The sequence below is a fragment of the Hevea brasiliensis genome, chromosome 14 (genome assembly GCF_030052815.1).
Source record: "Hevea brasiliensis isolate MT/VB/25A 57/8 chromosome 14, ASM3005281v1, whole genome shotgun sequence".
Taxonomy (NCBI): Eukaryota; Viridiplantae; Streptophyta; class Magnoliopsida; order Malpighiales; family Euphorbiaceae; genus Hevea; species Hevea brasiliensis.
Window position 1 is genome coordinate 26,635,967 of NC_079506.1, and position 72,089 is coordinate 26,708,055.

The 72,089-nt window shown below is 32.1% G+C and overlaps 3 protein-coding genes across 11 annotated transcripts; all 3 read right to left on the reverse strand.

The window, feature by feature from the left end:
- Positions 1–13,775: 13,775 nt before the first annotated feature.
- Positions 13,776–21,897, reverse strand: LOC110650321 (putative disease resistance RPP13-like protein 1). Of its 9 annotated transcripts, XM_058135265.1 has the most exons (7): positions 21,774–21,897; positions 21,651–21,688; positions 15,846–20,153; positions 15,638–15,729; positions 14,677–15,516; positions 14,524–14,591; positions 13,776–14,430 (listed from the first exon to the last, which is right to left on the reverse strand). In XM_058135265.1, the coding sequence occupies exon 3, from the start codon at positions 20,135–20,137 to the stop codon at positions 15,902–15,904; it is 4,236 nt and encodes a 1,411-aa protein (XP_057991248.1). In that variant the 5' UTR covers positions 20,138–20,153; positions 21,651–21,688; positions 21,774–21,897; the 3' UTR covers positions 13,776–14,430; positions 14,524–14,591; positions 14,677–15,516; positions 15,638–15,729; positions 15,846–15,901. The 9 variants fall into 9 exon arrangements, 8 of the variants coding, with proteins under 8 accessions (XP_057991248.1, XP_057991247.1, XP_057991243.1 ...); XR_009143498.1 differs by lacking the exon at positions 15,846–20,153 and having other exon boundaries at positions 21,774–21,896; XM_058135264.1 differs by lacking the exons at positions 21,651–21,688; positions 21,774–21,897 and having other exon boundaries at positions 14,677–14,802; positions 15,472–15,516; positions 15,846–21,635.
- Positions 21,898–25,021: 3,124 nt separating this feature from the next.
- Positions 25,022–31,011, reverse strand: LOC110651951 (uncharacterized). Its single transcript, XM_021807432.2, has 5 exons — positions 30,674–31,011; positions 30,536–30,594; positions 30,263–30,312; positions 25,474–25,625; positions 25,022–25,371 (listed from the first exon to the last, which is right to left on the reverse strand). The coding sequence occupies exons 1-5, from the start codon at positions 30,685–30,687 to the stop codon at positions 25,170–25,172; spliced, it is 477 nt and encodes a 158-aa protein (XP_021663124.2). The 5' UTR covers positions 30,688–31,011; the 3' UTR covers positions 25,022–25,169.
- A 3,340-nt stretch (positions 31,012–34,351) lies between these two features.
- LOC131173312 (probable LRR receptor-like serine/threonine-protein kinase IRK) lies at positions 34,352–35,774 on the reverse strand. The gene has a single exon (XM_058135444.1). The coding sequence runs from the start codon at positions 35,645–35,647 to the stop codon at positions 34,490–34,492; it is 1,158 nt and encodes a 385-aa protein (XP_057991427.1). The 5' UTR covers positions 35,648–35,774; the 3' UTR covers positions 34,352–34,489.
- Between the last annotated feature and the right edge of the window lie 36,315 nt (positions 35,775–72,089).

Genomic DNA, 72,089 nt, shown 5'->3' on the forward strand with positions numbered 1-72,089 from the left:
ATTTACATAATGTACATAATTATTACATAACTTAAAATTTAGTTACAAACTTTATATTTGATTACAACACGTGTAATCATGCATAACTGTGGGCCAATAATTTATATACCAAAATGATGTGTGGAGGTGACACTGGCTCCTACTACAGATCAGCTCAAAACTCCCTATCCTAGAGTCTACTGGACCTTATCACTAGAACCTGCATGAGAAAAAAAACTCATCATGCTAAGCAATTTTGTTTAGTGGTGCAATAATAATAATAAAGTACAATATAAAATAAAAAATAATTTCTACAATTGTGTGAAAATAAGGCAATTGCACATTTGAATATTCATGAGTAATTCAAGAGCAATGTAGAATTTGTAATATCTAATTCTGTAGTTATTTCATACGTTTAACAACATACTAATTTTAAATACCTTTCACAATATTTTTCTGGTTCCCTCCTGTTTACACATTTTTGCAATCTTTGAAAGCATTTATGTCTTTGGGATCTTTTCCTTTCTTTATCTTGATATTCAACTTCTTTAATTTATTTCAGTGCCCAAGTAACCTTTAATCAAACTGTTTGGAATGGATATACGAGTTTTACTGGCACTGGACACTCAATGCCTCGAGCCGTCATACCGTCAGACACATCAGTGCCTACAGGGTATGTAAATGTAATTAGGCATAAAAGCCAAAGGAATAATCATATCGGACTCTCGGTGCCTGGCAATGATTATTCAAAGTGATCATGAACATGGGATAATAATATCGAACACTCAGTGCCTGCCAATGGTATCCAGGCATAAAAGCCAAATGCAATACTGCTAATCTCATCCCTTCTTAGCATGCCAATCTATCCAACCCTTACACTACTATCTAGGCATACTCGAGCTAATTTATCATTATTAGCAAGTCAACATTTTCATTATTTCATCATTCATTCACCATGGGAGCATAAGTCCCAAAATACAACTTCACATGTCATTCGTGCTTTTCACGCCATTGGCATTCATTACCATTCATATTTTGAATATTATGTTAATATTTCATAGTTTTCAGATTTATTGCCTCAACTTCTTTAACAATTTGGACTAAGGTATAGTAGGAATTAGAACATACCTTCTTCATAAGATTTATATATCTATGTTTTAGGTTTATTTTTGCTTTAGAATTATTCAATTTGCATTTGTGTAGCTCAAGTTATAGCTATTTTACCAAAATTGGTCTAGTGACCAATTTCTAGTTTTCAGGGCATTCTAGAATCCAGGTAGATTTTGAACCCATTTTTTCAAGCTATTTTGGATAGGTTGCAGTCATAATTTAACTTTGTGTTCTCCGTATGAATTGTTCTCCTGTGTCTTAGGATCACATAGGTTCAAGAATTACTCAATTTGAGGTTTTGTAGAGTGAGTTATGGCTAAATGATCAACCCTTGTTCACGGATACAGTATCTTATAGTTTTTAGGTTTCTAGGATTTCAGGTTAGTTTTGCACTCAACATTCAAGTGTCTAACACCCAGAATTTGGACAAAGTTTTTAAAACAAAGTTGTAGGCCTATGTCTTAGGTTTTCAGAGCATTTCGAACCATCTCAATTGAATTTATACAATGGGAGATTTACCCTATTTACTACATGGGGTCACAAGGCAATTTGCTAGAATTGCAGGAAATTCCAGATTCAGCCATTCTAATTTACTCTAGAAATTCAACTAAGTTACCTTAGGAATTTGGTCTGGGTCAAAACACAAAAGTTGTAGGTCTAGGTTTCAGCTTTAATTTGTTTGGTTTCACAATAATTGAAGTTGTGTAACTCAAGTTATGAGCATTTGAACTCACTAGACTCAGGCTGTCCAGAACTAGTCCCAATGCACAACACTACATCCATTCAAGTGTTTTGTCATCTCATTAACATATCCCAACAATTACACAACAATAGCCATAATATATACACAATGGTATTAAATAGGTCACAAGCAATGAAAACCCCAATTCAATTTGTCATAAACTTTAAAATCATGAAGTTCCTTAGCACTAACCTTGATTTCAAGCTTCAATTAACTTAAATCAACCTCCAATTTGCTTCAAATCCAACCAAACTTTAATCTTCCAACTTGTCCTCACCCAAACCGATTTCCCCTTCTTCAATTACAACCATGATTTCAATCAATTTCAAAGAAAAACTTCACAATCAAACTTGATTACCATGAATTCACTATTAGTTAAGTTTAGAATATGGCTTACCTTGTTTGATCAACACTTCCTCTTCACCAAAACTTTCAAATTCCTTGAAATTCTTGTTCGCTTTAATTCAAGGTTTAATATGAAATTTTCACTCAATTTCCTATAAGAATTATGGGAGAAAGCTAGGGTTTTAGAGCTTGGAATGAGTTTTAATGGTGGAAGAGATAAAGAAAATGAGAGAGAGAGAAAGCATATGGTGGACGACCAACTTGGAGAAGATGAAACTAATATCTTTTCCTTTTTTTTTTATAGATATGAATATTAATTTATTACATAATGGTAATTTTGTAAATAAGGGGAATGACAAAGTTGTAATTGTGTTGAAATCCTAAATCATTGAAATTTGATTTTTTGTTAATTATGTTTATTTTTACTAATGTTGATTAATTTAGCTAATCCATCTTCATTATCTTTATTTACCTCACTTTTAGTCAATTTTGAGCTTTTAAATTTGATTGACTAAATTTTTCTCTTACCGGGTTTCTGTTCATCTTTTCCATAATACCCGATAAGTGCTTATCTCCTTTTTTCACCTGAGCTTTTAATCTGCTTATTTGTGCTTATTTCCTTTCATTTTTTTGACTTATTAATTCATAATAATATCTCATTTAAATCTTAATTAGGGGCTTTACAAGGTCTTGCAACTGAATTCACAAGCGCTTCCTAGTAGAGTTATTCATCACTGGGATCTTGTGCTCATTTAACCGATTTATACTCCACTTTTTTTATTTTTCCTCAACCTTAATTGATTTTTATTTAATTTAATTATGACTCCTCACTCTAGTTTAAGTGTGATTCTAGATATTCTAGCTGTCCAAACAAACTTTAGTCACTGGAACAGTGGAATGTACAAAACTGCCTATAGTGAGGATGTTACAGTAGAATCACCTAATTTTAACTAATAAGTTTCATCTCAATTTCAAGCCCTAATTAGAAGAAGAACAAGACTAGTGTCTAAACCAAAATGGTCATAGAATTTTGTTGCTACGAGCTAGTTTTATGATTTCATTGATTTCCCTAATGTTAATGATCCCATTTTTATTGCTCATTCTGCAAATGCACATATTTTCCCACCTTTTTCTATTAACCTTCATTCATTTGATCACTCTCATTTAGAATTTATTGCAAATGTCTCTAAGATTCCAAAACCTACATCTTCTAATCATGCTGAAAATGATAAGAATTGGATAGCTGCTAAGCAAAATGAGCTTAATGCATTAAAGGCTAACAAATAACAATACTTGGCAATTAACTACACTACCAGCTAGTAAGTAACCCATAGGTTGTAAGTGGGTATTCACAGTTAAATATCTTCATAATGGTAGAGTAGATAGATACAAGGCAAGACATGTTGCTAAGGGATATAATCAATTACTTGGCCTTGATTATATTGATAACTTTTCTTATATTGCTAAATCACCTTATGACCATTATTTATTTGTTAAGGGCACTGATTCTACTTTTATAGCACTCTTAGTCCATGTTAATAATGTGCTACTTACAAGAGTTGTTGAAAAATTAATCATGGAAGTTATGGAGTTTCTTCATCAGCAATTCACTATCAAAGATATGAGTTATGTGAAATTTTTTCTTTGGCTCGAGATTGCTAGATTAGAACAACGAATATATTTGAATTAAAGGAAGTATATTATGGATATCATCAATGATGCGAGCTTGCAAGATGCTCATTTAATCACTACACCTATGCTTAAAGGGTTTAAAGCTTCTTCCTGAAATGAGATAATTATTGCAGAATCCATATTAATATACGAGGCTTATAGGAAGGCTACTCTATATGGGTTTAATTAGTCTTGATATTACATATTCAGTCTAGAAATTAAGTCAATTCATGCAATCTCCTTGCAGAGGTCATCTTGATGTTACACTTAATGTTCTTAAATACCTTAAAGGTTGCCAGGAAAAGGACTTTTCTTTCCTACATCTAATTCTTTGCAACTCTCATCATTTTGTGATGTTCAATGGGCTTCGTGTCCTACCACAAGGAAGTCCATCATAGGTTATTGCATCTTCTTGGGTTCATCACTCATTTCTTGGAAGTCTAAGAAGCAAAACACAGTTAGCCGTTCTTTAGTAGAAGTTGAATATTGAAGTATGGCCACATCAGTTTGTGAATTACAATGGATTACTTATTTTTTAAAGGAATTTCGGGTGCCTTTTTCTCTTCCCATTCCATTAAGATGTGACAATCAAGCTACCATATATATAGCATCCAATCAATATTCCATAAGTGAACAAAACATCTTGATATCGACTACCATTTTGTGAGAAAATCAACTAGTAGCTAGGTTTATTTCTATTGCTTATATCTCTTTCAAGTATCAGCTTGCAGACCTGTTCATAAAACCCATCAATTCACCTTCTTTTCTATTTCTATTATCTAAGATGGGGTTGGTTGATTTCTCCCCATCTCCATCTTGAGAGGTTAATGTAAATGTATTTATATATTTGGTTGTTCAATAATTAGTTAGAGATTTTTTTAGTTTCTTTTGTATATAAACTTTTTCCTTCCAAATCAATAAGGAACGATTCATTTCCAAATTTTTTTTACCTAAATACTTTCTTTTATCTGCTTTACACTCTCTGTTCATTAATCAATTGAGATTGACTGTTAAGGAGCTATTTGATAAAAGGATCAAGCGAAAGGTTCTTATTAGCATTCTTTACAGGTTTGAGTCCACTATTTCAACCTTGGAAGAAAAAGATCTCTCTTAAATTACTCTAGTAAAAATGATTAATGCATTTCAAGACGTGGAACAGAGGAGAACCATATGACTTGAAGATGCAAATAAGGAAGCCTTTCAAGCAAAAGGTAAAGATAAGAATACCAATGGTAATGGATGAAAGAAGCAAAGTGGGGAAAGGAATAAAAAGGATAAGAAAGATGGTGATGACTGTAGAAAAGGAAGATAAGGGACCCATTGTAAAAAAAATTCGCACACTAAAAACTATTGTTAGTACATGCCAAAGGAAGTGTATAACTTGTAATCAACTTGGACTTATTGAGAAAGTACTAAAAAACAATGGTAATCAACAGGGACAATAACAAAAAATGGTTAAGAACCAAGATCCAACAAAAAAGATGTTGTTTATGGTTACATCTTATACTGCCAACAACAATAAGAGTTCTTGGCTTGTTGATAGTGGTTGTACAAGCCATATGACATTTGATGCTGGAATTTTTAAGCATTTGGATAGAACCTACAACTCTATAGTCAAAGTTTGAAATGGAAAGTATGTAGATGTGAAGGGATAAGGTGTTACAATAATAAAATATCCTCAAGTATAAAATTTATCTCTATTATCCTTTTTGTAATAGCCATTAGCCAAATTATGTTGAGTGCAGGCCAAATGCTAGAGAAAAAAAAATTATACTTTGTTTTTCAAAAGTAAGTCATGCATGATATTTGGTCCCTTTGGTTGTGAATTGATGACCATTGCCATGAAAGATAAATATTTTTCTAATAGATTGAAAGCAAGCCTCTTTTCATGCTTATCCTAGTTTACTTGATGAATTAATTCGTTGGCATAGAAGGCTAGGCCATTTTATCTTCTCTACTTTGAAGCATATCCATGATAAGGACTTCTTATTGACTTGCATGCCATTGATAAAAATGCTGGACTATTTGACACTTATCGATTTGGAAAGAAAAAATGGTTACCATTTGTTGACAGTAAATAAAAAGTCTTTAAAAAATTATAGTTTATACACTCTAATTTTTGCGGACCTATAAGTGTACAATCTTTGAATGGCATCAAATATTTCTTATTGTTCATTAATGACTTCTTTAGAATTTGTTGGTAGCATTTCCTTGGGAAAAAGAATGAGGTCTTAGCTTATATTAAAGCCTTAAAAGCTTTTATATATATAAAAAAAATCTATTAGATTAAAGCATGAGATTAGATAATAAAGGAGAATATGTATCTACTAATTTTAGAAGTTTTTGTGAGCAAGATGCCATTCAACACCAACTAACAGTTCCTTACACTCCTGAACAAAATGGTGGGGGGGGGGGGGGGGCGAGAGCCGTGAAAGGAAAAATAAATCAGTAATGGAAACAATATGATGCTTATTGAATGAGAAGGATCGCCCGAAGAAATTTTGGGCTAAGGTTGTAAATACCTCAATGTATTTACTTAACTTGTTGTGTGCTAAAGTTTTAAAAGGTAGAAATCCATGGCATGGAGTTAAACTTGCTATTGAGCATTTGAAGATATTTGGTTGTGTTTGTCATACTCATGTTCCAAAAGTGCAAAGGGATAAGTTAGGTCAAAATGTTGATGTAAGGATCTTCTTAGGTCATAATAACATCACAAAAGGCTACAGGATCTTTAATTTGAAGATTGAAAGTAAAGATGTAAATTTTAATGAGTTTCCAAGTGGATTGGGACAAAATGGAGGTTAAGCCTATAAAACAGATTAAAACTAGAGATAAATTATCTTAGGAAGAACGTATAATAGCATATGATCTGCGAAAAGATGAAAATTCTAATGTTGAGGATGATGTTCCTATTAGAGGAACTAGAGTTATTGCAAGTGTTTATGAGAGATGTAACTTAATAGCACTAAAGCCAACCTATTATATAAAGGTGCATTGATTTGAGAGCAACTATGAAAAAGATACAAATGATTAAAAAACCTCAACTTGGAAGCTTATTGACATGCCACCAAATCAAAAGATAATAGGTATAAGATAGGTTTATAGAATCAAATTCAACTCTTATAGTAGTTGGTTTTTATTGACTTGCAACCAAATCAGAAGATAATATGTATAAGATGGGTTTATAGAATCAAATTCAACTCTTATATATTTGGTTTTTGAAAGATTTACCATGCAAAAGAGCTATATTAAGACTAAACGATCTATTGAATTTATTTATCAAAGTTGGTATTATACAATCCCAAACATAACTAAAAAATGTCAACCAAATGCATAAAAATCTTGACTAAATAAAAATAGCTACTATCTAGCAAATTTGTATCCTTATTTTTAGAAACTAAGAGATTGTTGAAGATCTACTCTCTAGTAGTATATCATCCATATTAATAGGTTTCGCAGCTATCGAAACGTAATTCTAACAGTCCTCTTTGAGTCAGTTATTGCAAATTTGGTTGTCATCAAAATAGCTCCTCCACCTCTTCCTCTTGATGTTGATCCATAACAACTTTGACCTTTCCTTATTATTGTTGAGTTTTTCATATCCTCTCCATGAAGCCAGTTTGGCCACATATATTGCACTGGACATCTTGTCTCCGCTAACACTTATACTATGGATGATTTATTTTCTCACAATAAGTGTTAGGTGGATGATTTCCACGATTGTTATCACTGTTATTGTTGTTTTTTCTTGTTTAGTGACTTTGCTTGAAAGGCACCTTCCACAGATGTAATACTTGCCATTTTTCAATGTCGGAATATCTATCCTTGACGAAATATTCTAGTGAAAAGTAAAACTTCATTAACAATGGAGTGGCAGTAAGATGTGAAAGTGTGTTTATTTTTGTGTGATATGTTCAGAATGTATTTAAAAGAAAAAGAAAATTTTTTTAAAGGTTTTATTTCTAAAAAGTTTTTAAGTAAAGGTTTTTGGCAGAAGGAGTTTCGACAGCCAAAGTATGGATTTTCTGTAGTCGAAGCCTTTTTTCCTACCTAAAAACTCTTTTGGATAGAATAGATTTCAATAGCCGAAAATTGAACTTTCGGTAGCCAAAAGTCTCTCGATAAAGAGGATATAAAAAGGGTTCAAAGCTTATTTTTGTTGTAAAAACACTTAGGGTTCTCTCTCTCTCTCTCTCTCTCTCTCTCTCTCTCTCTCACTCACTCACTCACACACACACACAACTTTGGGTAATATAAGGAGCTCTTTGAAGAAATTTCCTTGAGTTTTAAAGACGTGGAGGTGGATTCTTCCATTTAGAAGTGTAGAAGAGTAGATTCAAGCTTTGATATTTTTGTTCTCTTAACCTTCTTTTCTTCTTGATCTAATGGGTAGATCTAAGAAAGTTGATGAGGGATTAGATTTCTATAACTTTAATTTCATGAAAAGTTATTTTAAGTTAAGTTTTTGGAAATTTTATGCATGTTAGGTTAGGGTTTTGTGATCTTCTATTGAAGTTGCATGTTTTACGGTTAGAATAGTTACAGTTAAGTGTTATGGGCCTTAAATAGCTAACTTCCCATGATGGATTTGAAGAAATCCATGTACATGCTATGTTAGGTTTAGGGAAAACCTAGGATTTGAGTTTTTGATTAATGTATGTGGGTATTAAGCATATTTTCAAGTTGTTTTAAGCCCTAAAGAAGTGTATATGTGATGGGATTATGTTCTGGAACTTTAAAATGAGTTTAGCTATTGATGGGAGAAGAAATTTGTAGATTTTCAACTTGAGAATTTTGGAAATTCCTAGGTTTGGTTGCCAAAAGCTAGAGGTTCAGTAGTCGAAGACAACACTGGACAAAAGTGTTGTCAAAAGCCTAAGACTTCAGTAGCCGAAGTTTAGAACTTTGGCGACCAAAGTGGGTTTTACCTGACTTTTTCTCACTTTTTTTTGAGGTTCCAAAACATGGTTTCATGGTTCCTAAGGGCATAGAATAGGATGTTTATGATACTTATAGATCTTAGAACTTTGTATAACACTCTAAGGTCTAATTTTATAGGATTGACTTGAGGGACTCGGAAGGGTAAGGATCTAAGGATAGCTCCCGTTCAAGTAAGGTGGTTGATAGGCTCTAACAAGTGAGTAACTCTAACCTCAATAAAATGGCAACTATTTACAGGTAATTAACAAGTATCCTCATGCATCATGTTATATTTATTTAGGATGCATGCATCTAGAATACGAAGATGTTATATATTTGCATAATTTGTTATTGGTATATGAATGGATGTCGGATGATCCACTGACTGATATTATGACTATGTAATGTTACGAATGTTATGGATCCATATGTTCCCATGGGGAGATCTTTAAGTTGCCCTTCAAGGGAGATCTATAAGCTACCCTTCAAGGGAGATCTATAGGCTACCCTTTAAGAAATTTAGAGAGTTACTGGTGATAATATCCATCTTACGTGAAATGTTTGTGATGAGAAAACCCACATGAATTATGCATTGTACATGTGTGAATAAATTATATAATTAATGATTGTTAGTTTACTCACTGAGCTTGTATAAGCTTACCCAATTCCCCTAACCCCAAGATGCGGGATTGCAAGACTAGAAGAGTTCTATGAAGAGAGAGCATTAGAGATAGCCTTAGCCCTTCCTTTATGTATAGTTTATGGGTATATGGATATGTAATTTATAAATAGATAGTATTGTGCTGGTGATTAAAGAAAATAGGAAATATGAATTTTTTTTTTTAGTATGATGATATATATATATATTATGTTAACCCTTTTGAGGGTACGCATGTTGAACCATTACACTTCAAATCTTATGTATGTTAAGGTTCAAATTATAAACCATTATTATGTTATGAATGTTTATGTATGTATATTTCTTAGGTTTTAGGCTTACTATGGGTTCCAGCAGCCTTAAGCTGACTCAATCTCTAGCACTGATAATGGCTCTTAATTTGGGTTGTTACAACAGAGCTTTCTTCCTTCGTAAGCTTCCTTTGTTCAAATGGTTGCAATGCATTTACAAATTATGCTAAGGTAATACTTAACATATCATTAAAGTTCTCCAAAGAGAATATTGTGATTTCATATCATTTAGGCAATGTAACAAAAATTTTCTCAATTATTTTCTCATTAGAAAATTCCTTACCAAGTGATCTCATCTTTGTCCACAATGCTAAGCAGCTTGCCAACATACTTTTTAATTGTTTCTAACTCTTTCATTTTTTGCATTTCAAATTCATGCTTCAAATTTATCACTTGCATGTGCTTTACCCTCTCATCACCTTAGTACTCAATTTTTTAGATATCCCAAGTTTTTCTAGCAGAACGGTGAGAATTAATGGTTAGACAACAAAAAATAGGTATGCTTTGGCTCTAGCTTCCTTTTTTTTTTTTTTTTTCTCCTTATGGATTTTCATTTGAGCAACTGTTGGATTGACTTCTAGTGGAGGAATCTCATTGTCTTCTACTACCTCCCAGAGGTCCAATACTTCGCAATAAACTATCATCTAGAATACCCAAGCTTAATAATTTCCTCAATCAAACTTCGGTGGAACCATTAGTATGAAGTTTGATTGTCCCTCCATCTTTGCAAGTTTTATTTTGATTTTCATTGTTGTTCAATTATGTTTTATGGGTTTTTCTCTCTCACACAAATCCCTCAAGAAGTATGGTTTGGTTCTGATTTTGATTTGTGTTTTTATCATGGTAACCTCACAATGTCCATCAAGAATTTAGCTCTAATACCAATTGTTAGTTTTTGAAAGATTTACTATGTAAAAGAGATATATTGAGACAAAATGGTCTATTAAATTTATTGATCAAAGTTGGTATTTATACATCCTAATATGTAGTTAAAAAATCTCAACAAAATGCATAAAAATCTTAATTAAATTAAAATAGCTATTACAATATATATATATATCCAAAAAAGAGTACACAAATGAAGGGAAAAAATATAGCTTCTAGACATCTCATCAAATTCAAAGCAATTCCCTCTTTTCATTGAATGTTCTAAAGGTTAACCTATTCAAGAATCTCTGGATCTATGCTTATTTTCAACTCTATGAAAGGTCATTACTAAGAGACATTCTGGGATCTATTCTATTTTTAGGCATTTCAAGGTTTCTTTTATTTGTTTTAATAACAAAAAAAAAAAGAAATTATACATTCTTTACTTTTATATCTGTGTATTGTTTATTATTTATATCAATTCCTTATTTTTAAAAATAATAGATTCTTGAAGATCTATTCTCTAGCAGTATATCGTCTACATCAACAGGTCTTGCAGATACTAAAGTATAATTCTAACAATAGTTTTACAAACGATCCATCAATGTGAAGTTGGTATTTTTATTTCCCAAAAGAAACATGCTTGTGAAATTCAAAAGAAGTTTCATTTGGAGAGAGCGAAACTTGTTGCTATTCGCTAATTGGTAAAAAGAAGCTTTTAAAGATGATGGGAAAAATAAAGTCGATGCTTCTGCATACAGAAGCATGATTAGAAGCCTTCTTTATGTACTCTGCCAACCTCATCTCATGGTTCATGTAGTCATTTAACAAAACACATCTTAGTGCAGTTAAGAGAGTACTTAGGTGCATCAAATGCACTATAAATTAAGACTGACAATGAAAAAAATTAATTGCCGATGCAAATAGTAATTGAGCAAGAAACATTGATGACCCTAAGAGTAACTTAAGATATGATTTTTTCTCTCTTGTTAGTGATATATTCTCCTATAATTCTGAAAAACAAGATGGTATTGCTCAATACTTTGCTGAGGCAAAGTATATTCTATTGTTGGTGTAGCGAACCAAGCAATTTGGTTGAGAAAAATTCTATTAAATTTGAGATAACTACAAAGAGAAGCTACTGCTATTTAAAGTATACAATTGCCATTTTTCTCTTCATGTAAATCACGTAATTTGTTATTAAGTATGTCTTCCTTTAATCGTACGGTAATTATCATACGCGGTTACTCAACTTTATAAGTATTTTTATAAAAATCACTGAATTTTAATTTCTTTTATAAAATTACTGAATTTCAATTTGATTTCATAAAAGTCAATTAGAAATTAAAAGTTTTTAGGTTAACTTTCTAACTTGTCAACTATTTTATAAATAAAATTACCTAACTAATAGTTGCTAGTGGAGAAGAAACAGAAAAATGGGGGGAGTTTAATAGTGAGGAGGATAGCCGGATGCATTTTTTGCTTCTTATTTATTTATTTTTAATTAATAAAATAAAATAATTTTGTTTATAAAATAATTGACTAATCAGCAAATTAACTTTAAAAAATTAGTTTTTTGTTACAGTGATTTTTATAAAATCAATTGAAATTTAATAAATTTTATGAAAAATAAAATAAAATTTGATGACTTTTATAAAAATACTTATAAAGTTAAGCGAACGAACATGCGATATTTACCCTCAATCACACATGAAGCAAATTTAAATCATTAGCTTCACAGTTTTCCCAAGGCAAAATTGTTTTGGTTATCTTGGCAATGTCAAAATCATTAGAAACACAAGCCCAAGCTTTATAGTTAAACTGCAATGAACTCTCCTGATTGTAAACAAGTTGAGGAAGAGTTGTTTTTCCTACACTTGTCATTCCAATTATTGGAACTAGGTTTTTGTTAATGCACGTGAATAATTATTATTGATATAATATTTAATTAAATAAAGATATCTATATAGTATTTCCTATCTTTATATTTAATTATTTGAAATGTTTTAAGAAATATTTGTAAAAAAAAACTGTGAAAATATAAAGAAAATAAATATGAAGTATAAATATAAATTGAAAATAAATATAAAGAATAAATAATGAGATGTCAATAAAATGTATATAAATAAATTCTAATATAGATAAAAATTACCTTAATGATATTTATGCAAATTGTTTATCATCTTTTTCTAATGCCTTAATTACTAAAATATCATTGGATAGGTTTGAAAGAAAATCTTAGTTGGACATTTTATCATCCATTTGCATTAGAAGTTGGCTAATTTGATTTTGATGTGTGATATTGAGTTATATAGTTTATAAACAGGACTCTTATTTTTCCTAGTATTAATTAACTTGTAACTATTGTCATAATTTTTTTTATTATAACAAATAAGACCATGATTTTATAATTATAATGAACAATAAAAAGGTAACTTTGATTTACATAGTTTACAATCATGATTTTTAATTTTTGCTAATATTAATTAAATTCTAATTATTCTCATAAATTTTTTTATTATAAGAAATTAAATGTATGATTTTACAATTACAGTGGACAATAAAAAGGTGACTTATGTTATTTAATTTTAGTTTATGATAGGTGATAATATACATCGAGTGATTAAGGTGGATTATATTAGTATTAAAGTGGCACATTAGATAGGAATAAAGAGTACTAAAATAATGAAGGGATAAATGAAATGAGAATTGATGAGGGACAAAATGAGCAAATAGGGAAAAATATTATAAATGGTCAAGTGGTAAATGAATAGAATACCACTTGTTCACTATTTTAAAGGCCAACTTTATTATATTTATTATTATTTGTATAGATAGATAGATATACGGTAAGTGAAAATTGAGAATTGCTTAGCTTCATCACTCATTAACAATTGAACTATAGCCTCCTTAGTCCTTATCCTTTTCCCTCCCATAAAATATAGGTTCCTTCACCAAGGACGCTGTTGGCAATCTCTCAATTTTTTAACCAGAAGCTTGAGAATTGCAACAACTTCCTTCTTTTGAGATGTATTTTCTGTAGAATGCAATCGTGCTTATCAAATTTTGGTTGAGTTGGATTAGTTATGTGCAATTACATTTTATCTTGCAAAGTGATTATTCCTAAGTAATTAGAATTTCTACACACCACTCATCAAAAAAAAAAAAAAAATGAAAACAAAAAAGAATTCATTGGCATATCAAACAAGATACATTGAGCTTTATAAACATGCTACGTAGAATTTTATACCAAATAAGCTAATACCATTTGAAAGTTCTTAAAATTGCCGACAAGCCAATCATTTCACTTTTCTTGTTCTCGCCAATGGCCAACCCAAAAGGCAATGACGAAATTAAGCTTAAATTTTGTATAGAAGTTGGTATGTTGCCTGAAGAGCAAAGGCTTAATTGGAGAAGACAATGATTCTATACCAAAGATTTTGTAGAGAAAATAGAGAAAAAGCTGACAACAATGCAGCGTCTGAATGGGAAGACTTTGCTTACTAATATCTTCTGCGCTAATGAGGACCTCCGCTCAATGATCATTGTTCATCTTGTAGAGCTTGGTTGGTGCAACATCAAGATATTAGAATTCAAGCAAAACATTATCCATCCAAACATGACAAAATCATTTCCTTTCCTTAGAATCTCTCTGGGTCATCACAGTAGACTTGTTTAGACAAAACAATAATCTATGCTACCCATGTCACAACATAAAACATAATTCTCAAGCACAAGGATGGCGTCATGCATTCAGAGCAGGAGAGATTATGCTTCCATCTGCCTCATTAAAGCAAGTCTTCCTTGCTTAGAAATGACAAACTTGCCTGCAAACATAAAATCATGTCAGACTCAGAAAAATATGACATCCGAACAGCTAATGCCAAATTCCACATGCAATAACAGAAGCAAATTATTACCAGAAAGACACTCCATGTAAACAGTTTGAATCTTTGATCACAGAAGTTTACCAACTTCCCTTTTCTACCTTCATAACGGCACGCACAAAATGTATTAGGACACACACTGACTCAATGGATATTATTACTATAAAGTTTCATGAATGAGCATACCTTGATGAATACATCGGCCTTAACAAGACAAGAAGCTTAGGACATGTCCAAGTATGCAATTCCCAAAGAGAGATGGTGTTGTGGATTAGTAAGCCTTTCAAACCCTATGGAGTTTTGAGACTTTATCTGGAAGAAGCAAACAATCACTGTTGTGAAGCATGTAATTGAAAAAAGCCTGCAACACTTTCCATATTGTTTGGCTTGAGCTCGATAGGACCTAGAAAACCAGGTATTTTCGGTTTCATAGTTGGATTTGACCATATTTTAATTTGGACAAGGCATTGATTGGGTACTTCTTTGCTGATAGCAGGTTAATTAAGCCAAAAATGGATTCATAACCCCTAAAATAAAAAAGAAAAAGAAAAACTGTTTATCCATTACTAGAATTCACAGAAGCAACACAAGTAGGAACGCAGAGAATATTATCCATTCAAGAAATATAATCCAATTAAACCAATAACTAATTTTAGGGGAGTCGCATAATATAACACATTAGAACATTGAGTAAAAGCATGTGTCAATAAATATAAATTTTATAATTCAGCATATTATCGTCAGATCAATGAGAAATGAGACTTTGTGCCTGTGGAACTGAATTTTAGTATCAAATTATAGTAACAAGAGAAACAAATTCAGTAGGTAGTGAACTGAGTTTTCAAGTGCCACTCACTGCTGATAAGAGGTGAGGTTCTGTTTATTCCTTTCCATGAGTTTCTAAAGTGCTGGTCTGTCTGTATGCATATGCAAATTCAGTGACCACAATCATTCAAGATAGACTGTTCAAGGTCCCCATACCTCACACATTAAACAGTTTCTAAACTGGAGAGCAGAATTGCAATACTGCAACAACAATTAACAAAGCATGTATCATTACCAGTAACAGAATTAAGAAATTATGTTCAAATAAAAAAAAATGATGTCTTCTGATGGCTAGCTGAAACAGAGGAGAATATAAAATTACCAAACGAGCAAAACCTCGACAGAAAACTTCAATTTGCAACTTGTGTGTGAAATGCAGCCCATTTGTCAATAGCTAGTGAAGCACTAAGAAACCTTACAAGATTTAAATGAGAAGCTGAGAGAAGTCAGTCGCACCATAAGAAAATGTTAGTCAAGAAATTTGTAAAATGAAAGAAATAAAAAAATTATATAAAAAAAAAAAAACTTACAAGCAAGAAATTTTAAGTGCTTCACAATTTTTTGGTGCCAGTAATATGATAAACTACTACTCATCAATAGTTCTTCGAAGCCAATTGAAGTGAAATAGATGATTTTCTTCTTCCCTTTTCATTTCATGGATGCGAGCACCATCTACCTCAACCCGGGGAATATGGGCAATTAGGGGCCAATAGTCTCTTTTCTGATTTAACCTTTTACTCAGAAGGTGGCAGCTGCGGATTTCTATGTCTTCAAGTGTGGCAGGGAAACCTTCCTTTGGCAAGAACCGGAGTTTAGGGCAGTTAGAAATGTATAATGTTCTCAGAAAGGACAGATTTTGGAGGCCACTGGATATGGATTTCAAATTCTTGAATCTTCCAATGTAAAGACGGATTAGAGAAGCAGGAAGCAACAGTCCATCATCATCTGGAAAAGAAATCACTTCTGTACAACGACCATAGATTTCAAATTCTCTAAGAGAGGTGAGCGCATGGAGTCCCCACTCTGACATGGGTTGTGTCAGATTATTGCAATCACTGATATAAAGTTTGATTAGATTTGGGGGCAAACCTTCTTCTGGAAAGGAATCTATACCACAATTATTAATCTCTAAGTTCTGAAGAGAGGTGAGGATTTGCATCTGATTAGGCAGAAACTTCAAATTCTCACAATTCTGAATGGTAAAAGAAGTGAGAGTGGGTATGTACAATCCCCCGTCTGGGAACGACTCCAACGCAGGACAGTCTATTAATTCTAAATAAGTAAGATGTACAATCCCCTCGTGTAGGAACTCTAATAACTGCATTGAGCAATTGTAAATTTCAAGTCTCTTCTGTGAATCCCAGTTTTGAAAACGGGGTGCAAAGGGACTCAGAGATGCGAGGTACTCCAGAGAATTGGAGATTTCAAACTTCTCAAGATGAGATATCTCAGGAAGGTACTCCAGAGAATTACAAGCAAAAATGTTAAGACTTCTAAGACTGGAAGGCAAACCTGTTGCTGGAATTGACACAAGTTTTGGGCATTCATATATTTCTAAATTTCTGAGAGACGCAAGGTTGCCCAGGCTATTTGGCAGCTTCTCCAGGTTCCAACATCTTGTTATCAGCAAATTTTCGAGATTGCAAGGTAACAGCTCTTCCTCTCTCTTTAACAATGACACAAGTGACTTGCAATCATCAATCTCCAAATTCTTCAGAGATGTGAGGCTACCCAGACCATGTGGCAGCTGCTCCAGGTTATCACAAGTTCCTATCTGCAAAGTTTCAAGATTGGAAGGTAAAAGTCCATCCTCTCCCCCTACCAATGATACTAGCTGTGGGCATCCAGAAATTTCTAAACTCTTCAGAGAATCCAGTTTGTTTAAATTAGTTCCATTTCTCCACAAGTATCTCAGTTCCTCACAACATGCAATCTTCAGATGTTTAAGTGATACCAAGGCCTGTATAAGCACCTCATCTAAACTTATAAGGCCTGAAATTCCCTGAATGTTTAAGGTAGTGAGGGAGGGAAGATCAGACACACTTTTGAAAACCACTTCTCGACAGTCATCAACATCCAGTTCACGAAGAGCTGGAAGCATTTCAGGTAAATCTTCTAACTGTGGACAATAGTCTATACTAAGTGTTTCAAGAGAAGGAAGGCACCTGGGTAATTTTCCAATCAACTTGGGACAACTGCTTACTGTAAGCTCTCGCAGCTTTGGATATTTTCCTGCAGTCCCTTCATGGTCGCCAGTAGACCATGACCATTGCTCCCACTCTGGCATGTTCCCTACATATAGAGTCTCCAATGACGGAAAACCCTTCATAAGAGATCTATCCCCATAAAACTCAACACCCACTGTTTTCACTTCATCCATGCCTTGTATCCTTAAGTATCGAAGTAAGGGCAGGTGTCCGAGCTGTGGTATAGATGTGATTTTATGACAATTTCGAAGATTTAACTCTACCATATTTGTGAATGCAGAATCCTCTATCCACAATGGAAATTTGCTACCACCATACCCCTCAATGTAGAGCTTCTCTAGATTTTGATGAGGTCGCAGTGAATTGAGGACTTGCAGTTCATGTCCTTCATTTCTTGAGCCACTGAAATAATCCCATTCTAAGGTTAATTCACAAAGGCCCTGCTTTTCCTTCAAATTGGCATACTTTGCATCTTGAACATTTGCCACATTATGCAGCCCACAAATATGAAGATGCCCTTGTAGATCTGACAATTTCATCAACTCTTTTATCCCAACTCCACTGCCTTCTCCCACAATAAACTTAGGCAGCACACAAAGATTTTTCAAATTACCTATATGTGGTGGTAACTCTTGCAAGCTAGACGTACCACCAATATCAAGGTGGCATAAGTTGACCAGGTTGCTGATTCCTACAGGCAACTTTATAAGTCTCTCGCACCCATACAATCTTAATGTCTGCAAGTTGAAGAGTTCAGTTATTGACTCAGGTAACCTTTCAATACCAGTCTGAGACAAGTCAAGGTATCGTAGATGAATTAGTGCACCAATAGAGCTCGGCAACTCTAGCAGAAAATAGCTTGCCAGTGACAAAACCCTTAAGCATTTTAATTTTGGCACCAAATCATGCAACACCTTACTACTTAGATTTCCATATTGTTCATAAGGTAATGCTAAGAAGGTTCGCAAATTCTTCATTTCGTAGAAAACTTCAAATCTTTGCTCAATATCATTGTAATGACTACTGAATGATGAATGGCGAATCTCTGGATATGATTTTTCACCCTCTGACTTATCTTCCAACTGAAAACATATTTCTCTTCCAACAAATCGAGCCAGATCACTCACTAGGTCATGCATAACATATCGTGATTTGTCATTCGTGGATTGTTGAAAAAAGGATCTTGATAATAAGTCATCAAAATATTTGCAGCCCAAATCCTTCATATGCTTCTTTTTATTTGGCTGATGCAAAAAGCCCTCTGCCATCCACAATAAAACTAACTCACTCTTATCAAATTCATAATCATTCGGAAAAATTGCACAATACACAAAACATTGCTTCAAATGGGATGGAAGATGATGGTAACTCAATCTTAAAGCAGGAAGGATGCCACTTTTCTCTTCTGGTAAATCCCATATATCACTATTCGATATATATTCCCACTCTTCAAAACGTTGTTTCCCACGTAGAAGGCCTCCAAGAGTTTTCGCTGCCAAAGGCAATCCCTTGCACTTCTTAACTATTGCTTGTCCAATCTTTGCCAACTCTGGGTGTGCATCAAAATTTTTTGCTTCTAAGGCATGCCGGGTAAATAGAGACAAACAATCATCATATGACAGCTCCTTTAATGTATATGGATCAACAGTACCCATTAGTTTTGCAACTCCTTCAATACGAGTTGTGACAATGACTCTACTTCCCGGTGCTCCTGAAGCAAAAGGACTACAAAGGGTAGTCCAGTCCTCATACTTCTCACTCCAAACATCATCTAGAACAATCAAAAACCTCTTTGCAGATAACTTCTCCTTCAATCGCACTTGAAGCGAGTTGAAGTCATTAGCTTCATAATTTTCACAATGTAGAATTGTTTTGGTTATCTTGAGGATGTCGAAATCATTAGAAACACAAACCCATGCTTTATAACCAAATTGCACTCTATTGTCATTGTAAATGAGTTGAGCAAGTGTTGTTTTCCCAACACCTCCCATTCCAATTATGGGAATCACTGAGAATCGAGAATCACTTGCTTCATCACTCATCAACAATTGAAGTATAGCCTCCTTATCATTTTCCCTCCCATAAACATTCCGTTCCTTCAACAAGGATGTTGTTGGCACTCTTTCATTTTCTTTGATGGACCTTCCTTCTTCACTTGTTCTCAAGTTCAGGTCATTTTTCTCTGTTGCAAGGTTTTGCAATCTTGTAGTAATCTCCCTTAGCTTGTTCCCTTTCTTCACATTAGGTATAGCTCCACCTGACTTCAGACCATAGCAATTGACTGGGATTTGCTTCTGTGCTGTAATTGTGCTCGCTTTAGATTTTGCCTTTAGCTTGCTTCCCAAAGCTTTTGTTTCAAATTCATCCAGTATATCCTCCACATCATAAGCCAAGTCTCGTAGCTTGCTTAGCCATATTTTTGCGGCTGGGTTTGTTATTTGCTTCTCTTCTGCATCATTGACCACCGCATGAATTTCCAACAATTTTGACTCCCACTTCCTGAGCTCATCTTGTATTTGCTTTTCCCTTGCAAACTTGAGCAATTCTGAGGAGGTCAATTTTTTAACCAAAGGCTTAAGAAGAGCAGAGAGAATAGCTTCTCCAACAACTTCCATCTTACAAGATGTAATTCTGTAGAATGCAATCATATTTATCAAATTTTGATCGAGTTGCATTAGTTATGTGCAATTACATTTTATCTCTCAAACTGATTATTCCCAAGTAATTTTAATTTCTTTACAAAGAGATAACTTAGTGCTTCAGTATGGTGATCATGATACAGTCACAAATACAATGCTCAACCATGTAGCTATAAATGATTTTTCCTCCATTTCTTCCACAAGGCTACAATAGAACTATTTAAGTTTTTTTTTCCCTCTAAATTACAGTTCTCATCAATGAAAAAATAAAGGTAAAAGTCAAAATGAATTTTTCAGAATACTATTATATGTGTGGACATATTAATATAAAAATTTTATAAAATTCATTTATTCCAAACAAGCTTTCACTATTTGGAAGTTCTTTACATAGTTTGGTGCAAAAAAAATTAATTTTTGCAATTGTTTGTACATAAAATTTATATTCAAGCCTGTTGCTCAAGCTTCAATGGCACTAATTAGAATTTTCTAAGGTGCTCAATCTTCGGCAGTTCTATCATTGTAAAGGATGGCCACTCTCACCTTTTCCCAAATCCCAATGTGAATATTGGTCAAGATGAGAAGGCAGTGGCTAGTTAAGATTGGCTCTTTTATTATTATTATTATTATTATTATTATTATTATGGTGTGTATAGATAGATAGATAGACAGATTCCTAAATTAGCTAGGATTATGCTCCTATTACAGGGCATAACTATAGGAATTAGATTCCTAATTAGAATAAACGATTGCAGTATATATATTGTATCAATCTCATTAAGAAGAAAATAGAATTTCTCCTATTTTAGTAGCATGGTATCAAAGCAGGTAGGGCCCAGTTTCAGTTTCAGTTTCAGGTTTTAAGTGCTAATCGGATGTCTAGGTTGCCACTTGGGCGGGAGTGTTGGAATATCACTTGTGGGAACAAATCTCATATCGGCAATGTACAAAAAAATCAAATAGCATATAAGTGTTCGCAAACCAAAGCCATTTTGGTGATGTATAGCCTACCAATTTGATATTCACACTCTTCAAAATTCAACATTATCATTGGCCTTTTACATTCTTTGCAATGCGAACTCACTCCCAACTTTATTACGATTACTATCTGTAATTTAAAGGGTTGTTTGTTTTAGTTGTTGAGCTAGCTAATCACTATTTGATACTCGATAAATATAAAAAGGTCAACTCATCTATTGGGATACCCAATAGCTATTGAATCTAAATATTATGTGTTGGAGCTTTTTGCCATAATCTCTGATAATTTCATACCTTTTTTAAAAAAAATGTGGAATCAAATTAATTTATATATTAAAAAAGCAGTACAATATAAATTATTAAATATCATAAATAGATTGCTAGTGGAGACTCATAATCCTATTAATTAACATTTGTTTTGCCACAGAAACAGAGGGGAACAATTAAAAAGCTAATTGAGCTTGACGTATGAATTAACAAACCAGTAAAGAAAGAAAATAGGTTTGAGAATTACCTGTTTGTTAATCTTTGGATCAGAGTTTAGTACCAAGCCTAACACAGTAATTGTAGGAGATGAGATTAATCTTAAATTTAATGACAACAGATTATAAATACTGTACAGAAATTATGCATATACCTTCTGCAGAAGAAGACCAAAAGCTTAATTCAAGCAGACAGACTGATGCTTGGGTTTTTCTTGGCAATGATTTTGAGCAGAAACAGACCAAAACCTCAGAATGCAGAATATGGAAATAGAGAAATGTAAGAATTAAATAAATAAAAGACTTTTCTTTCTAGACTTTAGTTGACTGACCAACTCCAGCAAGTCAGCAACCTAATGGCTAATTGTCTACTGGTTGCAGTCTATACGCGGAAATGGACTCTTTTTTTATAATTTTTATCCATTATTTTTCCCTACATTCACATTGAACAGAAAGGAAATGCTTATATACGTAATCAATCAGAGAATGCCACACTGAACAAATCAATCAAATATCGAATCGAAACAGGACAAATCCGGATTAAACAAAACCGGTTTTGAATGGATGATAACCCGTCAGTCCATTCAAGCCAAATCAGATTTTTTTTTTTATTTAAATAGAAAGAAATTTTTTTTTAAATAATTTAAATAGATGAATTTGATCAAAACTGTATCAAATGAAAAACCGGGATGGAACTTTCAATCCCATCCCGATTAACCCTAAGCCTTGAATCGAAAGCAGCTATTTCAGTCCGAAAGCAAACCGGGCTACGTTCAAATCCTAATAATCCCAACATTTTAGGAAATTTTTATTGTAGCAAAAGAAAACAATATTAGCCCGGCATATGAGAAGAAGCCATACTTCTGAGTGTAAGAATTTTCTATATTTCTATGAATTTTTATACCAAAAAATATATATTTGTGAATTTTCTCCATACCCTTAATATACTAATATGGTTTATCTTCGATAACCTCAAAAAAAATTTATACAACTTCAAAAATTATCCTTTTTTTCTTATATCAAAATTAAAAGACAATCAGATTTTGAAGAAATACGCATTTTCCTACCCATTTCAAAGCTTCAATCTCTGTCTTCGGAGAATATCATGCCTTTGGTCTTCGCGTTGTAGACGCGAATGACAGATAATGAAGATTTGAGCCTGTTTTCTACATCTGCTGCTACTTAGGTAGGCAATCTGGAGATCACATTGCAGAGTATGGACAGAACGCCGTTGTCAGAAGCTACACTAACACAATCTTCTGTATTTTTTAACTTGTTGGCTATTTTTGCTAATTGAACAACTCTAGCGTAAAAAAAGGTGCCGTTGCCGGTGCTGGCGAGTACGTGTCCCACTGCTAATTTAGCCTTGGAAGGACTCCTCCTTCTCCATTCTGTGTCTTCTGCTATCCGTTGCTCAGTCGCTGCATTCAATTCTCCGTGCGCGCTTCTTTTGCATTTTTTTTGTTTCTTTAATTTTTAATAAAAAAATTAAAAAAGACATTTAATTTTTATTTGATGGTTAATAAATATAAAATTAAATTTGAGTGAAATAAATATGAAATATATTAATTAAAAATAAATAAATTTAATTTTTAAAATAAATTAATATTTTTTTTAATTTTATTTTATTAAAAATAATAAATAAATTTTAATATATAAAAAAATTAAAAAAATATATTTTATTAGTAGAAGGACCTATTTATTCTTTTTTCCTTTTTAAATCCCACTGTAGTTTTGTGTTTATTATCAGTGGCGTGAATGTTTATTATCTTTGGAGTGTGACATCAAATATCATACCTTAGCTATGGTAAAGTAGGAATCGTATACACATAATTATTAATAATTTTAATTTATATATATATATTTTTAATTTTAATATATAAAAATAATATAATATTTTAAATTTTATTTTATTATTTTTATTTTTTAAAATTTTTTAATAAAAATTTCATAATAAAAATAATTAAAATCTATATATATATATATATAATATAAATATAAATATATATTAATCTATATCAACAGAATAATTATTAAATAATTTATAATTTACATATAAAATTTATAACTTACATATTATAGAGTATATTACATGAAAATGTTATGAAAAAAAAAATTATGTATTAATATTACATGTCAAACTCTTGAGAACACCTTTCAACTTTATATTGATATGAAATACTATAAAACAGGATATCATATGTCGAACTCTCTATAAGACCTTTTAACTTTATACTGGTATGGATGTCACGTTCTGAAAATCAACCATTTTCCCCCGAACTAGCATCGCTGAAAGACTAGTAGTGAGAATGCACCTTCAAGTTCCATAATTTGCGAGGGACTTGAGTTTGATAATTCCATACCCGTGTAAATTTATACTTTAAATCATAATTATTAAATTTGGATTGAACCGATCGGTTAAATCAGTAAATTGATAAATTAACTCTTAAATCAGTTTATGTTTATAATTAAATCAGATAAAAAAGTAATTTAGTATTAATTGACTGATTCAGCGATTGAACAGATATAACTAAGTTGACATAGTCTGTTTAATTATTTAATAAAAAATTTTTTTTAGTGTTGATATAGAGAATTAAACTCAAAATCTCATAAAAAGTCTTTAAAATAAAAATTAATTGAACTAACTTGGTAATTATTTTTTTTATTTTAATATATTTATTTTTTTAATATATACTAAATATTTTATAAATATTAAAAAAAATTACATATTATATTACTGAATACTTTTATATAAATTTAAAAATACTATTAAAATTTATTAAATATAAAATAATAAATATTAAATTTTTATTTTAAATAATAAAAAATTTAATTAATTATATTTATTTATTTAGATATTTTAGATGTTATATTTAATTAATTTATATATATTTAATTAATTTTTAATAACTCATTAATTAATCCATTAATCCATTGATTGAACCAGACCAGGTTTAAAAACATTACTTTAAATAACTATTATCAAAATTCGTCATGTAAAATATTAACTAATTAAATATAATATAAATATATATTTATAATTTTACATATTAATTATAATATTATATTTTATAATTCAAATATTTTAAAAGATTATTAAATTTTAAAAAATAAATTATCAATAAAAATATATTTTTATATATTAACAATTAAACATACAAATTAAATACATTAAAGCAAGTTGAAATAGTATTAGCAGTAATCGTTGAGCTTAAGATGAATACGAGCAACAAAGGATAAATTCTAGTCAGATTTGGAATAAATATTAAATGAGTTCAGATTTGAAAACATTTTAACTTTTATGAACTCAAATCCAGTACCTTCAATTTATGAACTCTACCCGTTATGATCCTGGAACATTGGCGGACAGAGAGCTAGTCAACAACCCATGCATGGCCTCAAATGGAGAGGAAAAGTTGGCAAGTAAATCTCATGCAACTTCAGCAATTAATATTTGGAACTTCCTCAAAATGAGTTGTTTCTCAACATGGAAAGGCAATAACATTCAAAACTAGAATGTTACCGCAACACAAATCCAGACAGATGCCCATTCAGAAATCCATAGATTGGCATTTAGTCGACGCTTTACATTTTTTCCCCTTTACTTTCTTCCCCCCATTTTTGCCCAACTTCTTTGGTTTCTCATCCATAACCGGTTGTGTACTCTGTAAGTGTTGATGAATGGCTCCCAGGGGATCTGACTGGAAAGCAGGATGGTTAAGAACAGTACCCAATTGTTTCCCTTCCTTCAATCTGATAAGAATCAAGCAGTTAGCTACACAATGATGAATAAAATTGTAAACAATTAAAAAAAAATTGTAACAAGATAAAAATGCATGGATTTGAAGCACGCACATTAGTTTTTGTCTAGATTTACAATTCAGTTTAAACTCAGCTGCAGGAGTTGATTGCTGTTTCTGAGAAGCCGTCAACTCCGGAAGGAACTCTGTAAGTGCAGACAGATCATATGCTTTCAATTTCTTCTGTCGACTTCGGAGCTTCTTTTTCTGGAGAATAGGAACAATTTGCTTAGCTTGTTTAGTATACCATATGTAAGGTACACAAAGAATTCCAGCATGGAAGGAAAATGTTTATTACACAGCAAGGTGCATAAGCTATTCAAACAAAATAAAAGAGAACTCCACTCATGCAAATGCACAAATTAAGATGTAAAATAAAATAAGAGCACACAAAATTACAAAATATGCTCTATTATCCTGAAATAAGAATAACAAGTTCAGCAAAATATAGAACAAATGACATTGTCACTAGAATTGTAAATGAGTCCAGCCGAGTTTTAAATGGCTCAGGCTTGGCTAGTTAGATTTTCATTGAACTCAAGTCTGGCTCCTATTTAGCTCAATTATCAAACTCATGAGTTAGCTCATCAAACTTAATAAGCAAAATCACTAACAAAATTATTTTATTAATTATTATTTAAAACTCATTTAATAACACACCCAATAAAATCACAATAATTAAATTATAATAGCCATTATATATATAATGAAATTAATATATAAATGAATTAGTTCACAGGCCTAAAAAAGAGAAAACTCATGAGATTATAAATGAGCTAACTCGTGAACCTAGACAAGACAAATTCAAGTTCAGCTCATCTATTAAATAAGCCTAAAAATCAAGCTTGAGCTCAACTCATTAAACAAACAAGTCAAGCCAAGCCTTGAGAAAAGCGGCTCACCTCAAATACACCTCCAAACTCTAGAGACTTCATTAGATTACAAATGATGACACTCTTTTTTTCCCCCCCAACCATTCTTTTTGGATGAAGCTACTTTTGTTTAGTATATTTTCTCAAATGGCATCAAAAAAAGTATAGCACAATTAGAAGGAACAGTTTGCACAAAAAATAGTTCATCATCCAAAGCTTCAATAATTTATTACTTGGGTTGAGGAGACAGAGAGGTTACACTTTGATGTTTTGGGGACATTTTGAACATTAAATCACTTGTTATTAATAAAGAAAAAAACCACTGGCTCCAGCTGTTATTCATTTCTGCATCAATTAGAGCTAGTTGTAGATATCAGCAATCCATTTGTGGATAGTTTGCCTTTCCAATTATCTTGAGAAATGAACTCTTCATTATAGCTAATTGTCATGGCAAATATCATCCCATTCCCATCTATCTATATATTCAGCATTACATCCACTTCAAAGAGTAGAAAGGAAAGATTTTAAGCAACTGAACAGAAAGGACAAGAGAGAGAGAGAGAACATGAGTTTTTTTTTTTTTTTTTCTGTTTGAACATTTACAAAGAATAATGTTTAAGAAAAATCATTTTCCAACCATGCTCCTGTACTTTCATCTTCATTCTTTATAAAAAGTGCAAACGTGCAACAAAACTTAACCATCTAACTTGTATCTTTTCTTATGCCAGTTTGCCACATATACTCTTCATCCAAATGAAGCTTGGAGTGGCATCAAATAGAAGCACTAAAAGAAAAACAGTTGTCACAGTGGGGTTGTTAGGATATAGACTCATTCACCTGACCTGGTGGCTCATTCTCCATGACCAAAACCAAACCAGAATTCGAAGAAGGAAGAGAAGAAGAGGGCAGAAGAAGAAAGGAAAGAAGTATCGATAAGAGAATAGAAGATAGGGAGAGAATAGAAAGATAGAGAGAGAGAAATTAAAGAGAGAAAACAGATTCTTGCATTATTGATCAATGAATTCTTTAACGTACAGAACACCCTATTTATCTTCAGTAATACAATTCCCGCCATTCAATATTACAGTTACCTTCTATCTAAGTGACTTTCAAACTAATCAGTAACACTGAACTTTTAGTCACAACATTACCCTCCCCTTTGAAACCATTCTTGTCCTCAAGAATGAATTGTGGAAATTTGCCTCTAATGAAGATTGACATTCACAAATAACATCCTGCATGAGTTTGGCCTTCAGTAAAGTCATTGCCAAAACTTGTTGAAGATGCCACTTTCACTCGTCCACATTTGTCCATGAATAATAGCAGATGCTGTGAGAAGTGAAAAATGAACTTCCATTTGCACAAAGTCCCATGAACCCCTTCAAAAAATGAATTGTTAATTGACTGTGCATTAGATTTTTTTTTTTTTTTAATCTTTTTCTTCTCCAAATTTCTCATTCTTGCTTATTCAAGATCACAATACCATTTGACGTCCAGCCACAAATATGATTCCCATTCCTAAATTCATTCATATTTTCGCAAACAGAAAAGATACCCATCTTAGAATACTTCTTATCAAAGCTCATGGTACCTTTGCAAATCACTTTGACATTTTCACAAACAGTTTCAATACCTGACTTATCCCTTGACAAAAAAACACATTCTTTTCTTCTGTCTTCTCCTGATTTCAGAAGTATTCTCCTTGAGCATTATATGATTGCAGTATCTCAACCCTAATAAACTACCAACAAGATTCTAGTCCCCTCTTTCACATTTTATTTCTTCAAAAACACTTATATTTTCTTCTTTAACTGAAACATTCTCAACAACCAAAACCTTCTTGTTTTCAAAAAAATTAACAAGCCTAGCAGCAAGAGGGATACCTTCCTTATTAAAGACTTTAACATTCTCAGCAAAAAGATTGATATCTGTTGGAAATCAACAAGAACAACAAGACCCTAGGAATGTTCGTGAGATGATTCAATATGCAATTGCACAAGAAGCTCCAATTAAAAGGATTAGAGTTAAGAAGATGTAAGAATTGATTGAGGAAGCAGTTACACAAGAAGGTAAATATGGAGCTGCAATCAATAAATTAGGGTTACAAAAAGATAGAAAGTGGCTTAATTTGATTTAAGTTTGCGTGGGTGATGATCGAGAAATATTTGGATAGAATTGATGAAATTTTATGCAAATTTAGTTTTTTTTTTTTCATCTAGGAAAAATCTGAATAGTTTTATTTAATTATTTTTAGTCAGATATGTGTTTTGAGCCTTATTTATGTGTTTTTGGGTCTTAGGCAGGAGTGCAGTCCACTCCAGCTTTTTTATTAGTTTTTAGGGTTTTTTTTTTTTTTTAGTTTAGGTATTAGGGTTTCAACCGCATATATAAGCTAACTTAATACTTTTTCAGGAGAACATTACTTTTGATTAAATTAATACAAGAGATAGATTTTTCCTAAGTTCTTTCTTGAACTAACCTAAATTCTTCAAGAGTGATTTATCTTGTAAGGTTTAACAATCTTGATATTCTTGGTTCTTGTTTAATTATAAACTTTGGGTCAAGAATTTTTAATTCTACATTTGAATTATCTTGGTTTTCAATTCAATATGATTGATAGGTCAAGGTATTTTTTCGTGTTTGCACTTGATTTTGACTTTCTTGGGATTATAAACCAAACCTGTTCATGGGTTTCAAAGCATCATTCTTGAAGTTTGCATCAATATCCCTGTCACCTTGAGTTTTAAATTGAACAGAAGGAGTTGGATTGAATGAAAGGTCACACCAAATAGAGACCAATTTCTTATCCTATTTTTGTTCAAGATTGTATCCATTTCTCTCCTTGAAATCAAATGTTTTACCATCTTGAATTGGTAATCTCAATTCACGATCCTCACTCCAAGATGCCTCAGAATTATGGACTTTTGGTTGAGAAGCTTGAAAAAACTCCATAATTTGATCATTTTCTGCAAAAGCTCCAAGTTATCTTCGTGATTCCTAACGCTCGATGCATGCAGTTCTTGACGCCATTCCTAACTCGAATCTTGAAATTTCTTCCCCAAGGATTGCATGCATCCCTCAAGTTGCAATGCCACATTATGCCCTTGCAACACCATCCCTTGCTTTTTTTTCTCGCCAATTTCAGATCTGTTAGGGTCCTCTGGATCGAACTGCTCTAATACCAAGTTGTTAGGATATATACTCATTCACCTGACCTGATGGCTCATTCTCCATGACTGAACAAGAATTGGGAGAAGGAGGAAGAGAAGAAGAGGGCAGAAGAAGAAAGGGAAGAAGTATTGAGAAGAGAATAGAAGATAGGGAGAGAATAGAAACAGAGAGAGAGAGAGAGAGAAAGAGAGAGAGATAGAAATTAAAGAGAGAAAACAGATTCTTTTATTATTGATCAATGAATTCTTCAATGTACAGAACACTCTATTTATCTTCAGTAATACAATTCCCGCCATTCAAGATTACAGTTAGCTTCTATCTAACTGACTAACTGACTCTCAAACTAGTCAGTAACACAGAACACTTAGTCACAACAGGGATAAAGGGAGTTCAAAGGCTATATATAAGAGATCCCAGGCCATGTTATCCAATATGCAGCACAAACTTTGAATTCAATTATCCAACCAGTAATTTTGATACCTTTAAAATAATTAAATATATAAGCTAACAAACCACATTTATCTAATCCCCCAAAGCCATTATAAGCACCACAAAATGAAAAATAAGAGATGCCAAGACAGAACGCCATTAGAACAACACAAGCCAAAGAAGAAAAAGCAACTACATAGTTGCTCAAATACCTCAAAGGGACATAACTGCAACGAATAAAAAGTGGAAAAGAGTAATTATTCCTTTGATTCTACAAACAAATCACCATGAACAGTGCATGGACAAGCAGTTCAACTCAATCTAGACAATTCGGAATCCAACATAACTATAGCAGGTGGATATAATACCTACCTTAGTAATGGACTTTTGGGCAGTCAAACTGGCAACCGTATCCCTAACCTCTGCATAAAAATTGACCAAAAAGAAAAAAAAAATCCTATCATGGAACCTTTTAGCAAAAGAGAGATAGAAACCAATTAAGACTATATCACTAATTCCATTAACCCACAAAGGATGCATTTGAGTAAGCGAACTAATTTGAACACATCAAGTGTTAAGAGAGAGAGAGAGAGAGAGAGAGAGAGAGAGAAATTCCTGCTTCAGAATAAGAAGCTAAAAACTCACTGGTATAAAATTCAAGTTTCTTCTCGAATTTCCGATCCGCTTTAGTCATAGAATCTTGTCTGCAAAATAAATAAATAAATAAATTTTACAGAACAGAATTTAGGAGAAATTATGAGGGAGTTGAAATGATTAGAGTACCTTGATTTTCCCATGCTTCAAGATTTCGAATATCAGTTTCGACACTTCTCTGGTTCGATCGTTTAAATTTCAGATTCTATCTGCAACTCTCTCTTTCTCCCTCTCTCTCGTGTGTCTTTTAGAAATCTTTATATACCCTCTGCCGTCAATCTAAACAACGACAGCGAAAGCCTTGAGAGTGGTATTTGTTGAACAACGATAGCAAACGAGAACGGCAACGGTGAACGACGGCGATTGCGGTGGCTTTAGGACTCAAGGGTTTAGTCTTTTGTAATAGGATAGAAAGTCGAATTGTGGCCTCTTCTCTCGAACGGTTATTGTGGGCTTATGGCATTGTGGGCTCACCATGACAATTAAAACGACGCGGTTAATAATTAACACCTGTTCGATTCAAACCAAGAATTTATTTGAACAAATTTCTAATAATTCATTTACAAATAAATTTTTCCATTTAGTGAGATATAACTTAAAATGGTATTATTATTATTATTATTATTATTATTATTATTATTATTATTATTTATTTTTATAAAATTTTATATTTAATTAAAGTTAAATATAAATAAAATTAAAAATTTTAAATTTATATAAATTTTAAAATTAATTTTAATAATAAAAAAATAATTATAATTAACTTAAAAAATAAAAAATATTTTCAAAAAATTATTATGTAGTTTTTATATTTTAATAATTATAAAACTAATTATTTAGTCTCTATATTTAAAAAAATATATTATTTAATTTATGTATAAACTTTCATTAAACTATTTAGTCATTTCGTTAAATTTTTTGTTAGTCAATATTAGTCAATCTACTATTTAATCTTTTTATTTTAATAAAACTATATAATTAATCCCTATATTTTAAAAAAAATATTAATTAATCTCTATAATTTGACTTTATAAATTATTTTTTATATATAAACTATCCTAATTCTCTCTCCTTTATTTCTTTCTTATCATTTTCTATTTCTTTCACCATATTTCTTTTTCTTTACATCCACACTTTTATCTCCCTATTCTCTCTTTTTTTTTATTTATCAATAAAAATAGTATAAACTATCTACGCAAAAAAATTAATTAGTTTTTTTAAATTTCTAAATAATTAAAAAAATATATTTTTAAATAGAGAAAACATAAAAATGATGTCTAAAGAATTAAAAATTTAAAAAAATATATAAATTAAGATTTAGTCCCCACATAGTAATTTTTTATCTAGAAATATATTTTTTAAAATATATAAATTAATTAATTAATTTTATTAAAATAAAAATAATTAAATAATAATATTTTTAAAATATAAAGATCAACTAATTGATTTTTTTTAAGATAGAGAAATTAAATAGTAATGTGAATAATATGAGTAATAAAAATTTTGATGAAAAAATTAAATATTTTAACAAAAATTTTTACAGGGATAAAATAGTATATTTTTTAAAATATAAAATTAAATTATTAATTTTATTAAAATATATAGATTAAATTATAATTTTTTTAAAATATTTTTAATAAAATTAACATTCTATGATTTTTATATTTATATACAGTATAAATGGATAGTGTATATTTTTTAAAATATAAAATTAAATTATTAATTTTATTAAAATATATAAATTAAATTATAATTTTTTAAATATTTTTAATAAAATTAACATTATATGATTTTTATATTTATATACAGTATAAACGGATAGTGTTTAAAGTAATTTATTTTATTCTTAAAAAAGTAATTTAATTTTAAATAAACTTATAATTTCATTTTAATAAAACTCCTTATTAATATTAATTCAGTCTTAAAAAAACAAAAGTTCTCCCTACTCCTGACATTTTGTCAGTCTACTTTTTTATTTACGGTCGATCCAAGGCGCTGTACAGTGAAATCTGCGCCTCAGTTTTGTTATAATGACGGGGTAACGGACACAAAACGCGCGCGCATATATATATACATTTAAAAAATAAAAATGATAATATTATAAATAAAATAAAATTTAAAATAAATTTAAATAAGTGAATAAAATAAAAAGAAGTAAAGAGGATAAATTTATTAAAATATAAACTCAACGCAAAACTTTAAAAAACCATGGGGACAATTGCCCACCGTCCAATGAAGGATTTGCTACGGTTGAACCTGTTTTGGATTTTTTAAAAAAGAAATATATATCATATTATGTAAAATTAATTTATACTAAATAAATTTTCATAATCTATTATGTTTTTTCTTATTTTAACTATTTATTTATTTATATATATATTATTACTATATTTAAATTTAAATTAATAATTATTTACTAACAAGCATTGACCTATTACATTTTTAAGAGATAAACTCAGTTTTGATATTGAGAATAAATATTTATGTCGTGTCTTTTTAAATCTATTTGTATTTTAAATTTTTTTAATATGTAAATTTTTTTTATTGCAAAAAGTATATAAAAAAATAATTTTTTTATAGATAAAAATCACATAACTATAAACATTCACCATGCTTGCAATAAATATTTGTAAATGTTGTTGTTTGAAGAAAGAAAATAAAAGTTGTTATGATTAATTTAGTAAAAACATAGAAAAATAAATATACGTCATTTAGGGATTGAATAATCCTAATATATAATTAGAAAGAATCAATTTTCCTTTATTTTTTTACTATTTATGAATATTTTCAATTAAATTTCGTGTATTAAAATTAATTTTTTTTATGAATAATTTTAAAGAAATATTTAATTTTTTTATATTAATTTAATATATTTAAAATATTTTTTATAAAATTCAACTATAATTAATAAGAATTAGAGATATTATAGCTTACCAAAACCTGTTGGGCAGAGTCAATTTTCTTTCATTTCCAAAGAGCATACTCCAAAAACTGAAGGAGTGTTTATTCATTATCATACTATCATCAATTATCGTAGCATATTCTAAAATTTTGCAATGATGTCGGCTTTCTATAACCTCTCTTTATGATGCCAAATTTCCTGGACAACTGCACGTGACATTATATTACATCTCACTTCATAATTTTAATTTGTTATTAAAAAAATTTTAAATTTTATTTTTATTTTATAAAAAAATCTTCTAACATATTATAATAAATTTTTAAGTTAAAAAAATTATTAATTTTTTTTCTCTTACACGCAAAATACAACAATTATTTTAATTATTATTTATGCCTAAAATAAAAATATTAATACTATCACAATAATTTATTTTTTATAAAAATAAATTATTTATTTTTTATTAGAAAATATTAATGTAACAGACGTTATACTATAATTTAAAAAAATTTAATTTGAAAAATCTATTATTATAGATTAGAGAGATTTTTTTATAAAATAAAATTAAAATATAAATTTTTTTTTAATAATTATTTAAAATTAAAAAATAAAAAATAAACAATAAAATTTACCCTCAAAATGAAATTAAAAATCAAGATTTAATTAATAATACTCAAACTAATTATTAATCCTTTTTTATTTATATTTTTTTATTATTTAAAAAGATTAAAAATATTAATTTTTTATTTTATTTTTTATTTATTAAATATAATAATTATTCACATAATTTTTTTAAAATTCATATTAACATTTTATTTCTTCTAATTAGATAAAATTAAAAAATTCAATTAAATATAAAAATATTTTATTATAATTTAAATAATTTACTTATTATTTAAATTATCACATAAAAATAGACGAAGATAGTGTAATTTTGTAAGTGATTAGAGTGCTGTCTGTTACCGATATCATTTGCCATAAGAATTTAGTATTTTTTAAAATACATATTATTATTTTTTTCAAAAATATTATGAACAGACGACACACTAAGCCCTTCGTCTTCCACCATAAGCTTGCTTGCATATAGAACTAGGCTTTTGTGAAGGCGTACACAGCGGAGACGAACCTGGACATCCTTGTAAACAATTATTCCCCAAGCTACCGGTGATATGCACCTCACCGGCGAAAAACCCCAACGGCGGCTTTCCAATCAAGAAATTCCCGTCCAAGAACAGCCTTCTCAAACTCTTCTTCTTACTGTACTCCAATGGAATCTTGCCACGTAGCCGATTGTATCTCAGTGACAAAGACGACAGCTGCGGATAAGCTGAGAAATTCACGGGGGCGTGTCCCTCGATTTTGTTGAACCCGAGATCAATCGCCACCAGGTCGCTGTAGCCATTTGCAGGTTTGGAGATCTCGATGCGTGTCAGGCTGTTATTGGCTAAATCTACCTGTTGAAGCGCTGGCAAGGCAAAGAACCAGGGTTCTATTGCCCCGGTTAATGAGTTCTCGCTAAGTTCCACCACTGCCAACTGAGTTAACCCGTCAAAGGACCATTTTGATAATGACCCAGATAAAGAATTGCTCTTTAAAGCTAGTTCTAGCAAGTTGGGAGGTAGTTTTGGTAGAGACCCAGTTAGCTTATTGTAACTAAGATCGAGTCTCCTTAAACTAGACATTGAATTCATGCCTTTTGGGAGATACCCAGATAAGGAATTACGCGAAAGGTCCAAAACTTCAAGGGATTTAAGGTTGGTGATGAAGTTAGGGAGTGAGCCAGAGAACGAGTTGGAATGGAGAGTCAACGTCTGGAGGTTAAAAAGAAAGGAAATGAAGGATGGGATAGGACCAAAAAAGTTGTTATCAGAGAGGTCAAGAACAGTGAGGTTACTGAGTTGAGAAACAAGTGGGGTAAGCTGACCTGAGTAGCCAACAGGGTCTAGAGTGAGTTGGGTGACTCGGGTTGGGTCAGAGGAGCAGGTGATGCCGCAGGTGAAGTGGGTCCGGCGAGGGGAGGCACATGGATCGGTGGTGAAGTCCCAGGAGGCAAGGCAGGACCATGATGGGATGGAACGTGGCTTGATGGAAGCTTTAAAGGCCTTGAGAGCAGAGATGTCCTGTGGTGAAGTGAGAGCAAAAATCAGGAAATTTCTGGACATGAAGAGAAACAAGAAAAGAAGAAAGTGGAGAAATTTGAACATTTTTCGGTAGAAAGTGAATAGAGGTTATGGTAGAGAAGAGTGGCAAAGGAATAATGTGGAAGTGGAGATCTAGAAAGGACTTATCCTGGAGTCGGAGCTGGATTTTTTTTCCCCCTCAACAATACTTTTGGTTGGTTTAAGGGAAAAAAATTACCTAACTTGGAAGAAAGTATAAATATATAAATCTTATTTGTTTTTTTAAATTTGTTTTACATTTGGAATTGTTGATTATTTTTTTAATAATATTTTTTTAAAATCAAATATAACTTTTTTTAAAGTATAATAGATATACTTATCACTTGATAGTTAAATTTTACTGTAGATTAGATAGATAATAAATTAAATTTAAATAAAAAATTTTCACTAATTTAAGATGATAAATTATACAATACATTCAAATCATGGCTTTTATAAATATAAAATTCTCTCCTCGCAATTTATGGAGGGACCTCTATTTATGTGAATATAAAGAGCACCAGTACTTTGTACTCTGAATGCATTTAATAAAATAATTGTGCGTAAGTTTTGTTTGTTTGACAAAAAAATATTTATATTTTATATTTATAAAATATATTTTAATTAATAAATTTTAATTTAATATTATAAAAATTATTTTTAGTTAATGTTAAATAAATAAAATAAATATTTTAACGTTAATCTACTTTAGTATTTGTTTGCCACTGTGATTTGATTACTTAAACCGTTTTTTTCAAAAGAAATTATTTAGATTTTACTTAAAAAACAATTTGAAAATAATTGCTTTTCTATTTTGATATTTTAAATATTAAAATTAATTTAAATTAATTTTTAATACTTTTTAATTAATATATTTTAAAAAGTTTTTTTTTCTCCTTAGCTGTTTCAATAGACCCTTAATTACATCTCACACTCTTATTTTAATAAAAGAAATATGTGGTGAGAAATTATAATGAAATACAATTTTGTATACAATGAGTATGGTAATTTATCTTTCACAAAATTTTATAATATTGAAGATTATCATTTGAATAGATATTTGTCTTTTGTTTTTAAAAAATTAATATAGAGAAAAAGCTTTTTTTAAGGTTATGATATTAATTATCTAAAAAAGACACAATTTTATATTTATATTTTGATAGGCAATAATATAATATTATTTTTTTAAATACAATGGATTATAATTAGAATTCAAATTCAAAATTTATAACTCTGGATTTTACTAATACCATCCATCTAAAATTCATTAATTTTTAAAAATATTATATTAAGTAAATAAATAAATATTATATATATATTATAATAACTTTTTATTAATTAAATATAAATACTTAAATTATTTAACACTGTTCACATTACAATTTGAAATAAATTAACATATATATATATATATATTAAAAATTTTGGTATGAGTGATCTAAGAATGAATAAATTATATACACATCAATTAAAATAAATTTTAATAAATTGAAAAAATAAATTATATACATTCAATTACACTTCTATATTATCAATTAGAAATAATCTGATTATTCTGTTTTCATGTGTTAAAGAGTGAGAAAGTTTTAAATTTAAGTCTTTCTATTTATTTATTTTAATAAAATTATATATTCTTCTTTTATGATGAAAAAGAGAAATAATCAACAAGTAGTTAAAATTAAATCATTATAATACAATAAAATTTATCATTATAATACAATAAAATTTTTCTTAGTCATGATAAAGTTTGTTTGCTTGGAGAACACTTCTTTTCCCATTATTAACAATTGCAGTTAAGCTAATGTTGACTTGTGACATCAACAAAACTGCTTTCTACACCAAACCTCCATAATTAAATAAATGAATATGACATTGAGTTATAATATCAAAAAGTAATTTTCAATTATTAAATTAATAATTTAAGAGTTAATATACACTTAATCATCTATCTTGTAGTGCAATAGATAAAGAGTTTAAACTATAATAATAATAATAACAATAATAATAATAATAATAAGTCCAAACTATTCAAATTATTTTAGAAATTGAGAACTCTCAACTTTTATCCTATTTGGTTTAATTTAGTAAAAAAATAATTTATTAACATATTTATTATTAAAATGATAAAAAAGATATTCAATGAGATTTATGATAAAATTTTTAAAATAAATTGAGGATAATACAATAAAATATGTAGTCAAACTTGCTTACAAGTATAGAATTTATAAATACCAAAATAAAAAATTTTATTTTTTTTAACTTATAAACTCAATTCTTAATTTTAAAAATTATTATAAATAAATAATTTAATCTATTTTTAGAACTTATAAAATGATTTAATTAACTTATAAGTTAAGATAAATACCCTCTAAATATATATAAAACAAGATCATCTTGCTATTAATCATTAATACATGTAGGAGATCTTACATTATATTATTTTTTTAAATCATATAAGTCTGCTAAATAATTAGATAAAAAAATTTCAAGTTGTTGTGGTACCACTTATTTAATTGGATAACAAATATTATATTAGATAACTGCTGCCATGTTTAATAAAGATTTTTTTTTATTTAGGGTTAAAAAATAATTATTAAAAACTGGTGTACTGATTTCAATACAAGAACATCCCAAGCCTTGTATGAAAATTGACAATTTATGGTAATTATAGCAAAATTTGCATTAGGTATAGTTATATATTTTTGCCTAATAAAGATAAATTTTTGAAAGAGAATTGCATATTTCATATGATCGATTAATTAAATATAAATATGCAATGAAATGAATTTTTTACTTCTTATTAATAGAATTTTACATTAAATAATAGAAAATTACAATTTAATTTTTTTAATATTATAATTATTTATTAATATGTTATTATTTTCTAAAATTATATTAATTGATTTCTAGAATTTAATTCTGTTAATTGATAGGTTTTCCATATAAAAATTTAACAATTTGTTGTTAGTGTCCAATTAAAAAAATAATTTAAATATTTAATTATTCTATTAAAATAAAAATATAAAATTAATTTAATTAGTAAATAAATTTTTATTTGAATAATTCCTTATAATATACATATATTTTTAAATGATATTGTAAAAAATATTTTATCTTTAAAAAATTAAAATTTTAAATTCCAAAATAAAAAATATATTATTTTCAAAATTGAGGAAGTAATGAAAAAGTTTACTTTTAATAAACAAAATTTAGTTCAAAATATTAAAATAGTTTTCAAAATAATAAAATCTTGAATTTAATTAAATATAAATTATATTCAATTGTCAAAAAAAAAAAAAGTTTGCTTTTACATTGGATGTGGACCTGCGAAGGATTCCAACATCATGGAGCAGTGGGTGGGTTGTTGAGCGGAGAAGGTAGATCCCAACATCCGCTTTTACCTTCTACTTTCAACCACATGACTGCCTTACTAAATCTGTGTATAGATTTTTAGCCTACTTTTGGGACATTCCATTATTAAATTTAGGCAGATTGATTTAACCACCTAATATATCTAATAATTAATAATTAATGATAATTAATTTATATTGCATATTTATCAAAATTTTATCTAATTGTTATTATTGATACATAAAATGATTAATAAATATATATATATAATTTATTTTATTATTAAAATAAATCTATAATATTATATATATTTATTTTATTATTAAAATAAATAAATAAAAATTAAATAATATAAGAAAATATAGATAATATATATTTCTAATAATATAGAAATATATTACAAAAGAGGTTAAAGTATTATTTTTATCTTAAAATAATAACAGTTGATTAAGAACAATTCTATTTTCAAAACTTTTTAAAATGTAATAGTACTTCAAGAGGTGTACCAGTTAAATAGTAGTTGTTTGATGCCTTTATCAAGGATTTGTTCGGTTTAACTGTTAGATATAATTGATAATTATTGGCTAATAGCTGTTATTGTTAATTAATGGCTAATAGCTGATAGCTGATTTATGTTAACGTTTGGTAAAACTATGTTAAGTTTTTGCTGTTGATATGTAAAATGATTAATAAGAATATATATCATATAATTTATTTTATTATTGAAATAAAAATAAAATTATAAATTTATTATGTTATATTATTTATTTTATTATTAAATTAAATATATAATTTTTAATTTAATATATTATATCATTTATTATATTATTAAAATAAATATATAATTACCGATTTAATATATTATATTATTTATTTTATTATTAAAATAAATATATAAGTATTGATTTATTATATTATATTACTTGTTTTATTATTGAAATAAGAAAATAATTAAATCTTTAAAAAATAATTAAATAACTTTAAAATTGCAATTATAAAATAATAAAGTAATTATTATTGTTGATTAAAAAAAACTTATAGCTAATTTTAAATTTTTAGATGTAAAATGTTACGATTTGATTCTACGGGCTAGACCGGTACTAGGTTTTAGGCCAGCTTCAATCCTCCAAAGACCGTAGGAAGTCTTACTACTCACTAACCTATAACCAGACCCAATGTCAAGGCCCAATGTAACACCTTCATCGTAGGTAGTCCGTACATTCTACTGTTTCGACGACTAATGTCTATTCGGATAGTCAGAATGTCTGGAATTACACTTAAACTATAGTGAGGAGGCATAAGTTGATGGAATAAATGTTAAGAAAATTTAACAAAATGTAGGAAATAATTTTGAGACCTAATTAAAGGTTTATTTAGGTAAAAATGACATCAAAGATGTTAAAGAAAATTTAGAGAAAATAAAATAAAATTAAGAGAATTTATTAATTAGTACAAAAATAATAAAAATAACCCGATATGCACTATTAAGGGCATTTTGGTCATTTCACCCCCAAAGGTGAATTTTGACCTAAATGTCAAAATAAAATTTGAGAGAATAAAATAATTAACATAAATTAAAATTTATGAATTTGAATTAGGAAAATGAGAAGAAAAGAAGAAGAAAAAGAATTATGAAATTATAAAAATTTAAAGTACAATAAGTATACGTATATAAATAAACACAAGATGACAAAACCTACCTACCAAGCCATCTTCTTCTTCCTCTTCTCTCTCCCTTAGCTGGCACCATTGTTGCTCTCTTCCCCTCCATTTTTGCTTTCTTGAAGCTTGATTTCCCAAGCTTCCTCCACACAAAACCCTCAGCCCTGTTCATTAAAAAGTTAACCCACACCACAAAGAAGCTCTAGGTAGCCACAAGAAGAAGGAAATTTGAAGTTTTGGGAAGTTTGAAGTTGAGTCACAAGAGGTTAGTGCCTAATATTCCTTTTTCACTTTATTAATCCTTGAATTAAGGTTAAGATGAAGTGAAATTTACAAGAAATTAAAAGAAATTGATGAGTTATGAGGGGAGTGAATTTTCGGTACTTATGGTAAGTGATGGCCTTTGATGACTTTAATATATATAAATTGATTTAGTGATGTTGATTTATGTATTTATAAGTATTAGAAGTTGAATTACGTTGAGATTTCATGAGATTGAAATTGTGAGTTAGGGTTTGACCTAACTTTGGTACTTTTGTATTATACCTTGCAATTGGGATTGTTGAGATGTGTTGATGATATTTAGAAGTGCCATAAATGTCAAATTGAAGTAAGAGAGTTGGAGGAAATTGAAAAATTGGGAGTGATTTTTCTGCAAGTTTGGGACTCAATGAGTCTAGTGTGTTTGATGAACCATAACTGAAATTATATGACTTTAATTGGTATAAGGCCAATTGGAAGTGAAACTAGACCCAAAATAGCCCATTTTTCATGAAGACACCGTGCCCAAATTTCTTCAAAATCTTGACAAATTTTCTGTCCAAATCCGGATGACCCTGTATAAAACTCAGAAAATGACCAAATGAACAGTTCATATTCATTTGGTCATAACTTTCTCTATACTGGTCTAAATGACCTGACCTGAATTTTATATCATTGGAAAGATTAGATATAGGGCTACAATTTTCATGAAGACCACAGAACCCAAAAATGCCTTAAACCAAACTAAATTGCTGGGCCAAGTTGGGTCACAAAACTGTCCAGAATTAGGTTATCCAGAAACTGCTGGACATAAACTTACCCGACCAGTTTTAGCAAAATTGCCATAACTTAGTCTACAAGAACTCAAATGTAATGAAACCAGTGGAAAAATGTCCACAAGACACAGATCTACCAAATTGGTAGTTTGACCAAAACCCAGAAATCAACAGAACTAGGTTAAATTGTTAGAACAATTCAATACATCAAAACCTAGAATCTGATCAAATTTTATTTGACCCCAGAACAGTCTTTTAGTCATATCTCCCAATAGAAAAATCCAATTGGGATGAGCCATACCTTTCCAGAAACATAAGAAACAAGGCTACAACTTTGTTTTAGAAACTTTCCTCAAATTATGAATGTAAGAACCTCAAAAATTAACTTGCATTCACTGACCTCCTGAATTGAACATCCCTCTTGGCATAGGGTCATGAGTCTAGGACAGCTAACTAGTCCGGAAAAATATTTAAACTAAAGTCAGGAACCATAATTAACTCAAATATTAATAAGAAACACTTAGTAAAAATTTTAGAAGTAAAATACAACCAAGTAAAACGAGTCGGTGCACAAGCGATGGGTAGCAGGAGGAAGTTGCGGTTCTATAACGAGGAGCCCTAGACCGGGGAAAAATTATAAAATAATTTTTGGGACTCCAGAGAAGGGTAATTGAGGTTCCCATGGCATTAGAATGCCAAGAAAATACCTAGAAAAATTTTTCAATCGGTTCAGACGATTTTGACCCGTTAAGCCAAACGGAGGGCATTTTGGTCATTTCGCCTTCCGAGGTGATTTTTGGCCGACTTGTCCAGTTGAGTAAATAATTAATATAACGTAAAATATGAAGAAATATTACTAGAAATTAAATTGAAATTGAGTAGTGATAAAAAGAAAAAGAAAATACACTAAAATGCCAAATATGACATCATTATGATGTCATGTGAAAGTCTCCACCAATTATAATTTAACAACCATTTAAATAAACAATAAAAGAGGCTAAATGAAGACTAAATTCACCAAAAATTTGCAGCAGCCACCACTCCCACAAAAACATACCCGTAGCTCTCAAAATTCCATAGCCAAACCTCCATTTTCTTCATTTTCAAGCTCTCAAACCTCTCAAACCTCACCCCAAAACCCTAAGTCATCTTCACTAAAATTAATCTACACACCCTAAGGAAGTTTTTGGTAGCCAACAAGAGGGAAGAAAGTGAAGTTTAGGGCTTTGGAAATTCTGCCCAATCAAGGTTAGTGCTACACTTTTGTTCTCATTCTTTTAATTTTAGTTAAAACATCATTTTGAGCTAAGAGATTTTAAGAAATTTAAGTAAATCACATGTGTTAAGGGTATCTTCAATTTTTGGCAGCCCTATGGGAGATTGAGTTTGATTGTTTAATAAACTTAGAGTGGTTGGAAATCATGGTTAAGGTATTAATATGCATGGAGATTGAACTAAGCATGTTAATCAAGGTTTATGAGTAATTGGTTTGGACATTAGGGTTTGGAAAGGTGAAATTGTGACTTAGCTTAGGAAATGGTTAGAGAACTTTTTAATGGTCAATTAGTGACCATTTTAGGTAGGTTGACCCTAATTAGAACTGAAAAATTGGATGGTAAAGTGAAGGTGAAATCTGCCTATGGACAGCAGCATAGGGATTGAAAATTCAGTCCCTTTGCACTGCCATAACTTGGGCTGTGTTAGTCCAATTGAAGTTTGGCCAATTGGACATGAAACTAGGCTTATAATGGCACATTTTTGCTGAAGAAACCATGCCCAAAAGACCAAAGCAAGAGGACCAAAACTTGGCCCCAATCCGGATACCCTGCACTGAATTCTGCAGAATTGACCAAATGAACAGTAACTGTTCATTTGGCCATAACTCACTGTAAATTTGGTCAATTGGCATGAAATTTTTACAGCAACAAGTTAAGACATACACAAACAACTTTCATGAAGGAACCTACCCCAAATTATGGCCAGAACCCAGCCAACCAAGTGACTCTAGTTACTGTTCATGCACTGTAGATATGGTAAATCTGCAGATTTGGCAATCCGGCCAGCTTGGGTTTTTGGGCCATATCTGGAGCTACAAAACTCCAAATGGAGTGATTCAAAAAAGGAAATTCAACTAGACAAAATAAGGAACAACTTTCATGTTTTACATTTCTTCAAATTCCAACAGTAACAGTGTCTAATGGAACAGTGAAGTTGACTCACCAAAACTGAAAATTCTGCTTGTTTTGAGTTTCACTTTGGAATGGTATTAACACTTAATGCCAACAAGTTTTAAACACCAAATGTGGTATGTTGGGAGTGCCAAAGTCAATGTACACATTTTTATTCCAAAAGTCAACATTTTTGTTGACCAATGATGAATAGTGACACCAAAAAAGTTGAAATTCACAAATTGAAGAATTTAAAAGTTTCAAATGCCCTAGTATACCTAACAAGATTGGTTTGGATAGTTTGGCATGCCAATAGGGTTCAGTTAGCAGTACTGCACATGGCAAAAATGCCATTCTGTGATTTCATGGCTTTTAGCCATTCTGACTTTGCATTGAGACTTGGCCTTGTGCCTGAGATTATTTACAGCTTGGTAGCTGTTCTGTTGCACACCGGGTGATGCATATGCGACCGATGGTGTGACGGCCCGAGGTATTAGATACCCAGTGCCAGTTTACCCGTTATCCAGTCCAGTCGTCTAGTGTAGGTTACTTGGGGCAACCAAATGAATAAGAGTGAACAAAGTTAATGAATTAATGAATATACCAAGATCAAACAAAGAAAGCATACACATTGTATACACATTTATTTTCTTGCTATTTTCTTCTATTATATTATTGCACCACTAAGCATTATTGCTTAGCGCGTTGCTTTTGCCACGCGTAGGTACTGGAGATCCCGATCGTGAGCCCAGTAGACCACAGACTGGGTGAGTCCATCTGACAGTTCTGCTCAGTGTCCGTGTCACCTCACTACCTGCAGTGCATTGGTAGGGCACTAGGTGTCATTTTGTCATTTTGATATTTTGTAGCAGATTTTTACTTTTTCATATGTATTTGAACTCATGTAATATATTTTGATGTTCATGTAAATAATGAAAGTTATGACTATGAATGCAAAAATTTGAGCATGTATTTATTGCTTGTATATGAGAAATGGATGTTGAGAAATGAAAAGATTATTGAGAATTTGCTATTGAGAAATATTGTTGAGATTTGGATATTGGAGTTTGAGATGATGGAATAAAAATATTGGGAGTGTTTTTAACAGGTTCCGAAGAACGGTTTTCTCCATTTTTAGCCGGTACTTCGCCGGATTTTCTTTAAAATTTTCGGAACCTTAAATGAATAATACTTTTGATAAATGGTTTAAATAAATTGTATTTCATAAATTATATGCAAAAGCATTGTATAAATTAATTGAGGAATATTAGAGTGTGCCGGTACACCGTGTGGCATTACTTACTCGGGTATACTGTACACGGGTAAGGGGTGTCACATTTAGTGGTATCAGAGCACGGTTTAGGCGTTTCTGGGCCTAGATTGAGTCCATACCATGAATTGCATTTGTAAGAGTCGAGGTGACACTAACACAGATCTGTTTATTTTTCTTATTTTGAATAGGATATGGATCCCTCATCTCACAGAGCCGTCGAGGAGGAAGTGGAGAGTCATGCTCCACCTGCAGCAGCTGAGACTGGGGGCATGAGAGAATCTGCTCCGCCAGCTCAAGCAGAGCCTGCTCAGCCTCCACAGGCCATGTTTGACAAATTGCCGAATTCTTTATACAAATGGCCGGTGTAATGCCAGCACCACCACCACAACCAGCTCCACTGCAGAAATCACACCTGGAATGGTTAAGAAAATTTTGGGCAGTGGATTTCTATGGCAATAGAGATGATGACTCTGTTGCGGTAGAGAATTGGTTGAGCGAGCGTAGAGTACTAAAACAACTCCACTGCACTCCAGAGCAAAACCTGGAAGCTGCCATCTCTTTACTGCAAGATGATGCATATGAATGGTGGGACACGGTATCCAGTGAAGTGCAGCCAGAAGTTATGACATGGGACTTCTTTCTCTCTGAGTTCAAAAAGAAGTATGTGGGTACTGTATACCTGGAAGAGAGAAGAAGAGAATTTATTAACCTGAGGCAGAGACAGTTGTCAGTGGCTGAGTATGAGAAAGAATTCGTCCGATTAAGCCGCTATGGAAGGGAGATAGTCCCAAATGAAGCTGAAAGATGCAAGAGATTTGAAGAGGGACTAAATGACAACATCAAGATCCAGCTCACTGCCTTGGGAATCACCGAATTTACCAAGTTAGTGGAAGCTGCAATAAAGGTGGAAAAAGTAAGAATTAATGAGTGGACTAGAAGAGAGAGACAACAGAAGAGGGGACCGGGTCAGTCTAGTTCAGCTCCTGCATCAGGGAAGAAGTTCAAGGGTCCTCCTGCACAGAGTTTGGGTCAGCCACGGGGCGTGGTCGGTCCTCGGGGCCCAGCCACGATTCACCCCTAGGAGAGGTCAGTCCACACCATCAGTGGGCAGCTCTCCAGGGATGGGGTTCAGGGGACCAGCCCCGGCATCTTCTGCATGTCCACACTGTCAAAAATGGCATAAGGGGGAGTGTTGGAGAGTGACTGGTGCTTGCTTGAGGTGTGGGTCAACAGAGCATCAGTTAAGGAACTGTCCACGCAGAACTACTAGAGCTGCTCCAACACAAGCAGACATGCACTGCCTGCACCACTAAGGGGTAGAAGGTCTGGTAAATCCGAAGCTGTGGGACCATCTCAGAGGCCCGCATCTGAGCCAGCAGAGAGGCCAGATAACAGACCACCTGCCAGAAATTATGCCTAGAGAGCTCAGGAGGAGCAAGATGCCGGGCGTCATCGAGTGCGTTCTCCTCTACAATACTCCTGTGCATGCATTGGTGGATCCAGGATCCACTATTTCCTACATTTTCATCAACATACCCGTTTAAATGTGGATACTGATAGGGGAGAGTGACCAAGACATTATGGTCACTAATCCTTTGGGCCACAGTGTAGTGGTGAATAAAGTATACAAGGGTTGCCGTTAAGAATTCAAGGGTATGAATTCTTGGCACCTAATTGAGTTACCCTTCCATGAGTTTGACGTGATATTGGGAATGGACTGTTGTCACGTCATCAGGCAATAGTTGATTGCAAGTTGAAGAGAATTTCTCTAAAAACTTCAGAGGATAATGAGATCACAGTTGTGGGGGAAAGGACAGATTTTCTGTCCAATGTTATCTCAGCCACTGTTGCAAGGAGAATGATGAGAAAAGGCATGAAGCCTACCTAGCACATGTGGTGGATACTAGGCGTGCTAAGCCAAACCTGAGTGACATACCCACAGTGAGAGACTTCCCAGAGGTATTTCCTGAAGAGTTGCCTGGTTTGCCACCAGAAAGGGAAGTTGAATTTGCCATTGAGACAACTGTAAGATCAGCACCCATTTCCATTGCTCCTTATAGGATGACACCCATCGAATTGAGAGAGTTGAAAACTTCGGTTGCAAGAGTTGCTTGATAAGGGGTTCATACGCCCTGTGTCACCATGGGGAGCTCGGTCGTTTGTAAAGAAGAAGGATGGGACTTTGAGGCTTTGTATTGATTCTTGCGGTTGAATAAAGTGGTATGAAGAACAAGTATCCGTTGCCTAGAATTGATGATCTGTTTGATCGGTTGAAGGGAGCGAAGTATTTTCTAAGATTGATCTCGGATCAAGGTATCATCACCGAGGGTGAAAGATGTAGATGTGCCCAAGGCGCATTCGGGACCGGTATGGGCATTATGAGTTTCGGTGATGCCCTTTGGCCTAACAAATGCACCAAGGCGTTCATGGACCTTATGAACCGTATCTTCCATCCATACCTAGATCGGTTCGTAGTGGTTTTTATTGATGACATTCTGGTGTACTCCAAGACCAGGGAAGAACATGATGAACATTTGAGGATTGTTCTGCAAACCCTGCGGGAAAAGAAGCTGTATGCTAAGTTGTCCAAGTGTGACTTTTGGCTGAATGAGATTGCATTCCTTGGACACATAGTGTCAGCTGATGGGATTAGGGTGGATCCCAAGAAAATAGAAGCAGTGATGGAATGGAAGCCTCCCAGAAACACAACTGAGTTCAGAAGCTTCTTGGGGCTAGCTGGGTATTACAGAAGATTTGTGAAGGGATTTTCCCTAATAGCTGCTCCAATGACCAAGTTGTTATACAAGAATGTCAGATTTGACCGGAATGACAAATGTCAGACCAGTTTTGAGAGGTTGAAGGCTATGTTGACAGAGGCACCAGTGTTAACACAGCCAGTGTCCGGAAAGGACTTTGTGGTCTATAGTGATGCCTCACATAATGGGTTAGGGTGTGTATTGATGCAAGAGGGGAAAGTGATCGCCTATGCTTCCAAACAGCTAAGGCCACATGAACAGAACTACCCTACCCATGATCTAGAGCTTGCAGCAATTATCTTCGCACTGAAGATATGGAGGCATTACTTGTATGGGGAAAAGTGCTACATTTACACAGACCACAAAAGCCTGAAATACTTGCCAACCCAGAAGGAGCTCAACCTTAGACATAGGCGATGGATTGAGTTCCTGAAGGATTATGATTGTGTAATTGACTACCATCCTGGGAAGGCAAATGTAGTTGCTGATGCTTTGAGCAGAAAATCTATCACAGCTCTGAGATCATTGAATGCCCGTCTATCTTTGGTTCGTGATGGAGTTATCTTGGCTGAGTTGCAAGTGAGGCCAAACACCTTTCTTGATTTTAGATGGGCGAAGGTAGATGAGAAGCTAATGGCTATTATGAGCAAAATCCCGGAGGAAAAGCAATCGACTATGAGGTGAAAGCGGATGGGTGTCTCAGTATTACAAAGGAAGACTGTGTGTACGGATAATGGGGAATTGAAAGCCAGATTCTAAAAGAGGCACACACCGTGTATATGCTATGCACCTGTGAAGTACAAAGATGTATCATGACCTGAAGCTTCAGTATTGGTGGCCTGGTATGAAGAGGGATATAGGTGACTATGTAACTAAATGCTTGACATGTCAACAAGTTAAGGCAGAACATCAAGTTCCATCGGGTTTGCTACAGCCTATACGCATACCTGAATGGAAATGGGATCGGGTCACCATGGATTTTGTAAGTGGTCTACCTCTCACCCAGAAGAAATATGATGCAGCATGGGTAATAGTGGATAGATTGACGAAGTCAGCACACTTTCTGCCAGTTAGGACTGACTACTCACTGGAGAGGTTAGCAGAATTGTATATCAGTGAGATAGTTAGACTGCATGGAATCCCACTTTCCATCATATCTGACCGAGACCCAAGGTTCACATCGAGATTTTGGAAGAAGTTGCATGAGTCCTTGGGTACACAACTCCACTTCAGCACAGCTTTCCATCCTCAGACGGATGGGCAATCCGAAAGAGTAATCCATGAAATTGATACAAATATTGAACTAAAATGATGACAATAACACGAAATATATGTCAGGTCCTTGAGGATATGCTGAGGAGTTGTGTCATTGAGTTTGAGGGAAGTTGGGATAGATATCTCCCATCGCGCAGTCGCATACAACAATAGCTATCAAGCTAGCATCCAAATGGCCCCATATGAAGCAATTGTATGGGAGAAAATGTAGAACTCAGGTGTCTTTGGACTGAATTGGGCGAAGACAAGCGGTAGGGCGGACACAGTGAAACAGTGAGGAGAAGGTGAAATCAATCAAAGCCAACTTAAAGGTTGCCTCGCATGCAGTAAATCTTATCTTGACTGAAGAGGAAAGAAATAGAATATGTGGTTGGCGACAAAGTGTTCCTCAAGGTGTCACCATGGAAGAAAGTGTTGAGGTTTGGAAGAAAAGGTAAGTTGAGCCCTAGGTTTATTGGCCCATATGAAGTTATTGAACGTGTGGGTCCAGTGGCCTATAGGCTAGCTTTACCTCCAAAGCTGGACAAGATCCACAATGTGTTCCATGTATCCATGCTCAGAAGATACCGCTCAGACCCTTCACATGTCATCTCTAGAGAAGAAATTGAAATACAACCGGATTTGACATATGAAGAAGAACCTCTACGGATCTTGGCTCGGGAAGTGAAAGAGTTGAGAAACAAGCAGATTCCATTGGTGAAAGTGCTTTGGAGGCACCACAACACCGAGGAGGCAACTTGGGAAAGTGAAGAAACGATGAGGCAACAGTTCCCTCAACTGTTTGCATCAGGTAAATTTCGAGGACGAAATTTAAATTAGAGGGGAAGAGTTGTAACACCCTCCCGGTAACCACTCCGTACATCCTACTGTTCCGATGACCGGTGTCAGTCCGGACAGCTAGAACGTCCGGAAAAATATTTAAACTAAAGTCAAGAACCATAATTAACTCAAATATTAATAAGAAACACTTAGTAAAAATTTTAGAAGTAAAATACAACCAAGTAAAGCAGTATGCACAAGCGATGGGTAATCGAGGAAGTTGCGGTTCTGAACGAGGAGCCCTAGACCCGGGGGAAAAATTATAAAATAATTTTTGGGACTCCAGAGAAGGGTAATTGAGGTTCCCATGGCATTAGAATGCCAAGAAAATACCTAGAAAAATTTTTCAATCGGTTCAGACGATTTTGACCCGTTAAGCCAAACGGAGGGCATTTTGGTCATTTCGCCTTCCGAGGTGATTTTTGGCCGACTTGTCCAGTTGAGTAAATAATTAATATAACGTAAAATATGAAGAAATATTACTAGAAATTAAATTGAAATTGAGTAGTGATGAAAAGAAAAAGAAAAAACACTAAAATGCCAAATATGACATCATTATGATGTCATGTGAAAGTCTCCACCAATTATAATTTAACAACCATTTAAATAAACAATAAAAGAGGCTAAATGAAGACTAAATTCACCAAAAATTTGCAGCAGCCACCACTCCCACAAAAACATACCCGTAGCTCTCAAAATTTCATAGCCAAACCTCCATTTTCTTCATTTTCAAGCTCTCAAACCTCTCAAACCTCACCCCAAAACCCTAAGTCATCTTCACTAAAATTAATCTACACACCCTAAGGAAGTTTTTGGCAGCCAACAAGAGGGAAGAAAGTGAAGTTTAGGGCTTTGGAAATTCTGCCCAATCAAGGTTAGTGCTACACTTTTGTTCTCATTCTTTTAATTTTAGTTAAAACATCATTTTGAGCTAAGAGATTTTAAGAAATTTAAGTAAATCACATGTGTTAAGGGTACCTTCAATTTTCGGCAGCCCTATGGGAGATTGAGTTTGATTGTTTAATAAACTTAGAGTGGTTGGAAATCATGGTTAAGGTATTAATATGCATGGAGATTGAACTAAGCATGTTAATCAAGGTTTATGAGTAATTGGTTTGGACATTAGGGTTTGGAAAGGTGAAATTGTGACTTAGCTTAGGAAATGGTTAGAGATCTTTTTAATGGTCAATTAGTGACCATTTTAGGTAGGTTGACCCTAATTAGAACTGAAAAATTGGATGGTAAAGTGAAGGTGAAATCTGCCTATGGACAGCAGCATAGGGACTGAAAATTCAATCCCTTTGCACTGCCATAACTTGGGCTGTGTTAGTCCAATTGAAGTTTGGCCAATTGGAAATGAAACTAGGCTTATAATGGCACATTTTTGCTGAAGAAACCATGCCCAAAAGACCAAAGCAAGAGGACCAAAACTTGGCCCCAATCCGGATACCCTGCACTAAATTCTGCAGAATTGACCAAATAAACAGTAACTATTCATTTGGCCATAACTCACTGTAGATTTGGTCAATTGGCCTGAAATGTTTACAGCAATAAGTTAAGACATACACAAACAACTTTCATGAAGGAACCTACCCCAAATTATGGCCAGAACCCAGCCAACCAAGTGACTCTAGTTACTGTTCATGCACTGTAGATATGGTAAATCTGCAGATTTGGCAATCCGGCCAGCTTGGGTTTTTGGGCTATATCTGGAGCTACAAAACTCCAAATGGAGTGATTCAAAAAAGGAAATTCAACTAGACAAAATAAGGAACAACTTTCATGTTTTACATTTCTTCAAATTCCAACAGTAACAGTGTCTAATGGAACAGTGAAGTTGACTCACCAAAACTGAAAATTCTGCTTGTTTTGAGTTTCACTTTGGAATGGTATTAACACTTAATGCCAACAAGTTTTAAACACCAAATGTGGTATGTTGGGAGTGCCAAAGTCAATGTACACATTTTTATTCCAAAAGTCAACATTTTTGTTGACCAATGATGAATAGTGACACCAAAAAAGTTGAAATTCACAAATTGAAGAATTTAAAAGTTTCAAATGCCCTAGTATACCTAACAAGATTGGTTTGGATAGTTTGGCATGCCAATAGGGTTCAGTTAGCAGTACTGCACATGGCAAAAATGCCATTCTGTGATTTCATGGCTTTTAGCCATTCTGACTTTGCATTGAGACTTGGCCTTGTGCCTGAGATTAATTACGACTTAGTAGTCGCTGTTGCACACCGGTGATGCATATGCGATCGATGGTGTGACAACCGAGGTATTAGATACCCAGTGCGGTTTACCCGTTATCCAGTCCATTGCCTAGTGTAGGTTACTTGGGCAACTAAATGAATAAGAGTGAACAAAGTTAATGAATTAATGAATATACCAAGATCAAACAAAGAAAGCATACACATTGTATACACATTTATTTTCTTGCTATTTTCTTCTATTATATTATTGCACCACTAAGCATTATTGCTTAGCGCGTTGCTTTTGCCACGCGTAGGTACTGGAGATCCCGATCGTGAGCCCAGTAGACCACAGACTGGGTGAGTCCATCTGACAGTTCTGCTCAGTGTCCGTGTCACCTCACTACCTGCAGTGCATTGGTAGGGCACTAGGTGTCATTTTGTCATTTTGATATTTTGTAGCAGATTTTTACTTTTTCATATGTATTTGAACTCATGTAATATATTTTGATGTTCATGTAAATAATGAAAGTTATGACTATGAATGCAAAAATTTGAGCATGTATTTATTGCTTGTATATGAGAAATGGATGTTGAGAAATGAAAAGATTATTGAGAATTTGCTATTGAGAAATATTGTTGAGATATTGGATATTGGAGTTTGAGATGATGGAATAAAAATATTGGGAGTGTTTTTAACAGGTTCCGAAGAACGGTTTTCTCCATTTTTAGCCGGTACTCCGCCGGATTTTCTTTAAAATTTTCGAAACCTTAAATGAATAATACTTTTGATAAATGGTTTAAATAAATTGTATTTCATAAATTATATGCAAAAGCATTGTATAAATTAATTGAGGAATATTAGAGTGTGCCGGTACACCGTGTGGCTTTACTTACTCGGGTATACTGTACACGGGTAAGGGGTGTCACACATTCACTGACTTGAACTGAACTCCTGTTGGCATAGGGTCTATGAGTCCATGTTAGTTAATTGGCCATAAATAATTCCAAAAAATTTGAAAAATTGTGATACAAATTTCTTAATGATCATAAGATATAGGAAAACAATTTCTATGAAGATCACTATGCCTAAAAGTGACTGCAACATGTTCCATTAATTAGGTAAAATTTAAGTCCAAAAGCTGCCTAGTTAAGGAACCAGAATCTAGAAATGAATCAGTTATGGTTATTCGAACATAACTTGAGTTCTAAAAATCAAATTGACATGATTCAAAAGGGAAAATAAAGATAAGATATAGAGGAACAACTTCCATAAAAGAAGTGTGGCCAAATAGTGGTTGCAAACTGATCAAATGGATAGGTAAAAGTAAGACACAAAAACTCAAACCAAAGAAAGGTCCATGAGATAAATTATCTTATGTTAGGAATTTAATCCTAACAAGCCATTAAACACTAAACCACATGAAAGGAGTATGTGGGACCTATTTTCCCACTATAAGTGACATGAATATTTCAAATAAATAAGTAATAATGTTTAATTGCCCATAGTATACCTATACTTATTTATTTAATTTGGATCAATTGGTATACCAATTAGGGACTGCAGATAGCAGTACTGCCCATAAAAATAATCATTAACAGATAAAATCTGTCTGACATGATTATTCTATAGGCTTTATGTCTGCCCGTTGGCCATTGTGTCTAATATTATATCTGGCTTAAATGCATGCCCGCAGGCTTCATGCCTGACATGACCGACGTATACTGGATAGACATATGGCTGTCTAACTAGTATACTCCTGTGTATCCAGTTTTTATAATCTGTTATAGGCTTCTTGGGTACTGATAATGATTAATTAAGACTTAATATACAATAAGTAAATAGAAAAGATCCCAATAATTTCACTTGTTTCCAAAGTGCAATGAAAATGCAAAAGACTTAGAAATTATGAATTGCCATATAGAATTTTTATTTCAATTATTTAGTTATTGTTATTATAAATTATGCACCACTAAGCGTTATGCTTAGCACGTTGATTTTCCATCTCGTAAGTATTGGAGACCAGTCCTCGCAGCAGTAGTAATGCTCATACAGAGGCCGATCAGATTTACCAGTGTCTACTAGTCACCTCGACAGTTGTAATTTTGTTGGTAGGACCCATGTATATCTAGATTTTGTTCTTTTGTTCATTGTACAAAAACACATGATGTATTTCATTTTGGATTGTAATTAAACTTTGAGATTGTAAGTAAACTTGTAAATTATTATCTATGAATTTCTATATGAATGCAATAGATGATACCTTTTTGAGATTTCATAAATAATTGTGAATGATATGATACAATAGAATATGATATGGAAATGTATGAAATGAATATGAACAAGTTAACAGGTAATTAGTGGAACCCACCAGACGCTAACAAAACAGAGGAGGCTATGTCCGGGTTTCCACAGAAATAAGTTATATAAAAAAAATAAAAATAAAAAAATAAATTCTACACATGGATTACCTCTTTTTAAATGATATTAAAAATTTACAATGAACATAATAAGACAAGATAGGGTGCTCCGGCACCGAATGTGGGACTTCTTGCTCGGCTATACAGTAGATGGGTAAGGGGCGTCACACCCAACACACAAAATAAAATGAAATAAAGTGTTATAATTTGATTGGGCCTAACTCAACCCAACAACTATCAGAAATCCACAACTGGGGAGTCCAGCTCAACCTTGATAACTCAACATACATAAATCATTTAATACCATTAATATTTATTAATAATATAATAATTTAATTAAAATAGTGTCATAGCAGAGTTCTAAGAATAAAACGCATAATTAAATAAACTAATGAATAAATAAAGATTTCTAATTAATAAGGTTGTACCCTGCGGGAAAAGGAGCATATTAGACTCTCGAGAAAATTACTCCTCCTGTAACTGGGGAAAAATTATTGAATAGAAATGAGCGTTTGACTTAGAGAATTTAGACATTGATTTTAAATATAATTTCTATAACTATCTAAATCTAATGCATTCTTATGTATGAAAATGCAATACTTTTACATAGTTCAAACAATTCAACCAATATTTGCACAAAAGATAATTTGGAGCACGCACGCGTCTATATGTCACATCAATACATATATGAAAACTGATATCCTATACAACTCTCTTAATCCAATACCTGTTAGCGAAGTCAACTCAAGTAGGACTTTCGCTTAATAATCTAAGTGCGGGGGCCAGCGAGATCAACTCAAAGCTGCGCTCACCCCGACTTATCCATATATAAGGATTGGGTCCCAATGAATTAAGATACAGTCACGACTACCCGTCCAATCCATATCTATAACCACACTATACTTATGCTAACACACACACACAGAGCTCCAAGTTATCTTAAGGCGACATCCATAAACAAATTCAATAACATATGCAGCAAATGAGTGTGCCTAGCATTAAACTAATTATATACATACATATAAGTTAATCCATGAGCATGCCTTGAATATAAATTGATAACATTGGAATTACAAATAAAATCAATATCCAACTCATAGACTGGTCAACCCGATTGCAGTTGGTCCGGCTGGAGAGAAGAAAGGTTAACCTGCACAAATCATCTATGCAGACACAAATGACTTCTATTAATTTACTAATAGAATTAACTAATTAATTTAATTAAAGAAGCAGGAATGATTCCTAAGGTCTTGCTGAAATTTCGGTAGAGTTTTTCCTATAACTAGACCTAACCCCTCTGTAAGAAAACAAACCAATAGCAACACACAGAATCTCAGGCCCACAACAACTATTATAATGCCCATATGGGGCCTACAAGAAACCTAATCTAAGTCCAAACATCCAAACTCTAGCTCAGATCTCTAACTTCTCTACAATCCAAATAAAAAATTTTAGCACTTCAAAAATTATAAAAAAATTCCTGAAGGTTCTCCACATCGTCCTTGTATTAATTAAATTTATTTCACTCAATTATATTAAGTTAAGAATGTTTTATTGATTTATCAGCTAGCTTAGCCAAGGTAAAACTATACAACTTGAGTTTGGGACTACCTTTGCAAATTCTGCTACCTGGAACACATCTGGAATGTTTAAAAATGCTGAAAATGATTGTAAACATGATCATCTTTCGAGACAGCCTGTCAAACATCCAGACTGGGCCAAAAACTCAATCTCGAGTGCCAGTGAGCTATAAAACTTCAAAAATACAAAACTTTAAAATAATATAAAATAAAATACTTTAAAACAATTATAATAAGCTTCTTTCTTAAATAAAAGTTTAAGTAAAATTTAATTAACCATCTTAATATAATATAATTATAAATTTTCTTTGAAATATTTACATTGTGAATAAAATAATAAAATCAACAATTAAAACAAGCTATAAAATCTAATAGTAAAATAATCTTTATTCAGTATAATTAATTCTATTTGATAATTAAATTGGATTTAAAATTTAATTTAATTTAAAAAATATTTTTTTAAATGAGGTCTTTAAATTATAATAACATCAAAAAAATAAAATTAGAATAATTATAATAAATTATTTTATTATGTTTACAAAAATTTAGCGTGTTACATAAAAAAATGTATTTTTTTCATAATAAAAAAGTATTTTATATTTTATGTTATTAATAAAAAATATTTTAACAAAGTTACGCTAATTAAGATGTGAAGATTATAAATGAAAGTATTAATAACATTAATTTTTTCAAGTTAAATAAAAAAAAGGTCAAAATAAAAAATAAAATCAAATCAGCTATCAGTGGATGAGAAATATTTTTAAAAATAGAGCTGATGCAAACTGCAGCTGATAAGTATTATATTAATTATCCATCAGCCATCAACTTCATTTTTTTAAATTTATCAAACATTTTAATTTATCTGTTTGGGTGTCTATCAGCCATCAACTACACTGAAAAGGTGAACCAAACTCCCCACAAATAAGTTTGGAGTAGTTGTCAGACATTAAACGTCCAAGAGCTACCCCAAACCTCTAATCCAAATACCACTTTAATTTAGAAAAAAAAAACTCAGTAAAATAAAAACTTAATAAGATTTTTTAAATTATTTTTTTAATAAATTAAATGGATTAATTATATTAATAACCTTGCAATTTAAATAGTTTTCAAACACTTAATTTTAATTTGTTAAAATAAAATTTTTTAATTTTAATTTTGTTTTAAAAAAAACCCATATCATATAATAGCAAATTTCTAAATGAAAAAGTTTACTATTTTACTCATCTTTTTTAGAAAGAAATAATTGATATTTATTTCTCAATGAAATTATTTTATTTTCAATAAAATTATTATTTATCAAATTTTTAATTAATAAAATTATTTATTAATTTTTATATTTGTTACTAATTTAAATTTTATTAAACTTTAATTGAGTTAATCAACAAATAATTATATTTTTCCCTTTAATTTTATAACATTATTTCCTAAAATTTATTTCAATTAAATAATTTAACTAAGTAATATAATTTTAAGAAAATTAGAAAAAAATAAAACGGTGATTTTCTTTTTAGAAAAATAATATTAGTAATTTCTTTTTTCTAGAAATTTGCTATTGCAGATTAATGGATATTTTTTTTTCTTTTTTTTTTTAAAAAACAAAATTGAAGTTGGAGAATTTAATTTTAACAAATTGATATCAAGTGATCGAAATGAAACAATCACCTAAAATTGAGGGACAATTAGTACAATTAACCCTAAATTAAACCTTATCATAATTCACACTAGTTTCGTTCAAATGAAGCAATTTTTGAGGAAAATTGTTTTACTAGTTTGGCCTATTGATAAAATAATGAGTTTTCACTTAATTGCAATTTGTGAGACTAAAATTTCATTAAAGGGTTAAGTGAAAAATATATAAGTGAGAAAAAGTTATAAATTTATTATTTTAAGACTTTTTATTATTAGGCTAGTGTTTTTAGACGGGTTTTATTTTATTTGTATTTATTATATTTATTTTTTATTTAATTTTTTATATATAATTTTTTATTAATTTTCCTATATAATATAATATTATAATTTTCAATAGCAATAAAATTTAGCCTTTAATAAGTTATTTATTAAAAAAAATTCAAAAATATTTGTGGAATAAAGTATTTTTATGTAACATCCCGTGGGGGAAAGAGGAAATAATTTACAGTTGGAGGCTGAGCCTCGCTTGAGACCTTGACCAAATGGGGGGCAGAAATGAACCGAATCATACACTGAAATGGGGGAAACTAATCACTAGAAGCGTCTTTTAGTGGAATGGCCTGGAGAGTTGGAAGAACTTCGAGGTTATGTGTGCTTGCTTGAGAGAAATTCTAAGATGGATGGCCTCCTACGAAGTTATCTATTCCACCTATAAGACAAAACCGTGAGGCTCAAATGGGATGGGCCAAAGCGGACAATTCCTCTAGTAGTTAGAGTAGGGGCGTTATAGATGGTATCAGAGCCTAGTTGGACATTGTAGGATGCATGGTATGCCTCTTGCATAATCTCATGTGTGAGGTTGTCCACAGCTGACACACATATCCAAGAGCCTTGCATAAGAGCACCATCTATATCAAACCCAAATTCACACTAAATCTAATTTGAATGACTTGTATGTAAATAATGCATTTCATCTCCAGGGATGCATTAGAAATAGATAGTTATAGAAATTGTAAATAAAATAAATATCTACTTAGTATTTCACAAGTCATTGCGGCAGCTGGGCGGAGGAGGAAGGCTACCTCGGCTCACCTAAATAATTACATTACAAATTGATCAATGTTTACTTAAAACAAATCTCTGAAAGAGTCAAAGATAGCCTAGGTTTTGCCGAAAATTCGGTAGAATTTTCCTTATACCTAAGACCTACCCAACCTGTAAAGTAGCTCAAATCACACTTCTAAAATTACAAGTCTCAAATTTACATCTCAATAACATTATCTGATCCCTCCTGGGCCCTCCAACTAGTTAAAACTCAATATTACACAAAATAATTATTTAAAATAATATGAGTGTTACATTTTAAAAATAAAAATTCAAAGGAAGAGCGTAGTAACTAGATTAATTGAAGTAAATGATCCTTATTTATTTATTTGAGTAAGGGATTTGAGGGATTAAGGGCTCGAACCTGAGTTTATTAGGTAGGTAATACATGCCTTCAGCCACCATATTAAATTAGACTAGACAAGAATCTTTATTTATTATTATCAAATAAATGATATATTTTTTAATTAATTTAAATAATTAAGTTAATGATTTTTAAGAAAATCTATAAAGATGCAAATTCTCTGCAAAAGTTTTTTTTTTTAACTAAGAATCTTAATTAAATTTAAAATTTTATTTTTGTTACTGATATTATAATTTCTAATAATTTAATATTAAAATTAAAAAAATAAAAAATTATCAAGATTTTCATTATAATGTTCAACCGTAAAAGTCATAAGTTAATATATTTGAACTAGAATTATAAATTTAAATTTGGTTATAGAAAGTTATTTTATAATTAATTTATATAATTTATTATAGACATTTATTTAAACTAGAATCTACATTATTGATAAAATTTATTTTTTTTTAAAAGTTAATTTTTAATAACAAATTAAATTTAATTTTTATACACTATCTGTTTTTTTCATTTTATTTTTTTACATAATTTTTTTTCAATTTTTCGTATAAGATAATAACCAATTAAATTTAGTTATTCATTAGTATGATTATTTTACTTCTAATTAAAATTGATTAAAAAATTATAAGAAAATACAATTAATAAGTTATATTACTTAAGTCAATTAAAATAATATAAATAAAACATATGAAATAAAATTTTTAATATATATTATTTTAGTGATTAAAATATTATAAATAAAATATCACAAATATGGTATAGGAGAATGAATATTTTGATTTTATAAATTAAAAGTTACTATTTATTAAAAGTTATTTTCAAAATAGTTTCAATTTTTTTAATTTTTTTAAAGTTATTACAATCTAGTTAGAATAGAAATCGTAAGGCAAAAAATATGTGTTTGACTACTTGACTTTCTCTTAATGCAATGAAAATTTTAGAATTAATAATTTTTTATAAATACGTTTTAATTTGGTATTTTTATAAATAATAAAAATTTTAGAAATCCTAATGTTACCCTTTCACACTTTTTAATTTGTTTATTAAAACTTTTGGTTATTATAGCCAATTCCTTAATTTTTCATAATTTTAGTTACTTTTAAATATTTATTATTTTTAGTGAGCAGTTAAAATTAAAATAAATCGATAATCAAAATTATGATATGCTAATTGACTGTAAGAGAAACCAATAGTCGAAATTATACCACGTTAGCTAATTTAAATCAATTTTGACAATAGGTTAAAAATTTTTTTAAAATCATGCTAAAATTTTCAAAAAACAAAAAGAATTAACTATAATTATAAAAATTAAAAAAAAAACACTTTTTTAATATTAAGTAGTTAAATTACATATTATTATTTACTATTAATAAAATTATTTATGAGTTAAAATTTTTATTTATACAAATATTTTTTGAAATAAGATTTGTAATAAGATTAAGAGTTTAATATGTTAATTATTATTTATTGCAAATTGAAAAATTACAAAAATAATTTAATCCGTTCAAAAATTCTTCCATTTATATTTTTATATTTATTAATTAATTATTAAAAAAATACAAGACTATAAGTTAAAAAGTTAGATTAATGATTGAATAAATTTTCATAATATATATATATATATATATATATAATGTAAATAAAAAAATTGAAAAAATTGAAATATTTAATAAAAATTATATGTGGTAAATATATTTATGAAAATTACATTATATAATTTAAAAATACATTTTATAATTATATATTAATTTTATTCTTTAATATAACTTTAAATATTCATATATTACATAAAAATTATATGTTGCAAGGGCTTTGCAGTCGTCAAACGATTCTTACCAAAGTGGAGAGTGAGGAGTCGCCACTTTAATTTTGAGAAAAATTTAAGAAAATCATTTTTATTTTTAGAAAAGGTTTGACCACTTCTAATACAGAGATTCTAGGTTCGGAGTCTGTATACGTATGGGAAAGGTGTTAGGCGCCCCACATCGTTCCTTAACAAGGGCGAGTAGATTTAATGAAGTGCTCTTTATAACTTAAACCCAATAATTTTGGTGTTAAAATTATAATGTTGGCTCCCAATGTTTATTATAGGGACACTTGATATTTCACTATTCTAGGTGTCCTAAGAACGTAAGTTATGGGATGGCGCTAAAGTGAGTTGAGATTGTATTTGTTTAATTTGTTATATATGAATGTATTTTATTAAATTCCTCCCTCTCTGAAATTAAGACTCTAATTCTGAAGAGGTATTATTTGGTCCCTAGAGATTCACAATAAGTGAGGAGGACTCTTGGCTCACTCATCATTTACCTTGTCATTGGCATCCAAATAATTGAGGGTGTGGTGTGTGCGTAGTGAATTTTTTATACCTGAACCAATATGGGTATAGCTTTTCATTCATTTTAATTAGGACTCTAATTCAAAAGGGATGTGTTAATTAAAACCTAGAGAGTTCTCTTCATCAATGAGGACTCTCAATTAATGAAGAAAAGTCCCACCATCAGCGTATTCAACCATAAACCTTTACCCATATCGTTTCATCTTAAATTATTCAATATTTTCATAACTTTGGTATTTTAGTTAGTTGAGCCAAGCAGAGGGAAGGACTCTCCCCTAATAACATAGGAGGCACCCCAAAGAAGGACTCTCCCTTGTGTTATGAGTGCAAGGACTCCAAGAAGGACTCTCCATTGGGTCCCAGCAAAAGATTTTGTAAAAATTTAAGGCTCTTGGAAGAACTCTCCTGTGAACCGAACATTGAAATATATTTGGTAAATTTTGTAAAGATAAGAAATTTGTAAATTTTTTGTAAAAATAAAAAAACACTTGGAAACTCAAGAAAATGACTCTCTCCCAATTTTCCACATTTTACAAAAAGATTTTGGTTGACAAAAATATTTGCCGACTTTTAAAATGACATTTTGATGAAACAAGAGAAGCATTCAAAATAAAATAGAACTTAAAGCAGCATTTTCCGAACTCATGTTATTTCTTGAACTAAAACAAACAAAAAGAATGCACTATTCCCTAACTCCCTATTATATAAGTGCAAATTCATGTTACGTGCCCTATTTTAAATCTCTTGCAATATCCAAACTCATTCTGACTTCATTTTATTATTTTCGATCTCTTATCATTATTGCCAAACTCTCTTTACTTTCATTATTGTAGCCGAACTCCAAACATCATTCTTATACTACGAAAATAATACAACAATAAAAAAAATGTCTGACATAGAAAGATGGTAAACTGGTAAAAATCACAATATGTGTGGAAGAAGTAGGGCATAATCTTGATTCTACATCTTTAAGAGTTCGGCTTAAGCTAATATTTAGAGAACTTGGATTCTAACTTACGTAATATCTAAATGAAACCTAGCTAGCTACCTTGAAAGAAAAATGCAGATATCAAGAGTTTTACCTGCGAGTGAACTTTAACAATAATGGGAATAATGAATGATGTTCGAGGACAGAGTCGAGGCATTTCAAAAAATGATGGGTAAGTGGTACTTTTTGGGAGGGTGAGCTAATCAGATTACAATGAAGATTCTTTAGAAAACTGAAGTTTCTAAAGCCCCTTCTAACTATTCTATTAGCTCTTTTAAAAAAAAAAAAAAAGATTATTGACCCCTTTAACAGTGAAGATTCTAGATATTTATAGGGAATAGGGGTCTTGAAACGGAGGATCAGGATTCAAGAGGGAAAAGATAAAGGGTCTAGATTTAGAAGGACGAAATCCAAAAGCCGAGAATTAAAGGGATCAAAATTGAGGGTGGAGATTTAGCTCCGAACTCCCTTGTCATTTTCTCTTTAATCCTACTGTTGGGAATTATGCCTTACAAACTAGATCAAGGGTTGGGATCAAAATGTACCAAATTTGTCTGCATCACTTTATTCTAATGGCCTGGAATCTGTCCTTGAAGATGAGGTGGTGCAGATTTAGGCATACCATAGTGCTTTAACTACCTTGAATCCAATAGTTAGGATTCATCCTTACAAATGAAATTGAAGGTAGAGATTGAATCGTACCCAAAATGCTTTAACTAACCCAGATCCAATGGTGAGAAACTTGATCTTGCAAATCAAGGACCATGATTTAAGTGATTTCTAATGATTTAGTTTTCCCGACCATTTCTTATCTTTATTTGCCATTTTCCGACCTCTCCGATCTCTTTATCAATTACCTTAGCCTGATCTCTTATTATCTGATCTTGTTTCCCCTTTCAGCCACTTAATCCAATCTCTATCAACCTTTGGCCATCTGAAACTCTTTGGCCGATCTCTAGGCTATCCCTATGTTTTTCTACCTCTTTTCTATTCGACCTGTAGTCACTTTTGGCCCCTTCAACTAATCATTGATTTACCATTATCCGATCTCTTTCATCGTGCATTGAATACCAGGAAAACATTAAATATTTAGTTAACCGTGTGATGCCCATTACCCGATCTACAGTGTAGGCGAGCAAGGCCTGCTAAATTAGGTGCCGGAGCACCCTATCTTGTCTTATCATGTACATTGTTAATTTAAATTCTATTTATTCATATTATCCCATATGTTAAAATTTTTTTTCATCACAATTTATTTCTGTGGAGACTCGGACGAAGTCTCCTCTATTTTATTAGTGCTTGGCGGGTTCCACTATTCACCTGTTAAAAACAGTTTCATATCCATCTCCTTTTTCCATATATCATATCATATCATCATTTGCTCATATAATTTCTCATATTCATTTCAAGTAAATACATTTCATTTCATTCATATAAGATTCATATACAATAATTTACAATTTATTATACAGTCCCAAAATGAATTACATATTTTACTTATGTACAATGAACAAAAAGTATAAAACATGTAACCATGGGCCCTACCAAGTGTATAGCTGAGTTGACTCCAACTCTAACATAGATCTGATTAAACTCTCTATCAGAGCACTATTGCTGCTGCTGGTCTCCAGTACCTACGCATGGTAAACGCGCTAAGCAATTTGCTTAGTGGTGCATAAAATAAAGTAAAAATAAACTAAGAAAATAAAATAAATGCTTCATGTAAAATCTTCATAAAGAAATACCAAATTTCATGAGTTTTGAGTCATTTACAATTTTTATTGAACTTTGGAAGCAATTAGACTTGTCGGGATCGTTTTTAATAATTTATTCCATATTCAGTAATATTGTCTTGTCTCAGTGCTCAAGTAACCTATAATAGACTATAAAGACTGGATACATGGGAGTATACTAGTTAAATATCGGTATGTCTATCATGTATACATCTGTCATGTCAGGCACAAGGCTAGCGGGCAGACATAAAGCCAGAAATCTATAACACTCATAATTTTTAAATTAATTATTTTATGGGTAAATATTAATATTTTATTTTATTTAAATTTTGGGAAATTAATTGAAATTTTTTGAATTTTAGAAATCGGGTTCGATTTTTCGAAAATGTGAAACTTATATTATTTTTAAAAATTAATTTAAAGACCACGTGGCAAAACTAAAAATATATTTAGACTTTATGAAATTTTCTGAGTTTTTTGAAATTTTTTCGAAATTTTTGGGCCTCATTTTTTATTCCAAGGCAGAGTAAAAATTCAAATTCATGTATTCTGAATCGAACTGGCCGAATCGAACCAGACCGAGTCGGACTGATCGAATGGGATCGGCCCTTTTCTTTTCTTCTTCTCCTTCCCCCACGCGCCTGACGCTCTCTCTCCCATCTCCATTTTCTCTCTCCTCTCTCCACCCCTTGCTGCTCCACGGCCGCCCCAGCCTTCCTCGGTTGCCGGCGCGGCTTCAGGGACCACGATGGATTTTGTGACTGGGTTGCCTCATACCACGTGGGGATATGATTCGATATGGGTAATTATAGATCGTTTGACTAAAACAGCTCATTTCTTGCCTGTGCGAATCACCTATTCTGTTGCACAATACGCCAAGCTCTATGTTCGAGAAATAGTCAGATTGCATAGAGTTCCTGCTTCCATAATATCTGACAGAGGGCCCCAGTTCGCTTCTCAATTTTAGAGAAAGCTACACGAGGCACTTGGCACATAGTTAAACTTCAGTACCGCCTTCCATCCCCAGATAGACGGGCATTCTGAAAGGACAATTCAGACACTAGAGGATATGCTTCATATGTGTGTCATGGACTTTAGAGGTCAATGGGATGATCAGCTACCCTTGGTGGAGTTTACCTATAACAACAGTTATCATTCCAGTGTCGGAATGGCACCCTACGAGGCATTATATGGTAGAAAGTGTAGATCTCCGTTGTGCTGAACGAAAATGGGAGAAACAAAGGTGCATGATGTAGACCTAGTGTAATAAACTTCTGAGATAGTTCCTTTAATCAGAGAACGATTGAAAATGGCTTTCAGCAAGCAGAAGAGTTATGCAGATCCCAAACGGAGGGATGTAGAGTTTGCAGTAGGTGATTACATATTCCTGAAGGTTTTTCTGATGAAGGGAGTTATGAGATTTAGAAAGAAGGGCAAGTTGGCACCTCGGTATATTGGACATTTTGAAGTTACTGACAGAGTCGGAGCAGTTGCCTATCGGCTGGAGTTACCACCCAGCCTTTCTCATGTTCACCCTGTGTTTCACATCTCCATGCTCAGGAAATACATACCTGATCCTTCTCATGTGCTGCAACCGGATACAGTAGAGTTGAATGAAGACTTGACATTTGAGGAGCAGCCGGTAGCCATGGTGGACTACCAAGTGAGGTAACTAAGATCGAAATAGATCCCTATGGTTAAGGTATTGTGGAGGAGCCAATCAGTAGAAGAATGCACCTGGGAGTCAGAGCAGGACATGCATAGTAAGTACCCTTATTTGTTCAATGTATAATTATGTTCTTTTATTCTGCCTTGTGTAAAAATTTGAGAATGAATTTTTTGTAAGGGGGGAAGAATGTAACACCCCTTATTTTTAAATTAATTATTTTATGGGTAAATATTAATATTTTATTTTATTTAAATTTTGAAAAATTATTTAAAATTTTTTGAATTTTAGAAATCCAGTTCGATTTTCCGAAAATATGAAACTTAGATGATTTTTAAAAATTAATTTGAAGACCATGTGGCAAAACTAAAAATATATTTAGACTCTATGAAATTTTCTGAGTTTTTTAGAATTTTTTTGGAATATTTGGGCATCGTTTTTAGTCCTAGGGCAGAGTAAAAATTCAAATTCATGTATCCTGAATCAAACCGGACTGGGTCAGACCGATCGAATTAGACCGGCTCTTTTCTTTTCTTCTTCTCCTTTCCCTGCGCGCCACCTGACGCTTTCTCTCCCATCTCCATTTTCTCTCTCCTCTCTCCTCCCTTTACCGCCCCACCACCATCCCAACCTTCCCTAGTGGCTGGCGCGCCTCCAGGGACCATCCTTGCCGTTGATCGACACTCCAAGCCACCAGAATAATTGCCCCAAAAACTCCCCTGCACGCGTGTGACTCTTCAATTTTTCGAGTCGATTTTGGTCGATCCAGCCACCTATTGGACTGGGTCTTGTCCCAAAACCCATCTACACCACGAAAGCTTTCCATAGACACCAAGAACACAAAAATCCATTGAGCGGTTTGTCCAATTTTTGTCGGGAAGTTTTAACCCATTTCGACTTTTGGGCTAGATTTCTCGCAAACCGTGAACCCCACAAAAAATCCGAGAGTATCGATGTGCTCCCCTCGATGAGAGCTTTGCGGCAATACCCATTTCAAAATTTTCTGACACCGTTTTTCGATGGGCCCCACAAAACTTCGTAGTGTTTTTTTATCATTAAATGAGCCTAATAAATTCTGTAAAAATTATGTGCTAACCCCCATGTTGTGGCCTTTGCGTAGGTACACTCATTTTGTGGGAATTTAACAGTTGCTTGGGTCTGCAATTTCGGACTGGGCAAGCAGGCTATCGTGAAAGCTTCAGAATTGGGTTAAGGTTATAGGCTACCCCACCATTTTCAGATGCCCCGGAAGCATCCCAAGGGTCGGACTTGGCATAGGTAAACCCGAAACCTTATTTTTCTTAATTATCTAGTGCCTGATTTTGATTAAAAATCTATAAAATATTCGTGGCAGGTTAGAAAATTATAATTCCTTTTGTATTAGCTTAATAATATCGATAAGGACTATGGGACAAAGTTTTAGAATTTTTAGAGCTCATTTGGGTAGTTTTTGTAAAAGGATTAGTTGTAGGGACTAAATAGTAATTTTCCAAATTATGGTGGTTGACTGTTTGGATGGGCCCAGGAGGGGCCATGTGATGTGATTGAGTTGTAGATATGTGACTTGTGGATATAGAGTGCATTTTGAGCCCTTTTGCAGGTTGGGTAGGTCCTAGGTATAGGGAAGACAGCCGGATTTTCGACACGACTTAGGGTGTCTTTGGTCCTTTTTATACTTGTATTGAGTCAAATAATTTAAATGAAATTATCAAGTGAGCCGGAATAGCCTTCCTCCTCAGCTCAGCCACCGCAGTAACCTCGGTTAAAGTATGTGATTAAAATATTGATTTTAATTATAATTTCAATATTATTATATGTTCAGGCATGCCCATGCATCACTTATAAATATATATCTATGTAGTTAAACACTAGGCACATTTTATATTACATTCTTAATTAATGATATGTTATGGATGTTATTTTATGGTAATTTGGAGCAGTGTGCGTGTGTTGGCGTGTGTGAGGTGTGTGATATGGGTTATGGACAGGACAGGTAGATGCAGCTGGAGCTTGACTCGCTGAGACCTGATCCTTTATGGATAAGTTAGGGTAAGCATGACTCGAGATGATCTCACTGGCCCCAGCATTTGGTTTATTAAGGAAAAGTCCGGCTTGAGAGACACTCGCTGGTAGAGATTGGATTAAGAGAGCTGTATAGGGGATCAACTCCCGTATATGTACTGTCTGAATATTATTAGATGTGTGAGTGCTCTAAATTACCTTTTTGCTGTTATGATGTGATTTGTATGAAAATTATGATGGTGTTACATTCCACTCTTCAGGATGCATTAGCTTTAGATAGCTATAGAAATTATGGTTAAAATCAGTATTTTACTCTCTGAGTCGAACTATCACTCCTATTCACCTTATTTTTCCAGGATACAGGAGATTTCTTGTTGAGTTCTAACCTACCTCTCTCCTTCACAGACAATCTATTAATATTTGTTATGCTTGTATAATTTTACTAAATTCTAGACTCTGCATATGTTAGGAGTATTTTAATTAATTTGGGGCTATAATATAATATTATGTTGAATTTATAAGAACATTAAATGCATGTATGTGTGCGTGTGATTGGATTGGATGAGAGAGCTGAGATCCCATTTGATTTTATAGCATGATGAGTATGTGGAGGGTGAGCTGAGCTCCCCAATTTGTTATATATATTGTGCTTACAAGTTGAGTGAGTCAAAAACTCCTTGTTGTATGGTCTATATTATGGCCGCACTCTGTCCAGTTGAATTCTTGAAATCTGGCTTAAAATGGGCCTTAGGATTGAGTTAAGGAATAGTTAGGCTTACTATGGGCCTAGGGGGCTTTAGGCTAGCCCAGGTCCTAGTGCCGGTCTGGCCTATAGGTTGGGTTGTGACAAAATCATATCAAGCACAATGGCCAACGGGCAGACATAAAGCCTGTAGAATAACCATATTAGACATATATTGTCTACCAATGATCGCTCATGTGGTTAGTACTGCTATCTGTAGTCCCTAATTGGTATACCAATTAATCCAAGCTATATACATAAGTCTAAATATACTTTGGCCAAATTAGTGTTATTAAATATTTATGGACTTATTATTTCATGTTATGCACTATTAGTGCTCTATAGAAAATTTCATGTTATTTGGCAAATCATTTAGGTAACTTATATGTCATGTATCAAATAATTTCATGAACCTTTCTTAAGGTCTAGATTTTGTCCCCTATTTTTGCCTAGCAATTTGGTTAAGATGTAGGGTCTGTTTGACCACACTTTTTTCATGGAAGTTGTTTCTCTATATTTAAACTTTGATTGCTCGTTTTGAATCACTCAATTTGGAGTTTTAGAACTCAAGTTATGGTCAATTTTCCAAAACTGGTCCATTGACCCTTTATGTTTCCAGAACTAGGCAGATTCTGGAGTCAAACTTTGTCTAGTCATTTAGGCATGCTACAGTCATTTTTAGGTGTAATGCCCTTCATATGAGTTGTTTCCCTATGTCTTAGGGTCACTCAGGTTCAAGAATCACAATTTTTCAAGTTATGTAGGGTGAGTTATGGTCAATTAACTGACTTGGACTCCCTATGCCTTCAGGATTTCAGGTTCAGATCAGTGTTTTTGATTCCCATTTTAGGGTCATTACACTTAAAATTTGAGGAAAGTTCCTAAATCAAAATTGAAATCCTATTTCTTAAGTTTCCATAATAGTTTGGCTCATCCCAATTAGAGTTTCCTAATGGGAGATATGATATAAATAATGTTATGGGGTCATGTTGCTATATAGTTCAATTTCAGAATTTGGAATACTGAATTGTCCTAGTAAATTGTCCAAGTTCCATTAGGTTCTGAATTTTGGTCAAAACACCAAAATTGTAGTACTAGGTCTTATAGAGGTTTTGGCTTTGGATTCACTGCATTTGCAAGTTTTTGGACTGAGTTATGACATTTTTGCCAAAACTAGTCGGGTAGGTCAAAGTCCAGAATTTCAGGTCAGGTTCTGGTTCTAGTTAAAATTGTTAGCCTAAATTGTTCTAGCAAATTGGTTGGGTTAGAGTCCGAATTGGGCTCTATGTTCTTCATGAAAAATATGCTCCTATGTCTAAAATTTCCATTGGTTCAATAATCAAGTCATTCTGACCTTTCTAGAGTAAGTTATGCCCATTTGAACCTTTACTATTATATGGTCATTTTTCCAGGTCCAATAGGTGATTACCCAGATTCAAGCCAATTTTAGGTCATGTTAGGTTCAGTTTCTTGGTAGGGTCTCTTCATGAAAAATATGACATTTTGTCTTAGGTTCAATGTCCAATAGGCCTCATGCCAATTGGAGCAATGTGGCTCTACTTATGGTCACATAACCACACTAGATTCAAGGTCCAGAATTCCCTGCACAAAAAATAGCACTTCCAATCTTTAATTCCTCCCAACTATCAAACTTCAATCATATTTATTGCACTTCAAATAGTCAATAAATGGTCTCAACAACATTAGTTAGGAATCAATTCACAAAACCCTAAATTTTGGGTCAAAACCCTAACTACTAAAATTTTCAACTCATGCAACACCATGCAATTCAATTTCTACTACATGCAAATTCATCAAGAACACTACTAGGCAAGTTAATTCAATAAAAAATCATAAATCCCCAATTTCTCTCATGGCTGCCAAAATTTTGGTCTTTCAAATGCTCATCATATTCTTTCAATTTCATACAATTTCAACTCCTTTTAACATGCTTAGCATGATTAAAGAATAGAGGTAGGGAAAGTCTTGCACTAACCTCTCTTGTGACCAACTTTGACTTGCTAGAACTTCAATTAACTCCTCTTTCTTGGCTGCTAATAGCTTCCCCAAGGTGTAGAATTAAATTTTTGTGAAGACAAGTATAGGTTTTAGGGTGAGAATGGAAGGAAAATCAAGCTTGAAAGCTTGAAAAATGGAGGACAGTGATGGCTATGGTGGTTTGACCAAGGGAAGCTCAAGGAAGAAGATGATCACTTTATTCATTTAATTGATTTTGTCTCTATTTATATTTAGTTGTCTAATTATAATTGGTCATAATTTTAATGAGGTCATTATCTTGTCATGCTTATGTCATAATTAGCATTAAATTTTTATTCCTTCACTTTTCTTCTTTCCATTACATATTTCTTTTGAATTTTTCATTAAAAATTCTTTTATGATTTATTTTATTAATTTCACTTAACTCAATTGACATTTTGGTCAAAAATTACCTCTTCATTTGAAATGATCAAAATACCCTTCATCGGGTCATAATTTGTCTTTACCGATTGACATAAATTTCCTTGTATTTTCTTGACATTTTTATTGTCATTTAAATCTCATAAGACCTTCAATTAAATCCCAAATATTTATCTCATAGGGTTCCCTACGAGTCTGGGGTTGACAATTGTATTCATAGTCACTTCCCGTTAGGGTTATCCATCGCCGGAACCTCGGCTCCTTTAACTTATTGGCATTTCATTTCTTTTATTTTTCCTTAATTTTACTTGGTATTTATTCAATCAATTTACGTCTCATCACTCTAGTTTAAGTGTAATTCCAGACATCTTGGCTGTCCAAACAGACATTAGTCATCAGAACAGTAGAATGTACAAAACTACCTAAAGTGAGGACGTTACAAACCGAGGCATTACTTTGGGTCTCGAGAGCATTAAATGTTCAAGGCTATATATAGGAGGGGGGGGGGGTTCTTATTCTCTCCTTTCATTCTCTCAAGTCTTCAGTGAGTTCTTTTGCTTCTTTTCTTGTTTTTTTAGCGATGATTTTCATTTAGGTAATTACTTTGATATTTTTTCGATCGCCTTCTCTTCATTTACTTCAAAATGAATGGTACCGATGGTCAGAGAGAGGTGAGCCCACTTTCCATTCACGTTTCATGGACCTTGAAAGAAAATGAAGTAGTCAGACCAAGTGGGAGGGACGAGATTACTATTTTGACCTCTCACTCGTAAGTTTCGATCTCTAGGAAGGAAGCTCTTCCGGTGGATAAGGTAGCGTCAGTTTTTAATTGTTCTGATCTGGCCAAGATCGATCAAGAATACAACCTCCAGGCCTACACTTTCGAACTCATTTGGTGTAGTGGGGATCTCAGGGTCGATCACTTCTTCGAGAAGGGAGACCAGATAATG

What these genes read in the sequence shown, in the direction of transcription:
- LOC110651951 (XM_021807432.2), bottom strand. An exon ending in CCCAAAAGTCCATTACTAAG is followed by an intron (nt 25,626 to 30,262) that starts GTAGGTATTATA and finishes CCTATTCTCCAG; the next exon opens with AAAAAGAAGCTCCGAAGTCG. An exon ending in AAATCTAGACAAAAACTAAT is followed by an intron (nt 25,372 to 25,473) that starts GTGCGTGCTTCA and finishes GATTCTTATCAG; the next exon opens with ATTGAAGGAAGGGAAACAAT.
- LOC131173312 (XM_058135444.1), bottom strand. Translation starts at nt 35,647, where the DNA reads ATGTTCAAATTTCTCCACTTTCTTCTTTTCTTGTTTCTCTTCATGTCC.
- LOC110650321 (XM_058135261.1), bottom strand. Translation starts at nt 20,197, where the DNA reads ATGCAACTCGATCAAAATTTGATAAATATGATTGCATTCTACAGAATT.